This window comes from Phyllobates terribilis, unplaced genomic scaffold (genome assembly GCF_046119375.1).
Source record: "Phyllobates terribilis strain yellow unplaced genomic scaffold, ASM4611937v1 Scaffold_9__5_contigs__length_417890890, whole genome shotgun sequence".
In the NCBI taxonomy this organism is placed as follows: domain Eukaryota; kingdom Metazoa; phylum Chordata; class Amphibia; order Anura; family Dendrobatidae; genus Phyllobates; species Phyllobates terribilis.
Genome location: NW_027362769.1, coordinates 107,714,192 through 107,786,280, shown reverse-complemented (window position 1 = coordinate 107,786,280; position 72,089 = coordinate 107,714,192).

Genomic DNA, 72,089 nt, shown 5'->3' with positions numbered 1-72,089 from the left:
TATACAGTTTGTGACGCCACCTGTGGTATGCGGTTATATGGAGCCGCCGCTGCGTAGCAGGTACTTTGGAGCTGGTGTGAATGCAGCAGTGTTGGTTTAGCTCTCCACAGGTAGAGCTTAGCTCCAGGGCTGTGCTAAGATGTTATGGATGTTGCTGTAGCAGTTGTGGTGCAGTGTAGTGCAGGGGGTGATGGCGCAGAAATAATTTCGCAGGTGCAGTCTACAGAGTTTACTCACAGTTGTTAAGTTCCTCAGGTTGCACTTTCCGGATTACGACCTCCCACGTCTCGCTGCGTTCACCAGGCAGGGGTTCAGCAAACTCCCAGGTGTTTCAAGAGTGCCTGACAGGACCCCATTCTATATGCCCTTCTCAGCCGTCTTCCTGCGCTGGCCCTCACCCTTCTTGCCCTGAGCCTCACCAAACAATGTCCCAAGCCGGTATCCTCGGATCTTTCTGGGCAACCTGGAGTTCCCTGGATCCTATGTGGTTACCTTTCCGGCGACTTGAGTGCGGATGTAGCAACTGCACCCTGAAAGTACAGAAGCCTCCGGTTCCTAGTTGAACTTTGTAATTCTCACTAGTTAGGGGCCGGTCCCCTCTGCGGCTTGATCCCTCCACTGCCTGGCAGATTCAGGCGTACGGGTGGCCTCCAGCACTGCCCGTACCCCTGGGATCCCTTCTTCGTTCCTGGAGCCTTCATCCTGCTCCTCTCTCTCTCTTCAGTCTTGGGCCTCTCTGGCTAGGCCCTCCTCCTGAGCAGTGCTCCTACAGAGCTCCTGCTCCTAACTCTTCCTCTCACTGAAGACCCTTCTAGATTTTTCCACCCTCTTTTTATATCACTTCTTACTGAGCTCCCCTGATTTACTTCCTCCACATACACCCACTACATGCTTCCCCCTACTTTGGTTCACCCCCACTCCAGCCAGGGACAGGGCTCTGCAGGAAAGCGACGCATCTTGCCCCTCTTGCTGGTCTGGAGTAGTGTAGTGTTGGATGCAGGTGTTAGGGTCCCGGGCAGCACTCTATCCTTACTTGAGAGTGAGATACCACAATTCTGGGTGAGATGCAGTACCTCTGTGGTGACTGAACCCGCAGGGGTGCCACGATTTTACTACTCACAACTGCTTTTCCAGATTTCCATGCAGTTTTTCAAGGTTTACATTGGTCTGCAGTCAATTCATTTGTGATGAATTTTGAAAATAACTTGCAGCAGTAAGTTCTGAATACAGGAGGCGCTGAGGGCATATATTCATCACAGGAGACATCAGGGGCATATATTAATTACAGGAGACAATGGGGGCATATACTCATCACAGGAGAGGCTGGGGGCATATACGCATCATAGGAGGGACTGGGAAAATATAATCATCACACGAGGGGCAGGGAGCATATACGCATCACAGGAGGGGCAGGGGCATATATGCTTCCTAGGAGGTGCTGGGGGCATATTTGCATCACAGGAGGGGCAGGGGGCATATACGCATCACAGGAGGGGCAGGGGCAATATACGCATCAAAGGAGGAGCTCATACGCATAACAGAAGTGGCTTCGTGCATATTCGCATATGCTCTTATGACAGCTCACTGTGACTTCACTGACCTGCCTCCTATTTTACATAATTCATCTAGTAGTGCGGGGCTAAGTAAAATAGGAGGCAAGTCTGTGAAGGCACAGTGAGCTGTCATATAAACATATGTAGCACCCCGAGTGCTCGGCTGCTACAGGGGTATTGCACCTCAAACCAGAGGTGTGATATTCCACTCCCGGGTAAGGATGGAGTGTGGACCAGGACTCGTTTAGCTGCATGCACCACACACACCCCATTTCCGAGGGACAGCTCAACGGTGCTCCCACAGAAGTGCAGGCACGACAGCTTCTGTTCCTGGCTGGAGTGGGGAGGAGGAGGAAAACCCAGTGGTGTAGGAGCAGATAGGGGTGGGTCTCTGGGCATAGGCAGGAGCCCATTGGTTGCTAGTCACCTGGGCTCGGGTGCTAGAGGGAGGTATAAAAGGTGGGCACCATCTTAGGACAGTGTGAGTTCAGAGAGGAGTGCAGTCTGAGGAGGAGTGACAAGGAGCAGAGTTGCTGCATGGGCTCTGCTCCCCAGGCAGGCCTTGTCAGGAGGCCGGGGCCTGAGAGAGAGAGAGAGAGAAGAAGGAACAGAAAGGAAAGTAAGAAAGGAACAAGAACATCAAGAAAGGCCCAGAGACACGAGGACAGAGGGAACTCCAAAGGCCCAGGAGATTGCGGGTGAAGGGTTGGCAGAGCAGGGTACCGGAACCCAAATTGGTGGAGGCAACAGATTCCTCAGCCAAAGACTGGAGGTTGTGACCACATCTTGGTGCGACCCCTCACTACATTCACCAGGAAAGCATACCACGTAGGGTCAGGGAAACTGGAGATAGGTTTCGCCAATAGAAGGCCCGAGGAAGCTGGACAAAGGTGGGTCACTGGTGAGGACGGCCAGAGTAGGGAAGAGAAGGGAGCCCTGTGCCACGCTCTGGAATTGCCTGGGAGTTGGTCGAGTCCCCTGCCTGGTGGACGCAGCACAGCTTGGGCAGTCATCGCCTGCAGGACTGACATGAATAACAACTGTGAGTAAAGCATTGGATACTGCAACCCCACGTCTCTGTGTTTCATCGCCGCACCAGCACCATCAGTACTGGGACGCTCACACCATCACTCCCATCATCCATCCTAGCTGCCCTGATGCTATACTCCTCCCGTGGGGAGTTATCCCATACTTGGCTGCGCTTACAACATCAGCCTCAGCGGCCTGCAGCGCAGCGGCGGTCCCCACTGACCGCAATCCACGGGTGGCGTAGTCGGACATTTGTTATTACACTAAGACTGCCAATGGTTTGACCACCCTGAGCCACGGACCGGGTCGCCGCCACACTGAGACTACCATGCCCAGCATCCCACCAGAGGCCCGGTTCCGGGTATCCCCTGCACAACACAGGCCCAGGGGGCGAGTCACATACAGAATATGTAAACAGAGCACCAGATAGAGCGCCCCCCACAGGCCACCCCGGAGCACGAGCATATCATTATCTCCAAACTGAAAGTAAAGATCACACAAGAACCATAGAACGGTATCATTTTAATCAGTGTAATGTTGCCCACCTGACAGTGTATGTAGTATACTGAGCACAATCCTGCTGACAGGTGCACTTTAAAAATAACGAGAGATCTACAGCCAGATTTATACCATTGCATTTACACTTAAAGATAGTGTGTCAAAAAGTTGCAATTTATGACACAACCCTTTTTACGTACAAATCTTGTGGCTTTACAGCAGCTCCAACCAGGCTCGGACTGGCCTGGCGGGGTGCCGGGAAATATCCCGGTGGGCCCCGGGCCCCCTGCAGAGGAGACAGAGGAGAATTTAAAAAAAAAGAAAAAAAAAGTAATCGTGGGCCATTTAAGGGCGCGTGCAGGCACTTTCGCCGACTCGATGCCCAGGACAGTAGCGGGAGGGGCCTGGCAGCAGGAGAGCCGAAGAGCAGAGCAGGGCCTGCACAGCAGCGTCACACTCAGCAGACAGGGCCGCACGTCTGTGAAAAGTGACGTCACAGCGCGCCCTGCACTGCAGTCTCCCGCATAAGGAGCGCGTCTGTACACTATATGGGCTGGAGACAAGCCAAGGTACTGTAATATTTGTGTGTGTTTGTATGAATTTTTATGTATATGTTGCCTGCATGTGTGTGTGTACAGTGCGTGTGTATATGCCTGTGTGTGTATGCCTATGTATGTGTGTATGCCTGTGTGTATATGCCTGTGTATGTGTATATGCCTGTGTGTGTACAGTGTGTGTTTATGCCTGTGTGTGTGTGCCTGTGTATGTGTATATGCCTGTCTGTGTGTGTACAGTGTGTGTATGTGGCGCCCCTGAGGGTTCGGTCGCCACAGAGGTACTGCACCTCACCCAGAGGTGTGGTGTCTCCCTTCTCTCATGTAAGGAGGGAGTGCTGCACGGGACCCCAACACCTACATCCAACACTACAATACCCCAGGCCAGCAGGAGGGGCAAGAAGCAATGTAGTTTTCTGCTGAGCCCTGACCCTGGCTGGGGTGGGGGGAACCCAAAGTTAGGGGGAACCAGTAGTGGGTGTGGGTGGAGGAAGTAGTTTATGGGGCACTCAAATAGTAGATATATAAAAGGTAGACATCTTAGAACAGTGGTGAGTCGAGGAGTGTGGTTCAGAGGAACAGTCTGGGAGCAGAGTCTCTGTAGGAGCTCTGCTCCACTACAAGGGCCCAGGACTGAGGCCCAGGAGGGGAGCAGGGAGTAAGCTCCGTTCTACAGAAGAGATCCTAGGGGAGTACGGTGAGTGCAGGCGGCACCCGTACACCCCGAACCTGCCAAGTGTCAGGAGGATCTAGGCCGCAAGAAGGGGACCGGCCCCTGGCCCAGTCGTGCAGCTTCACACCTCGGCTGGAAAAAACGGAGGCTTCTGACTTCTATAGCCAGAAGCCAAACCCCCACTTTAATCCAAGTAAGGTCAAGCAGGTCTGTGCAACTCCGACGGACAGGGGGGACCTCGCAGCACCCGAACAGGATCCAGAGTGGGAAGGGCAGGGCAGGAGGGAGTAAGACCCAGCGTGTAGTCGGTCTAGAGAGGTACATAAGAAAGTGGGGTTCCGCCAGGTACACCTGAACTGCCTGATGAAGGACTTAACCCCTGCCCGGTGAACGCAGTGCGACGCGGGAGGCTTGCACCAGTAAAGTGCATTTGTGGACTGTCTAAGAACTGTGAGTAAATCTTGGATGACTGCACTGAGCTGCCTCCGCTCCTTTATTTCGCCGATGCCATTTCCCTCCCTGCACTACAACGCCCAGCGCACCTCCTCCATTTATCTACACTGCCCTGAGGCCTGCTCCACCTGTGGTGAGCCGTTCCATCACAAGATGCCCTACCAACTGCCTCAGAGGACTGTTGCAGCGCTGGTGATCCTCACCAGACACCACAGGTGGCATCACGAAAAATCCCAAAAACCCCATATAAAAGTTTCCCCCCATTTCACTGACCGCCCTGGGTCACGGACCGGGTCTGCCAGTGTGATATCCCCCGGCAACCAGAGGCCCGGCTGCCGAATACCCCCTGGCCCTGGGGGCGAGTCATGTATATGCCTGTGTGTGTGTGTACAGTGTGTGTATATGCATGTGTGTGTACAGTGTGTGTATATGCCTGTGTGTGTGTATGACGCGCCCCCTGGGCCGTGGGGTACTCGGCAGCCGGGCCTCTGGATGCCGGTGGGAGGGATATCACGGTGGCTGGACCGGTCGGTGACCCAGGGTGGTCAGTAAAAAGGGGGATATTTTTAAGGGATTTAAAGTGTTCGTGACGCCACCTGTGGAATGCGGCTAAGGGGTGCCGCCGCTGCGGAGCAGTCCTCTGGAGCTGGTGTTACGGCAGCAGGGATGGTGTGGCTCTCAACAGGTAGAGCTAGCTCCAGGGCAGGGTGGGGTGTAATGGATGGTGGTACAGGGGAGAGACGGCAGGACGGTCCTGGAGGAAAGATGGACACTCACAAGGGGGTAAGCTTCAGTACCTTTACTGGTGATGGTGCAGGCACGGTCCAGGGTACTCGGGGCGAAGGGCGCACTTTTGGACTTTCCCCAGTGAGCGGGTATGGGGCCTCCTGATCCGTTGCTTTACTCGCTAAGCTTCTGACCTGCCTGGAGCTAGGCCTAGCTTGGTTACTGTCTCTCTTTGCACCTGCTGACCTGGTGGTAGGGCCTTCTCTTGGAGATCACTCTCCCTGGACGCTGGGGCCTCCGTGACTCCTAGCCCTGGTACTGTAATCAGCGGTTTTTGTACCTGGGATCTGTAGTCCTCCAGGGGTTCCGGTGGTTACTGCTGGGTGTAAAGGGTCCCTGTAGGCGCGGACCCGGTGTCCGGTATATATCTCGGGGTGAGCCTGGTATGCTCCTCTGCCCCCTCGCTACTTCTTCCGTCTCCTCTCGCCTTAGGCCCACTCAGGGCCCTCACTAGGCCTTCACACGTGCTGTAGACCTTGGCTCGCCTAAGCACAGCAGCCAGCTCGCTACCTCTTCGCTGCTCTCTGAGCGTCAACACGCTCTCTGCTCAACTCTGAGCTCTGTCCCTCTCTGACTGAGAGACTAACTTCTGACTAACTGAGCTGCCTGGCTCCACCCTCCCTATATATATTCCTATTGGGCTCCCTCTGCTGGTCTGAGGAGGTAGGGTGGAGGTCCATCCATGCACCCTTCTGGGTTCTGTGGCACCAATTCTCAGCAGGGTGACACATCCCTCCCTAGTAAAACTCAGTACTCCTGGACTGAAGCATTTTTCTCAAAACAGGTTAAACAATAACAATAATAATTATAATAGCAACAACAAATATAATAATAACAATAAAGATACAGCAAGTCCCGTAACCTGGTGTCCATTTCACCGATGAAGGAACATGAGGGACCCGCCTGAAAACCCTCAATGTAGGCCCTGGGGGTGGCTACAGGGCACAGGTAATCCAGGTGCTGGACCACGTCTTCCACCATGCCAAACGGGTTTTTGTTCCGTGGTCACTTAAGGGGAACTCCAGGGAGTGCAACTATGTACATGACAGTTTTTGGGCTGCTCACAGTCCTCAGCCACCGAGTCCTTTATATATACCCTTACGGGTAACTAAATGCAATTAGAAGTGTCCGTGTCACATAAATTGTCCATTAGCAAGGCACGATAAATCAATAAATAAATACATGAATTTATTACAAGAACATACCCTACGGGGTAACTATTTATACTGTCAGTGTTTCTCTATTTACTCTCTATACCTGACAGGGGTCTGGCCTTTTGTGCTACGCGATGACCTACGTAGTACTGGAATGCGTGTAGTGTGGATGCTTGCGCTATTTTCCGCTCTATGTGTTGGTGGACTGCAAGACTGCCTTAACCTCTCTACGGGACTGGCAAGTACACTGGTTACTGGGCCTACTGTCTCTGTTTCTACCGGTGATCCTTCTTCTGGGGATTCTTCCTGAGCAGGCTCTTCTGGGGCACTTACAGGTCTTATTTGCAGTGGAGGGTCTTCTGGCTGTTGGTAGAAGTGTAGCACAGGTATTATTACCGCTCCATCCAGTTGAGGCCAATCTGCCGGGAAATCTCCTAAGACAGTATGGAGTACTTCTTCTTTAGGCTCCTCTGGTACGGTGAGAGGCACTTCCTCCTGGGGCTTCAGCGGACTTGGGCATAACTTCAGATGGTCTCTTGATACCGTTGCAGTCGTTCTTCCTCCGTCTTTGCTAATTAGACATGTTTTCCTATTGTCGAATCTGGAATTCAACACAGTGTAAGGTTCCCTTACCCACTGGTTGTCAAGCTTGTGGCTTTTTCTCTTTCGTTTCAGCACAACTTCTCCAGGTGTCAAGGGTTCGGCTGGTGCACTCTTGCTGTACTGTGCTTCCTGCTTATCTCTCACCCTTTCTTCTATAGGTAAGGTATTCAACATGTCGATGACTATGTTATTCATCTTTTCACATAACCCATTGGTTTGGGGGTGGTACGGTGTAGTCGGGATCTTCTTACACCCGTACAGATGGCAAAACTCTTTGAACAGCTCGGCTTCAAAGGCAGGGCCTTGATCCGTCAGCACCTTATCCAGGTATCCATGGGGTCTGCAGAAATAGGCTTGAAAAGTCCTTGCTGCAAACCGTCGCATATCATGCACACGGGAGTGATTCAAACATAACATCGAGCACGCTGTAAATACTCGGTGCTCGTCCGAGCATACTCGGTGAAAGGGTTAACAGAACATACTCGTTCATCGCTACTCAGGAGCAATTAAAAGGCCCACGGCCAGCAAAATGTGACCGATGGCCCGAGCAATGCAAGGTGAGCACATTTCCTCTTATCTAAGCTCATTCTTACTCCAAACCCACTGAAAATTTCTGCACCATGGAGAACCCTGTATCTTTAGTCGTAACAGGCCGCAAACCACCGTGTGTTAGGTAATCTGCATGGCAAGCCTTTTTTTTCTTCCAAACCCTCTGAGACCATTCTTGAATATTCCATATTGCAAGGTCTCCCAAACATATCAAGTCACTGAGATTTTTGTACTTGCCTTAAAAACCTTTTCTTGTTGATCATATTGGAAGACACAGATACTGCTCTGTACTTTATATCGGCATATAGGTCATAGAAAGTTGAATTAAATGATACTTTGATATCTGTGATCTGATGTCTTATCCAAGAGAAGTCCATATTTTTATTAATATGTAAATAAACTGTTAAGATCTATGGGCCGGACATAGATCTCACTGAGAATTTACCTCCAGGGCTTATTGTAAATTAAATGAGGCATTTCCAGTGACATGTAGATCAGCAGAGCAGACTGTCAGTCATTACATGTCTCAACTGGTAAACCTTTTGGCCAATGCTTGGCGTGGGGTTAGTTTGGCAACCATCAGCGTCTCACAATCATGGGGTTCAAATTGGGATAAAGAGGGAGCCCCTTCAATCGTATAAACATCTAGATGCTGCTGTCGTTATTGACAGCAATATCTGAGGGGTTAAACGGCTGTGATCAGTGTTTGCTCTGATCACAGCCATTACAGCAGATTGTTAGCTATCATACACAGCTGACACCTGCTCATAATGTTATAAGTTCTGCTTGTGATCATGCAAAATCATCGTCCCATACACATACGGAGAAGGAGTCGTAAGACTTGAGTCCTGCAAGGGATTAAAAATAAAATAAATAAAAATGTTTTAAAAAAATATTAAAAATAAACAATAAAAGTTTAAATCATCTACCGTTTCCCCTTCACGAATAAAGAAATTAAGAAAATGTAAAATATAAATATATTATTAGATATTATCGTATCTAAAAAAGAACCTTATCTAACAAATTATAAAATTATTTAAATCTCATGTTCAACCCAGAAAAGAAAAAAATGCAATAAATATTAAAATATCAATGATATCAATAAAATCCATCCACTGAAGTTGCAAAAAAAAAGAAGCCCTCACACAGCTCGATTGCTGGAAAAATATGAAAGTTACAGACCTCAGGAAATGGCGACACAAACAATATTTCTTTTATTTTAATTTGTTTTCTTCACTAAAAAGAATTAAATAAGAAATAGTAACAAAAAAAGACAAGTTTGATATCTCCAGCTACTGAGCTGGAGAATTATGTTGCAGGGCCATTTGTACAACACCATGAATGCTAAACCCAAAAAATGATGGTGGAATTACGTGGGCGGGAGTTTGCAATTTTACCCCACTTGGAATTTTTTTCCTGCTTTTCATTCATTTTACAATATGAAGTATTGGTGTCGTTCAAACTTACAACTCGACCTGCAAAAAACAAACCCTCATTTGGTTATGTGGGCAAAAAAATAAAAGAAGTTATAGATATCGGAACAAAACTCAGGTCCTTAAGGGGTTGATTTTAATTCATTTTTTTCTCCATCTTTTCCATTGTGTAAGTCAGCGTATATCGGACTGCACTCGGATGGCATTCCAGTGCAGTCTGATGTTTTGCACGCACCCATAGACATGTATGGGTGCTCGCCGTCCGATATACGACTAGCTGCATGTAGCAGTTTTTTTCTCATGCTGACTCAGTATGATAAAAAAATGCTAGTTTTCACTGCTCCATATTACAACATTGGAGCTAGTGCTATCCGATGAAACATCAGATAGCACTCGTCCGAGTTACAAGTTGGCTAGTCACCAGTGTGAATGAACACTAATTATAAATGCTATTTTTATTAAAATCATTTTTGTGTTTTACTTTGTAGAAATGATTAGTAATTCCATGTATATCCCAATAATGCAAAGCATTATATAAACATATAGGCATATCCAGTCTGTGGTCCAGAATTGCACTATGAGGTAAGCAGTGAGGTAGTGACATCAGGACACATCATGGAACACAGAACATGGAATGTGAGGTAATGACATTGTGACATAATAATTGCCTCGGCTGTTAGAGGGGCTTCTGTAGTGTTGATCGGTGCATTCACGTAGGAGAGATATCTCTAGTGAGTACCCCTTTTAACTTAGTTGGTTTTTGGCAAAGACCAGAAAATATTTTTTGAGCATTTGTGCTGAAGAATTCTTCGGCTCGGAGTTCTCCAGCATCTTCAAGGCCAAGACATTTTCAACATCTTGGCCAGATAAGAAGAACATGGCTTCACAGGACAATTCTAATACTCCCCATGTCCCAGAAGAGCCTTTACCAAATGGCATTGTAAGGCCATCTACATCAGGTAAGATGGGGAAGGACATAAAAAGCCACTAATATATCCATATACAGGTCTCTAAAATATGTATTCCTTATAGGGGGATAATATTCTACAGGAGAAAGTCCTTATATGTGTGTTGTTTGTCTTTTTCACACAGGAACATTGCAGCATAGCAGGGCAGATTCCCCTATCGCCCACAGGACAAGGGGCAGGTTTGCCCGCCAAAGGAGGATGGAGATAGCTCCTGTAAATTCTAGGAGGCAGCGACGAAGAAGACCACCACCACCACCAGAAAGGTCTGAAGACAGGAATCCATTCCCCATTAACACTCAGCTTGAAGTGGTGAATTCAACCATGCTGTTACTCCCTACCTCCTTAAGATCGTCCCAGGACCCACCTGAAACCTGCACCATCTGTCTGGATGACATTGCAACTGGGGATGAAGTCAGCTACATGGAGTGCTCCCACTTTTTCCATCGTGCCTGTATTGGAAGATGGCTAATGGACAACAACACCTGTCCTCTCTGCAGGCACATAAACAGCCAACCAGAGTTTCTGGCCCGTGCATATCTGGAGAACTATGGGGAGATTTGGCTAATAACCAGTGACCCCAATATGCAATACCACCCACCAGTTACAATATTTGCACTTGGCACATGGAGAAGCCTTGTGTACCTCTAATGGAATTCATTGCCAGCAGTGATCCCCTCAATGATCAACTGCTCACACAGAAAAGAAGCAGCGCGTCAACTGGGTGAAGCCTTTTCTGTGGCAATAATTCACTGGACAGCAGTGCCAGTGCAAGGAACCATCTATACACCCTTTTTAGATATTATGATGTTTAGATATATATTATATATAATACTATAATTGTTTTTGCTACATATTTTTTATAAGTGTTTTACTGTTTAGGAATAAATAAAAATTGAAGCAAAAAAATGTTGTTCCTTTAATTATGGTACATATTGTATAAAGTGACAGTCTCCCTGTGTGCATGATTTGCGACTGTTTGACAGCTTTATTACATGTGAGGAATGTATGTTTCTTAGGCATTCCTCACATGGCAGCTCCTGGACAAGCGGTGGACACCGCGTTCTTTGCCTTGCCTCCTGCCCCACTTTCCTCATGGGGCGTTCCCTTCTTTGATTGGGACACTGCGTCCATATTAACTCTCCTCTATCTACACAGTCTGCACATGCTGATGAAGGTCTCGCTGATCGAAACGTCTGTTTTCTCACCTGTGCTGCACTGAAATTAAAAAAATAAATATTTAAATTACTCATTTGGAGTGCCAAGTTTTGTTTACTAGTATGAAGTAAGTTCCTGGCGACTTCTCTCTAACCTGCTCCCTTGGACTGGCAGGTCCCTCACAATGTGTGTGTATGGAGAGAGACCTGTCAGTCTAGGGCTACAGGGCAGGGAGAAGCTGCGGTGGACCGACCTCGTATAAGTTATCCAAGACATATGATCCCTCTCCAGATTTTCCCTCAAATATGTTTTCCCAGAAGAGTAGCAGCATTTCAGAATAAAACATAAGACTGTAATAACGCAGCCATTTTCTGATTAATAAAGCCCCTGGTTTAGACAGCATGAATTTCCTGACAGGTTTGATGTAAATACATGGGTCCATGAATTGTCCCAGATGTTGTCTTAGCTCCCAAGAGTTATCTAGCTGATTATTTAGATATTAGGTCTTTGTGGTCAGTATTGGAACCTCCAGGCATATTAAAAAAATAAATAATTCCACATGCAAAAAAAAAGGGCCAATAATGTGACTGAGACAAAAAAAAGTGTGTAATTACATAGACACCCCCTTTATGGAAGGTATGGAAGGCTTAGAACAGTTTATCTTTTGAAGACTCTTCCTGGTGGGAGGACTCAGCAGTGAATAATATTAGAGACCTACTGATCCTCAGTGTTTTCTGCTCTTTTATCACTTTCTAATAGAACATACTTTTTCAGATATCAACAAGTTATTTATTATTATTTATTTCGTTTTAGAGCACAATGGAATCAATGGTGCTCTAAAAATAAATAAACAGGCGGGTTCCCGGCGGCTTCTACCCACCCTCTGACAGTGACAGACAAGCCACCGCCTGCATGCGAGTATAGGCAGAGGCTTGCCAGTCACTGTCAGTGCGGCGGCATATGTTGGCGCTACAGTATAGAAATAAAATGATCATTATTATTTTATTATTCTAGCTTCCTCAGTGATTTTGCTCACATTTTTATCTGTGTGTCATACAAATTTGGTCAAAGTTTCGTAATTATTTCTCCAATGAGAAAAATAAAAAGTCTACCTTTTTCTACCTAGAGTCCATGAAAAACAGTCTGGACTCGGATGGCATGCCAGAGCTATCTGATATTTTTTCAGACTCATAGAATTGCATTGCCAGTTTGATGATTTTAATCCAACACTCGGATCAATATCAGTCATGTCTCTGCGATTCTGTATCGGCCACTTGGTCTGCAAAAAAAATTAGACATGTGAACAGCACGATAGACTTTACTAGTGCTCTCTGTGAAAAACATGGCTAGAATGCGTACATGAAAAAGGGAGGTCTAAATGAGCCCTTATCATGTGAAATCAATGCTTTGTAAATTGTTTCCACCCTGGCTGGACAGACAATACCTTTATATGGAGGTCAAAAGAAATAGCTGAATGCCAACCAGCTCCCTAAGGTGTATGGCCAGCCTGAGCTTTGTTGGCAAAATGTGCCCAGCCTGACTAATTCCTTAAAGCAAAAGTGGGGAACCTTTTTTTCTGCCAGGAGCCCTTAGGATATGTATACCATCATTCGCAGGCCATACAAAATTATCAATTTGAAATTTATTCCTCTATATTTGGTCACAATTAATTAACTCACCCCTAATGTGATGGCTGGAGCTGCTTCTCTTTGGTGAGATCTGTGATGTTAGATGGTAGAGATGATTTTGACGCGCCCCCTGGGCCGTGAGGTACTCGGTGCTAGGCCGGTCGTTGCTAGGGGAGATGTCACAGTGGAGGTGACCCGGTCCGTGATCCAGGGCGGTCAATAAAAAGGGGAATAATTACAGGGGAATTATATACAGTTTGTGATGCCACCTGTGGTATGCGGCTATGTGGAGCCGCCGCTGCGGAGCAGGTCCTCTGGAGCTGGTGTGAATGCAGCAGAGTTGGTTTAGCTCTCCACAGGTAGAGCTTAGCTCCAGGGCTGTGCTAAGATGTTATAGATGTTGCTGTAGCAGTTGTGGTGCAGTGTAGTGCAGGGGGTGATGGCGCAGCAATAATTTCGCAGAGACAGTGGGGTGCAGTCTTCAGCGTTTACTCACAGTTGTTAAGTTCCTCAGGTTGCACTTTCCGTATTACGACCTCCCACATCGCGCTGCGTTCACCAGACAGGGGTTCAGCAAACTCCAAGGTGTTTCAAGAGTGCCTGACAGGACCCCGTTCTATATGCCCTTCTCAGCCATCTTCCTGCGCTGGCCCTCACCCTTCTTGCCCTACACCTCGCCAAACAATGTCCCAAGCCGGCATCCTCGGATCTTTCTGGGCAACCTGGAGTTCCCTGGATCCTATGTGGTTACCTTTTGGGTGACTTGAGTGCGGATGTGGCAACTGCACCCTGAAAGTACAGAAGCCTCCGGTTCCTAGTTGAACTTTGTAATTCTCACTAGTTAGGGGCCGGTCCCCTCTGCGGCTTGATCCCTTCTCCGCCTTGCAGATTTGGGCGTATGGGTAGCCTCTAGCACTGCCCATACCCCTGGGATCCCTTCTTCATTCCTGCAGCCTTCATCCTACTCCTCTCTCTCTCTTCAGTCTTGGGCCTCTCTGGCTAGGCCCTCCTCCTGAGCAGAGCTCCTACAGAGCTCCTGCTCCTAACTCTTCCTCTCACTGAAGACCCTTCTAGATTGTTCCACCCTCTTTTTATATCACTTCTTACTGAGCTCCCCTGATTTACTTCCTCCACCCACTCCCACTACTTGGTTCCCCCTACTTTGGTTCCCCCACTCCAGCCAGGGACAGGGCTCTGCAGGAAAGCGACGCATCTTGCCCCTCTTGCGGGTCTGGAGTAGTGTAGTGTTGGATGCAGGTGTTAGGGTCCCGGGCAGCACTCTATCCTTACCTGAGAGTGAGATACCACATCTCTGGGTGAGATGCAGTACCTCTGTGGCGACTAAACCCGCAGGGATGCCACAATTTTACTACTCACAACTGCTTTTCCAGATTTCCATGCAGTTTTTCAAGGTTTACATTGGTCTGCAGTCAATTCATCTGTGATGAATTTTGAAAATAACTCGCAGCAGTAAGTTCTGAATACAGGAGGCGCTGAGGGCATATATTCATCACAGGAGACATCAGGGGCATATGTTAATTACAGGAGACAATGGGGGCATATACTTGTGGCACCCCAGAGGGTCTGGTTGCCACAGTGGTAGTAATACCATGTCTGGGAGCAAAACAGGGGTTTCCTGGTCAGGAATACGCAACACACAACACCTCCTGCTCCAGACCAGAGAGGGGAGGATCCTGCCCTTTATAACTGGGTCTGGAGGTGGGATTAGTCAGTCTAGAGTCTAGTCAGTGTCATGAGTCAAGTAGGACACGAAGGAGCAAGGAGCTGAGGACTGGAGCTGGCAGAGCTCGTCTTAGACGGAGCACATACAGAGAACCGGACACCGGAGTCCGAGGCTGTGAGGATTGTATATCCAGCAGCAGAAACCGCACGGCAGGAGATTGTAGGTCTCCTGGCCCAACAGAAGCCCGGAGGCTCAGCCACACAAAAGGTCCCGTACCGCCACAGAGGAGTGAGGAATACACGGGATCCGAGTCACCAGCCATACGGGTGAGCACAGCACGTTACACTCAGGGACGTGGGCTACCACACGACTATAAGCGGGATAGCCAAAGAGTACAGTCAGAACGGCAGGCCTACAACTCCACCTGGCCAGGAGGATTCTAGGATTGCTTTCAGACTGACCAGGCCCTCATCCCTAGCAAGTACTCCCGTTGGGGCCTATATAATTGCCACCAGTAAAGACCCTAGGACTGCACTGCAACGACTCCGTGTTATCATTACTGATCCCGGCACTATCACCACCATCATCCATACACGCTGCCCTGAAGCTCCACTCTTTCTGTGGGGAGTCACATCACCTTGCTGCACACACCATCAGCTTCAGTGGACTGCTCCGCAGCGGCGGTTCCCAATAACCGCATCCCACAGGTGGCGTAGTCGGACTATATATAACAGAGACACATAGACTTCCCTGGTTTGACCACCCTGAGTCACGGACCGGGTCACCGCCACGGTGACTACAACCCCCAGCATCCACAAGGCCTGGCTCCGGGTACCCCACGGCCCAGGGGGCGCGTCATACTCATCACAGGAGAGGCTGGGGCATATACGCATCATAGGACGGACTAGGAAAATATAATCATCACACGAGGGGCAGGGGGCATATACGCATCACAGGAGGGGCAGGGGCATATATGCTTCATAGGAGGTGCTGGGGGCATATTTGCATCACAGGAGGGGCAGGGGGCATATACGCATCACAGGAGGGGCAGGGGGCACATATGCATCACAGGAGGGGCAGGGGCAATATACGCATCAAAGGAGGAGCTGGAGGCACATACGCATAACAGAAGTGGCTTGGTACATATTCGCATATGCTCTTATGACAGCTCACTGTGCCTTCACTGACCTGCCTCCTATTTTACATAATGCATCTAGTAGTGTGGGGCTAAGTAAAATAGGAGGCAGGTCAGTAAAGGCACAGTGAGCTGCCATATAAACATACAGAATATGTAAACAGAGCACCAGATAGAGCGCCCCCCACAGGCCACCCCGGAGCACGAGCATATCATTATCTCCAAACTGAAAGTAAAGATTACACACGAACCACAGGACGGTATCATTTTAATCAGTGTAATGTTGCCCACCTGACAGTGTATGTAGTATACTGAGCACAATCCTGCTGACAGGTGCACTTTAAAAATAATGAAAGATCTACAGACGAATTTATACCATTGCATTTACACTTAAAGATAGTGTGTCAAAAAGTTGCAATTTATGACACAACCCTTTTTACGTACAAATCTTGTGGCTTTACGGCAGCTCCAACCAGGCTCGGACTGGCCTGGCGGGGTGCCGGGAAATTTCCCGGTGAGCCCCGGGCCCCCTGCATAGGAGACAGAGGAGAAATTAAAAAAAAAAGAAAAAAAAAGTAGTCGTGGGCCCTTTAAGGGCGCGCAGGCACATTCACCGACGCGATGCCCAGGACAGTAGCGGGAGGGGCCAGGGAGCAGGAGAGCCGAAGAGCAGAGCAGGGGCTGCACAGCAGCGTCACACTCAGCGTACAGGGCCGCACGTCTGCGAAAAGTGACGTCACAGCGCGCCCTGCACTGCCGTCTCCCGCATAAGGAGCGCGTCTGTACACTATATGGGCTGGAGACAAGCCAAGGTACTGTAATATTTGTGTGTGTTTGTATGAATTTTTATGTATATGGTGCCTGCATATGTGTATGTACAGTGCGTGTGTATATGCCTGTGTGTGTAAGCCTATGTATGTGTATATGCCTGTGTGTGTACAGTGTGTGTATATGCCTGTGTGTGTATGCCTGTGTGTATGTGTGTGCCTGTATATGTGTATATGCCTGTGTGTGTACAGTGTGTGTATATGCCTGTGTGTGTGTGTACAGTGTGTGTATATGCCTGTGTGTGTGTATATGCCTGTGTGTGTGTACAGTTTGAGTATATGCCTGCGTGTGTACAGTGTGTGTATATACCTGTGTGTGTGTACAGTGTGTTTATATGCCTGTGTGTGTGTGTACAGTGTGTGTATATGCCTGTGTGTGTGTATATGCCTGTGTGTGTGTACAGTTTGAGTATATGCCTGCGTGTGTACAGTGTGTGTATATACCTGTGTGTGTGTACAGTGTGTGTATATGCCTGTGTGTGTGTGTGTAGAACGAGCTAAAAAGCTTGTAACAGAACTTCAACATGACGTTTCAAGGATGGAGCGAGACTGCCATCTACTGGCCACAGACAGTCAAGCGGAACCAAAATATACAAAGGAAGTTGCAGGCAGGGCAGATTCAGAGGCTGGACCCGATCAGGTGACTTCCAGGAAGGAGTTCAGAGAGATAAGAGGCCAGCGCGCCAAACCTGAGGGGTCTTTGGCGCCAAGCAGCAGAGAGGAGCAGACGTGCTCCCTGCGTCCTGAGAAACCCCGCGTGACAGGCCAAATCCAGAGGCCTGAGAGACTGCCCCCAACAGCCAAGCAGAGAGGAGCTGCATACGTGAGCAGGGCCGTCACTTCCACTGCTCACCCACGGTACCGGGGACAATTGGGTTTAAGTACTCAGGTTGGGAGGGGGACGGTTGGGGCTAAAGTAGCACAACATGATTTAATTGAATTCATCCGGAAAGAGACTCACGGCCTAGCGGGAATAACCGGTGACCCCCGCTAGGGCCAAATTCACGGTTAAAGACTTCCAGGAAGGAGTTCAGAGAGATAAGAGGCCAGCGCGCCAAACCTGAGGGGTCTTTGGCGCCAAGCAGCAGAGAGGAGCAGACGTGCTCCCTGCGTCCTGAGAAACCCTGCGTGACAGGCCAAATCCAGAGGCCTGAGAGGTGCTCCAGCCGGGCACCGGTAAAAGAGCTCCGGATCCCTCACAGTTGTGACTCGAGTGCTGTGCCTGCTGAGGATACTAGGAACCTGATCGCTGTGCTGAGTGAGTTCGCGGAACCCGACGTCGGCCGCCGACAGACGAGGCCTGGACCCCCCTATCCAAGGCTCGAGAGACTGCCCCCAACAGCCAAGCAGAGAGGAGCTGCATACGTGAGCAGGGCCGTCACTTCCACTGCTCACCCACGGTACCGGGGACAATTGGGTTTAAGTACTCAGGTTGGGAGGGGGACGGTTGGGGCTAAAGTAGCACAACGTGATTTAATTGAATTCATCCGGAAAGAGACTCACGGCCTAGCGGGAATAACCGGTGACCCCCGCTAGGGCCAAATTCACGGTTAAAGAACTTGTGTGGTGCTTCTCATGCTTGAGGGCATCACCTTACTTTAAGAGACTGCGCCTTACTTTAAGAGACTGCGCCTTATTTTAAGAGACTGCGCCTTATTTTGAGAAATTTCGTATTTTTCTGATATTTCAAACCACTGTTCATTACCCTTGTTGCTAATCCCTTGTTTCAGTATACCTGTTGTATAAAACTGTTTACAAACATCTCTGACTGTTCTCGCCTTGTGTCTCTGTGCGTTGCATTCCGGCACCTGCATTACATGTGTACAGTGTGTGTATATACCTGTGTGTGTGTACAGTGTGTGTATATGCCTTTGTGTGTACAGTGTGTGTATATGCCAGTGTGTGTGTATGACGCGCCCCCTGGGCCGTGGGGTACTCGGCAGCCGGGCCTCTGGATGCGGGTGGGGGGGGATATCACGGTGGCTGGCCCGGTCCGTGACCCAGGGCGGTCAGTAAAAAGGGGGATATTTATAAGGGATTTAAAGTGTTCGTGACGCCACCTGTGGAATGCGGCTAAGGGGTGTCGCCGCTGCGGAGCAGTCCTCTGGAGCTGGTGTTACGGCAGCAGGGATGGTGTGGCTCTCCACAGGTAGAGCTAGCTCCAGGGCAGGGTGGGGTGTAATGGATGGTGGTGCAGGGGAGAGACGGCAGGATGGTCCTGGAGGAAAGACGGACACTCACACGGGGGTAAGCTTCAGTACCTTTACTGGTGATGGTGCAGGCACGGTCCAGGGTACTCCGGGCGAAGGGCTCACTTTTGGTCTCTCCCAAGTGAGTGGGTATGGGTCATCCTGATCCATTGCTTTACTCACTAAGCTTCTGACCTGCCTGGAGCTAGGCCTAGCTTGGCCTCCGTGACTCCTAGCCCTGGTACTGTAATCAGCGTTTGGTGAACCTGGGACCTGTAGTCCTCCAGGGGTTCCCGTGGTTCCTACGGGGTGTAAAGGGTCCCTGTAGGCGCGGACCCGTTGTCCGGTATATATCTCGTGGTGAGCCTTGTATGCTCCTCTGCCCCCTTGCTACTTCTTCCTTCTCCTCTCGTCTTCGGCCCACTCAGGGCCCTCACTAGGCCTTCACACGTGCTGTAGGCCTTGGCTCGCCTAAGCACAGCAGCCAGCTCGCTGCCTCTTCGCTGCTCTCTGAGCGTCAGCACGCTCTCTGCTCAACTCTGAGCTCTGTCCCTCTCTGACTGAGAGACTAACTTCTGACTAACTGAGCTGCCTGGCTCCACCCTCCCTATATATATCCCTACCGGGCTCCCTCTGCTGGTCTGAGGTGGTAGGGTGGAGGTGTGTGAATATGTGAGGGCCTCTTGTGGAGAAGTCCATCCATGCACCCTTCTGGGTTCTGTGGCAATAATGCTCAGCAGGGCGCCACATCCCCCCTAGTAAAACTCAGTACTCCTGGACTGAAGCATTTTTCTCAAACCAGGTTAAACAATAACAGTAATAATTATAATAGCAACAACAAATATAATAATAACAATGAAGTTACAGCAAGTCCCGTAACCTGGTGTCCATTTCACCGATGAAGGAACATGAGGGACCCTCCTGAAAACCCTCAACGTAGGCCCTGGGCGTGACTACAGGGCATAGGTGATCCAGGTGCTGGACCACGTCTTTCGCCACGCCAAACTGGTTTTTGCTCCGTGGTCACTTAAGGGGCACTCCAGGGAGTGCAACTATGTACATCACAGTTTTTGGGCTGCTCACAGTCCTCAGCCACCGAGTCCTTTATATATACCCTTACGGGTAACTAAATGCAATTAGAAGTGTCTGTGTCACATAAATTGTCCATTAGCAAGGCAAGATAAATCAATAAATAAATACATGAAATTATTACAAGAACATACCCTACGGGGTAACTATTTATACTGTCAGTGTTTCTCTATTTACTCTCTATACCTGACAGGGGTCTGGCCTTTTGTGCTACGCGATGACCTACATAGTACTGGAATGCATGTAGTGTGGATGCATACGCTATTTTCCGCTCTATGTGTTGGTGGACTGCAAGACTGCCTTAACCTCTCTACCGGACTGGCAAGTACACTGGTTACTGGGTCTACTGGCTCTGCTTCTACCGGTGATCCTTCTTCCGGGGATTCTGCCTGAGCAGGCTCTTCTGGGGCACTTACAGGTCTTACTTGCAGTGGAGGGTCTTCTGGCTGTTGGTAGAAGTGTAGCACAGGTATTATTACCGCTCCATCCAGTTGAGGCCAATCTGCCGGGAAATCTCCTAAGACAGTATGGAGTACTTCTTCTTTAGGCTCCTCCGGTACGGTGAGAGGCACTTCCTCCTGGGGCTTCAGCGGACTTGGGCATAACTTCAGATGGTCTCTTGATACTGTTGCAGTCGTTCTTCCTCCGTCTTTGCTAACTAGACAGGTTTTCCTATTGTCGAATCTGGAATTCAACACAGTGTAAGGTTCCCTTTCCCACTGGTGATAAAGCTTGTGGCTTCTTCTCTTTTGTTTCAGCACAACTTCTCCAGGTGTCAAGGGTTCGGCTGGTGCACTCTTGTTGTACTGTGCTTCCCGCTTATCTCTCACCCTATTTAGACTGTCTTCGACACAGGCCTGTACTCTCTTGTACTGCTCCTGTCCAATTGTATCCCAGTCTTCAGTGAACATATCTGCTTCTGGCTCTACCACTCCAAGCTCCAGGTCCATGGGCAACTTTCCGGGTCTTGCTCTCATGAGGTACGCTGGGGTACAATTGGTGGAACTCACAGGTATGTGATTGTACAGATCTACCAGGTCAGGTAGTTTGTCTGGCCACTGGTTTCTTTCTTCTAGAGGTAAGGTCTTCAACAGGTTGATGACTATGTTATTCATCTTTTCACATAACCCATTGGTTTGGGGGTGGTACGGTGTAGTCCGGATCTTCTTACACCCGTACAGATGGCAAAACTCTTTGAACAGCTCGGCTTCAAAGGCAGGGCCTTGATCCGTCAGCACCTTATCGGGGTATCCATGGGGTCTGCAAAAATAGGCTTGAAATGTCCTTGCTGCAAACCGTCGCATATCATGCACACGGGAGTGATTCAAACATAACATCGAGCACGCTGTAAATACTCGGTGCTCGTCCGAGCATACTCGGTGAAAGGGTTAACAGAACATACTCGTTCATCGCTACTCAGGAGCATAGGCGAATTATAATGAGGGCAATCCGGGCTACCACCCGGGGCCTCGGGTCTCCAGGGGGCCCGGGGCTCCGGGGAGTCTATGGCCGGATTGCCCTCATTATATGTGTGGCGCTGCGGCAGATATCGGCAGACAGTAGCGGGGGGGGGCCCGGACCGCTCCCCCAGCAGCGGTGCACGGCCGCTGCTTCTTCTTCGGCCGGGCCAGCACTGCAGCAGTTAAATTCCCTGTGCTGGCCCGGCCGCATCACTGCTAGGAGACATGACCCTGTGTGCGGCCGTGTCTCCTAGCTGTGACTTCACGCAGTGCACGCCCGGCTTGCACTGCTACTTACCACCGGAGAGGAGCAGGAGCCAGGAGGACTGGAGCCGAGCCGGGGGATGGTGAGTGTGTGTGTCTGTGTCTGTGTGTGTGTGTATGTTTATGTATGTATGTGTGTGCAGGCAGATATCATTGTGTGATGTCAGTTTATATGTATTTTTGTGTTTCAAATTGATTTATGCGTGTATGTATATGTCTGTTTATGTTTGTGTGTGTGCGTGACTGCGTGCGTGAGTGCGTGAGGCCTCCTGCTGAGTATAGATGGTGCCGTGCGGCCTCCTGCTGTCTCTGGGGGGGGCGCGCCGTGCGGCCTCCCGCTGTGTATAGATGGCTACGTGCTGCCTCCTGCTCTGTATAGATGGCACCGTGCGGCTCCCTGCTGTGTATAGATGGCTACGTGCGGCCTCCCGCTGTGTATAGATGGCTACGTGTGGCCTCCCGCTGTGTATAGATGACTACGTGCAGCCTCCCACTGAGTATAGATGGCTCCGTGCGGCCTCCCGCTGTGTATAGATGGCTCCGTGCGGCCTCCCGCTGTGTATAGATGGCTCCGTGCGGCCTCCCGCTGTGTATAGATGGCTACGTGCGGCCTCCCGCTGTGTATAGATGGCTACGTATGGCCTCCCGCTGTGTATAGATGGCGCCTTGCGGCCTTACCGCTGTGTATAGATGGTTCCGTGCGGCCTCCTGCCGTGTATAGATGGCTACATGTGGCCTCCTGCCGTGTATAGATGGCTTCGTGCAGCCTCCTGCCGTGTATAGATGGCTACGTGCGGCCTCCTACTGTGTATAGATGGCTACGTGCGGCCTCCTGCTGTGTATAGATGGCTACGTGTGGCCTCCTGCTGTGTATAGATGGCTACGTGTGCTCAATATTGAGTCATACAATTAATGTAAGGCTATGTGCCCACGATGCAGAAATGCTTCGGACTTTTTTTGAGCGTTTCTGCATCTCCCTGGCAGAAAAAACGCATGCGGATTGTACATGCGGATTGTACATGCGATTTTCCTGCCAGGGACATGAGGATGTGAAGCGTTCTTCACATGTATTTCCGCATGCGGGTTGACAAGCGATTTTAGCATCACTTGGAAAGTGCTTGACAACTTGGTCACACTATATAAATCCATGCAACCGGCATGGATTTATATAGTGTGACCGTAAAAGAATGGTAAAAAATAAATATATACTTACCTTCTGATGGCCTGCCGACGTCAGCGGTCGCGTGGCCCATCACATGACTAAATTAGTCTCCTCTTCTCCAAACCCGGGTACCATCCGCACATTGAAACGCATGGATTCTGCATGTACAGATGCAGTGATGCGGATTCCATGTGTTCCAATGCAAGTCAATGGCGGCGAAAGCGCCGCGCTTCCGCAAAATAATTGTTAGTGCTGCGGATTTTTCCGCAATGATAATCCGCAGCGGAAATTTCCGCAACATGTGCACATGCGGATTATCATTGGGGAACATGGTAGACCTTCTACCAAGTGTTTTTTAAGCGTTTCTGCAGCGGAATTGCCGCTGCGGAAACTCTTAAAAAACGTGTAGTGGGCACACAGCCTAAAAAAAATTATTATAATTAATATTGTGCCAAATTAATTTCACGTGAACTATCACATGATCTATCACAGGGGATCATGTGACATGTCACGTGATACATCAGGTGTGTGTGTGTGTGTGGGGGGAGGGCCGTGCCTTCTAAACTGCCCGGGGCCCTTGCTACTCTTAATCCACCCCTGCTCAGGAGCAATAAAAAGGCCCACGGCCAGCAAAATGTGATCGCTGGCCCGAGCAATGCAAGGTGAGCACATTTCCTCTTATCTAAGCTCATTCTTACTCCAAACCCGCTGAAAATCTCTGCACCATGGAGAACCATGTATCTTTGGTCGTAACAGGCCGCAAACCACCGTGTGTTAGGTAATCTGCATGGTAAGCCTTTTTTTTCTTCCAAACCCTCTGAGACCATTCTTCAATATTCCATATTTCAAGGTCTCCCAAACATATCAAGTCACTGAGATTTTTGTACTTGCCTTAAAAACTTTTTCTTGTTGACAATATTGGAAGACACAGATACTGCTCTGTACTTTATATCGGCATATAGGTCATAGAAAGTTGAATTAAATGATACTTTGATATCTGTGATCTGATGTCTTATCCAAGAGAAGTCCCTATTTTTCTTAATATGTAAATGAACTGTTAAGATCTATGGGCCGGACATAGATCTCACTGAGAATCTACCTCCAGGGCTTATTGTAAATTAAATGAGGCAGTGACTTGTAGATCAGCAGAACAGACTGTCAGTCATTACATGTCTCAACTGGTGAACCCTTTGGCCAATGCTTGGCATGGGGTTAGTCTGGCAACCATCAGCGTCTCACAATCATGGGGTTCAAATTGGGATAAAGAGGGAGCCCCATCAATCGTATAAACATCTAGATGCTGCTGTCGCTATTGACAGCATTATCTGAGGGGTTAAACGGCTGTGATCGGTGCTTGCTCTGATCACAGCCATTACAGCAGATTGTTAGCTATCATACACAGCTGACACCTGCTGATAATGTTATAAGTTCTGCTTGTGATCATGCAAAATCATCGTCCCATACACATACGACGGTTTGCAAGAACACATCGACCTCTGCGCCGTATATTTGTTTGGTGCATGCTGAGAAGGAGTCATAAGACTTGTGTCCTGCAAGGGATTAAAAATTAAAGAAATAAAAATGTTTTAAAAAAATATAAAAAATAAACAATAAAAGTTTAAATCATCCGCCTTTTCCCCTTCACAAATAAAGAAATTAAGAAAATGTAAAATATAAATATATTACTAGATATTATCGTATCTAAAAAAGAACCTTATCTAACAAATTATAAAATTATTTAAACCCCAAGTTCAACCCAGAAAAGAAAAAAATGCAAAAAATATTAAAATGTCAATGATATCAATAAATCAATAAAATCCATCCAGTCAAGTTGCAAAAAAAAGAAGCCCTCACACAGCTCGATTGCCGGAAAAATATAAAAGTTACAGACCTCAGGAAATGGCAACACAAACAATATTTTTTTTATTTTAATTTGTTTTCTTCACTAAAAAGAATTAAATAAGAAATAGTAACTAGAGATGACCGGTGTTCGATTCGAACTGTTCGCCAATCTCAAATTCGAGCTGTTTTGGGCGGTGTTCGAGCCGTTCGATGAACCCGAACGATTTGAAAAAAATTCGGCTGTTCGAGGTTATGTTCGATAACTGTTCGTGCACCAAAATCATAACTGGATTTTTTCTCAGTAATGCTGAAAATTAATGTTAATACGCAGTTTGAGTTTACAGCGGCATAAATAATGAAGATCTCCATTTTTTTTTCTCTTTCCCGCATTTACAGTGGGGAGGTGTAATCTGTCAGCCTATCAGCAGCGCACACACGGAGCGAACTGCTTTTTTTCACACAAGCAAGGGCATGTGTCATTGGCAGTGTATGTCACATGTCCTTGCCCTATAAGACCCAGCCATTTTCCACGTAGCCACCATTTTCTCACTGCTACAGCTGAATGTTAGACGGCACCGCTGTTGCTGTGTGCGCTTTACTTTGAGTGTTAATTTCAAGCCAATTTTCGCACAAATCTACAGATAGCTTGGGAGTAGGGAATAGTTGTGATTGCAGTCCTTTTGAGGACTAGGTTACATCATTTCCTACGACTTTTATCAGGCAGGTCTGTGCTCTTAAATAGATAGGCTGGGAGTAGGAACTAATTGTAATTGCAGTCCTTTTGAGGGCTAGGTAACATCAGTTCCTATCACTTTTTGCCAGGCAGGTCTGTGCCAGTGCTGTGCACGTTTTTTTCACAGCATTTGGCTAAATCTAGCTAAGCAATTCCTTTTTGGCCTCTTGCAGTGTGTGTTAGTCAGTGGAGTAGCCTATCTGTGTTGCAAGCTACACCACCTGTGTATAGAATACAAATTTTTTTACTGCACCTAGCCAGGTAAAACCTTTTGGGCATAGCATCATTCTATTAGTCCATCTATACTAACCTCCACCAGGTTGCAAATTCAAAATAATTTTTATCTGCATCTAGCTCTGAAAAAAATATTTGGGCTTGTAGCAGTGTGTGGGACTTGTTCTATTAGTCCATCTATACTAACCTCCACCAGGTTGCAAATTCAAAATAATTTTTATCTGCATCTAGCTCTGAAAAAATATTTGGGCTTGTAGCAGTGTGTGGGACTTGTTCTATAATTCCATCTATACTAACCTCCACCAGGTTGCAAATTCAAAATAATTTTTATCTGCATCTAGCTCTAAAAAAATATTTGGGCTTGTAGCAGTGTGTGGGACTTGTTCTATTAGTCCATCTATACTAACCTCCACCAGGTTGCAAATTCAAAATAATTTTTATCTGCATCTAGCTCTGAAAAAATATTTGGGCTTGTAGCAGTGTGTGGGACTTGTTCTATTAGTCCATCTATACTAACCTCCACCAGGTTGCAAATTCAAAATAATTTTTATCTGCATCTAGCTCTGAAAAAATATTTGGGCTTGTAGCAGTGTGTGGGACTTGTTCTATTAGTCCATCTATACTAACCTGCACCAGGTTGCAAATTCAAAATAATTTTTATCTGCATCTAGCTCTGAAAAAATATTTGGGCTTGTAGCAGTGTGTGGGACTTGTTCTATTAGTCCATCTATACTGACCTACATCAGGTTGCAAATTCAATATAATTTTTATCTGCATTTAGCTCTGAAAAAATATTTGGGCTTGTAGCAGTGTGTGGGACTTGTTCTATTAGTCCATCTATAGATCGGTTCGATAAATTCCGGTTTGTATATCGCGGCGCTTCCAAATAGGGCCCAGTGGATATTTACATTCAGGATTTATTGATTAGAATATAAAATAGCAATGTACAACGCGTTTCTACTCATTACAGAGTCTTCATCAGGTACAATTTCGTAGTCATGCTTATGGAAAGTCTCTTCATTATATAAAGCACTGATCAGGTTCATCAGGGTCATGGACCGCCCAGTTAATTAATCATGTTAATTGAGTTGATTTATGCATGTGATTAGTTATGCAATCTAAGGTTGTCTCTACTAGAGTAAAATCAAATAAAAATACAACAACAACTACAATAAAAATGCAACAACAACAAAAAAAAAAAAAAAAAAAAACCAAAAAAAAAACCACACAAAATACTTTCTTAAATGATTAAGAAAAAATAAAAACCTGTTTTTGGTTAAAATGTTTAAAAGAATGTTTTTCTCCCCTGCATGTAGATCCAGTAACACTATCGCTCACTATTGACAGATTGTATTTAAGAGGAAAATCAGATTCATAATAATATTATGTTGTTCTTACTGACCTTCAGTGTGGTTATTATTTCTCTATTTAATGACTAATAAATATATGTTTATTGTTAATATATTCAAGGTCCTCTAATGTAAAGTGAACTCAGTGTGGTTCTGCCTGTTCAACTTTGTTTTTCTATCAAATATATTCAATTCTGTCATTTAATCCCTCTGGCTGTAGACACCGCATGCGATAAATCCAGAAGGATTCCTTTCTATTCAATGTTTGAATTCTATTCTGGGTGGAAACTGGTATGGATTCTACGGGGGTTATTTGAACTTCAAATTTCCCCCCGTGATTCTGCAGTAGATGGCGTGATAGGCTATGTGTTAAAAGCCCTATTTTGGCATTGTGACGGTGTCCACTAAGGCGGTTTTGCACTTTTCTTATGGTACGACCGACGTATTGTAAACCGCATTTGCAAGTAATAACGTATATAACGTAGTCTGTTTGACAGGTGAGATACTGGCGAATTGGAAATTTTTCACCTGTACTATGACAAATAATCTCTTTGCAGCCGTGTGATATACATCTGCAACAGTTGCAAAGTTTCTTTCTGCATTTGAATACTCCCACTGATTTGGTTGTATTGAATCTTTTTCGCTCAGATAAAGTGGGGATGTTTTTAAGTCGGCTTGGAGCTATCAAATTCCTGATGGTTTTTCCTCTTCTAAAGGTGATCCCTGGTCTTTCAGGTAGGGATTCTCTTAGAAGAGGATCTTGTTGCAGAATATACCAATATTTACTGAGTATTTTTCTGACATTTAAATTTTCCTTATTATAGGCTGTGATGAAGTTAAATCTCCATTTATTAGGTTGTAAAGGATTTTTTGTGAACCTTGTACTGTCATTGGGGAATTTTAAGGTGGTATCTGTTTCTAATTTGTGTTCCTTGCTCTTTTCCTTAATTTTTTCTGTCTTATTTGACTTATTTTTCATTGCCAAAAGGCAATCCTTCTGTGTCTTTTTTCTGTTGGTTTCATATGCTGCTGAAATTAGTTTTTTGGGGTACTTTTTTGTTTTAAACCGGTCTATAAGGACTTTTGCTTGTATATTATAGTCCTCTAGTTGTGTGTTATTTTTCCTTATACGTAAAAACTGGCTATAAGGGATGTTTTTTTTCCATTTGTGAAAATGTGCACTATTAAACTCTAAATATCCATTTGAATCTACTACTTTAAAGTATGTTTTTGTTATTAATGAGTTTTTTTTAAAACTGATTTCTAAATCTAAAAAATTGATTTTATTTATACTCATATTAAAAGTGAAATTGATACCCCACTCATTTTGGTTTAGTTCATAAATAAGTTGTTCCGCCATTTTTTGGTCTCCTTTCCACAGGATAACTAGATCATCAATATATCTACGGTACAGGATAATATTTTCTGTATACATGGCTTTTGTCAGAGCTGATAGGGACTCGAAACGTCCCATGAATAAATTAGCGAAACTAGGCGCGACTCGAGTCCCCATTGCTGTACCGAGCTTCTGGACATATAACTGGTCTTGGAATTCAAATATATTTCTCTTTAAGATGAATTCAAGGCCTAAAAGAATGAATTGTATTTGTGCTTGCGGCATATTGGTATATGTTTCTAAGTAATATCGAGTTGCTGATATCCCCAATTGGTGGTCTATGTTTGAATATAGTGCTGTTACATCTAAGGATATGAACCAATATCCTTCTTCCCAATATATATCCTGTAATTCTTCTATCAGTTGGGTAGAATCACGTAGATACGATGGGAGTTTTTTCACTATGTTTTGTAGATGGAGATCGATATAATGGGAAAGATAGCTGGTGAGTGAATTTATACCAGCTATAATGGGGCGACCTGGTGGATTAATTGGATCCTTATGAATTTTGGGTAAATGATAAAAAAAAGCTAGGGAGTATTCTTTATTTGTGAGAAACTGCTTTTCTCTTTTATCTATAATTCCTTTTTCATAAGCGGTATTTATGATTAGATGATATTCTTTAGAAATGGTTTTTGAAGGATCTATATTAAGTTTACTATAATATTTTTCATCTGATAGTATTCTATGTGCTTCTTTGAGGTACACTTCTCGATCTTGAATTATTATCCCCCCCCCTTTAGTCCATCTATACTAACCTCCACCACCTGTGTATGTAATAAAATTGTTTTACTGCATCTAACCCAGCCAATACTTTTGGGCTAATACCACAGTTTGGCCACTCAGCTCTGCTCGGTTCCCATCCATTGTTTTTTGTGCAAACAACTCCAGAGTTGTCAATTAGTTTACCACGAAAATGAGTGGAAAAAGGCCTGCTGCTGGTGGAAAGGGGAATAGGCATGTTGGGAAGGGAAAAAAAGGTTGTGTCCGTGGGGTAGGTGTTAAAGCAACAGTAACATCTGCAGAAGAAAGACCATCTTCCAGCCAAACTAAGATGTCTACTTCTTTTAGCGGACAATGTGATAAGATCCCTTTCTTACGGCCACGCCAATCGCTACAAATTCCAGATGAGGCACAAAAACAGCAGGTGCTTCAACGGATATCAAGTGCTCCTTTAAGTGGGCTCTCCTCCACCTCAACTTCAACATCACAAATACTCCAGTCCTCAGTTGTGTCACCCCAATCGCACTTGCTTCCTCACAGCTCCCAAGTCTCCAGCTGCCTGTCTGAGTATGGGGTAGAACAGATGGTTGAGTCTGCAGAGCTGTTTACTCATACTATAGCCTGGGAATCAGAGGTCGGCTCCAGAGCTTCTGTGAATCCAGACGAGGAAATGATCTGCACTGATGCCAAGAATAGTGTTGAGCCACCCCCGTAGTGTTCGGGTTCGGTTCGGTTCGTCGAACACCGGCATGTTCGAGGAACTGTTCGTCGAACTGTTCGTTGAACACCTTAGAACACCGTTGAACACCGTTAAAACCAATGGCAGGCAAACAAAAACACATAGAAACACATAGAAAACACCTTCAAAGGTGTCCAAAAGCTGACAAACTGCTCAGAAGACATTCTCTTTAAAAAAGCCGGCCGGCAATTCAGCAGCGGCATACACCGGTAACCGACAATTTAGACAAGAAGGAATAGAGCCTCACACATAGATTAGATAGATAGAAGCATGTCAGTCACACATATAAGAAGCACAGTGACAGTGTTGCTTACTGTACTTGTCATTTAGTGTAAAGGATTTATCAAAAAAAATAATAGTGTTTTCATGCACCGTCTCTTTAAAAAAGCCGGCCGGCAATTCAGCATCTGTACCCGACAATTTAGAATAGAAGGAATAGAGAATCACACATAGATTAGATAGATAGAAACATGTCAGTCACATATATAAGAAGTACAGTGACAGTGTTGATTACTGTACTTGTCATTTAGTGTAAAGGATTTATTTAAAAAAATAATAGTGTTTTCATGCACCGTCTCTTTAAAAAAGCCGGCCGGCAATTCAGCATCGGTACCCGACAATTTAGAATAGAAGGAATAGAGCATCACACATAGATTAGATAGATAGAAACATGTCAGTCACATATATATGAAGTACAGTGACAGTGTTGATTACTGTACTTGTCATTTAATGTTAAAATAAAGGATTTATTAAAAAAAAAATTGGTGTGGGGTTCCCCGTAATTTTAGGCTCTAGCGGAGGTTAAGCAGATGGCTGGGGCAGATGTTTGAAGCCTGGGAAGGGGGTAATACCCACAGAGCTCCCCAGGCTACTAATATCAGCCCCCAGCTGAATACCTAGCCTTTACCAGCTATTAAAATGGGGGACCCCCCCAAAAAATGACGTGGGGTCCCCCCTATTTTAATAGCTAGCAAAGGCTAGGCAGACAGCTGGGGGCTGATATTAATAGCCCAGGAAGGGTGCCATGAATATTGGCCCCCTCCCAGGCTAGAAACACCAGCCGTCAGCCGCCCCAGAAATGGCGCATCCATAGGATGCGCCAATTCTGGCACTTAGCCTCGCTCTTCCACGCTGCCCTGGTGCAGTGGCAGTGGGGTAATAGGGCTGGGGTTCATGTCAGCTTATAATGCCAGCTGACATCAAGCCCAGGTTAGTAATGGAGAGGCGTCTATAAGACACCCCCATTACTAACCCCATAGTGAAAGTTAAAAAAAAAACACAAACACCCAGAATAAAGTCCTTTAATTGAAATAAACACACAATTCTTTATTATTCTAAATTAAACCATACTTACCATCACGCCCATTCCAGCTGAAGCCAATGATCTCCTGCAATAAAAGAAAAATAATAAAGCAACATCATCCTTACCTTTCCATGGTTCCCAGGACAGCTTCAGCTCTGCTACATCGAGATGACAGGCTGGACCGCAGCAGAACGCTGCCATCCAGCCTGTCATCCCGCGGACACTGAGAAGCGCAGGCATGCTTGCGCTCCTCAGTGTCTCTCTGTGACGGCATAAAGATGAGCCGAGGTCATGTCCAATGAACTCAGCTCACCTCATGCACGTCACTGACAGCGTGGGAAAATTCTCACGCTGAAGCGCTGAGTGCAGGAGAATTTTCCCACGCTGTCAGTGACGTGCATGAGGCTGATATTTAAATTTGGCGCACAAATCGGTGATTGGTCGCGGGCAGCGTCCGCGACCAATCAGCACGGTAGTGTTTAACTTTGGCGGCAAGATCAGTGATTGGTCGCGCGCCAAGACCGCGACCAATCACCGATTTGGGCGCCACATTTAAATATCGGCCGCGACCAATCAGCACAGCGTTGTTTAAATGTGGATCCAAGATCGGTGATTGGTTGCGGCCGATATTTAAATGTGGCACCCAAATCGGTGATTGGTCGCGGTCTTGGCGCGTGACCAATCACTGATCTTGCCGCCAAAGTTAAACACTACCGTGCTGATTGGTCACGGACGCTGCCCGCGATCAGTCACCGATTTGTGCTCCAAATTTAAATATCCGACCAATCAGCACAGTAGTGTTTAACTTTGGCGGCAAGATCAGTGATTGGTCGCGGTCAAGACGGCGACCAATCACCGATTTGTGCCGCACATTTAAATAGCGTCCGCGACCAATTGGATGTCAGCGCCGCTCCCCGGTCCTCCCTTCACACCCTAGCCGCATGGATGTCAGCGGCGCTGCCTGTGCAGATACTTCCGCTGCGAGAACCCGGGACATGAGCGGGCGCTCGCAGCAGAAGTATCCCGTCCCGCAGCGCCACTCCCCGGTCCTCCCTTGACACCCTAGCCGCTGATGTCCCCACAGTATCCGCATGGTGTTACAAAGGTCCGGACATTTGTGTTAAAAATCGCTGATTGGTCGCTGGCGCTGCCCGCGACCAATCACCGATTTGGGCGCCAAATTTAAATATCAGCCGCGACCAATCACCGATTTGGGCGCCAAATTTAAATATCTTCCGCGACCAATCACCCATCTTGGCTCCACATTTAAACACCGCTGTACTGATTGGTCGCGGACGCTATTTAAATGTGACGCCAAAATCGGTGATTGGTCGCGCCCAGCGTCGGCGACCAATCAGCACAGCGGTGTTTAAATGTGGAGCCAAGATTGGTGATTGGTTGCGGCCGATATTTAAATTTGGCGCCCAAATCGGTGATTGGTCGCGGGCAGCGCCCGCCACCAATCAGCGATTTTTAACACAAATGTCCGGATCTTTGTAACACCATGCGGATACTGTGGGGACATCAGCGGCTAGGGTGTCAAGGGAGGACCGGGGAGCGGCGCTGCGGGTCAGGATACTTCTGCTGCGAGCAGTCGCTCATCTCCCGGCTTCTCGCAACGGAAGTATCCGACCAGGCAGCGGCGCTCCCCGGTCCTCACCAATACGATTAGCTGATTGGTCGCGCTCTCCGCACGCGACCAATCAGTGATCTTGGCGCTAAAGTTAAACACCGCTCTGCTGATTGGTCGCGGACGCTGCTCGCGACCAATCACCCATTTGGGCGCCACATTTAAATAGCGGCCGCGACCAATCAGCGAGCTTGGCGCCAAATTTAAACAACGCTCTGCTGATTGGTCGCGGACGCCAGACGCGTCCAATCAGTGAGATTGGCGCCAAATTTAAACAACGCTCTGCTGATTGGTCGCGGACTCCAGCCGCGACCAATCAGCGAGATTGGCGCCAAATTTAAACCCCGCTCTGCTAATTGGTCGCGGATGCCGGCCGCGACTAATCAGCATTATTGGCGCCAAATTTAAACACCGCTCTGCTGATTGATCGCGGTCGCCGTCCGCGACCAATCAGTAGTATTGGCGCCAAATTTAAACCCTGCTCGGCTGATTGGTCACGGTTGCCGGCCGCGACCAATCAGCAGTATTGGCGCCAAATTTAAACCCCGCTCTGCTGATTGGTCGTGACCGCCGGCCGCGACTAATCAACATTGTTGCCGCCAAATTTAAACACCGCTCTGCTGAATGGTCGAGGTCGTGACCAATCACCATTATTGGCGCCAAATTTAAACACCGCTTTGCTGATTGGTCGCGACCACAACCTATCAGCATTATTGGCGCAAAATTTAAACCCCGCTCTGCTGATTAGTCGCGACCGCCGGCCGTGACCAATCAGTGATATAGTCGCCAAATTTCAACACCGCTTTGCTGATTGGTCGCGGTTGCTGGCCGCGACCAGTCAGCGATTTTGGCGCCAAATTTAAACACCGCTCTGCTGATTGCGCCGGGTCTGCCGCATACATATTCTAGAATACCCGATGCGTTAGAATCGGACCACCATCTAGTTTCATGAAATAATTAAAAAAAAAATTGACGTGGGGCTTCGCACTATATTTGTGTCCAGCCAGGTACAGCAGGCAGGAACGGGCTGCCCCCAACCACCAGCTGCCTATTTGTACCTGGCCGGACACAACAATATAGGGAAGCCCTTTTTTTCTTAATTATTTCATGAATTTCATGAAATAATTAAAAAAAAAAATACGTGGGGCTTCGCCCTATTTTTGTGTCTAGCCAGGTACAACTAGGCAGCTGGGGGCTGGAATCTGCAGCGCAGGGAGGCCCAAGCTTTCTGGGTCCCCCCAGCTGCAAATTGCAGTCCGCAGCCACCCCGGAAAATGGCGCGTTCATAGAAGCGCCATCTTCTGGCGCTGTACCCAACTCATCCAGGGCCCTGGTGCGGTGGCTCACTGGGTAATAAAGGGGTTAGGGCCAGCTTGGCATTATCAGCTGGCCCTAAGCCTGAAATTCATGGGGTCACGCAAATATTAGACATGACCACTATGAATTTCTAGTAAAGTATTTAAAAAAAACACAACACCCAGAAAAAAGTCCTTTAATTGAAATAAACACACAATTCTTTATTGTTCTAAATTAAACCATACTTACCGTCACGCCCATTCCAGCTGAAGCCAACGATCTCCTGCAATAAAAGTAAAATAATAAAGCAACCTCATCCTTACCTTTCCATGGTTCCCAGGACGGCTCCAGCTCTGCTGCATCGAGATGACAGGCTGGACCGCAGCAGAACGCTGCCATCCAGCCTGTCATCCCGCAGACACTGAGAAGCACAGGCATGCTTGCGCTCCTCAGTGTCTCGCTGTGACGGCATCCAGATGAGCCGAGGTCATGTCCAATGAACTCGGCTCACCTCATGTACGTCACTGACAGCGTGGGAAAATTCTCACGCTGAAGCGCTGAGTGCAGGAGAATTCTCCCACGCTGTCAGTGACGTGCATGAGGTGAGCCGAGTTCATTGTCGGCTCATCTTTATGCCGTCACAGCGAGACACTGAGGAGCGCAAGCATGCCTGCGCTTCTCAGTGTCTGCGGGATGACAGGCTGGATGGCAGCGTTCTGCTGCGGTCCAGCCTGTCATCTCAATGTAGCAGAGCTGAAGCTGTCCTGGGAACCATGGAAAGGTAAGGATGAGGTTGCTTTATTATTTTACTTTTATTGCAGGAGATCGTTGGCTTCAGCTGGAATGGGCGTGGTGGTAAGTATGGTTTAATTTAGAACAATAAAGGATTGTGTCTTTATTTCAATTAAAGGATTTTATTCTGCGTGTTTGTGTTTTCTTTTAACTTTGACTATGGGGTTAGTAATGGGGGTGTCTTATAGACGCCTCTCCATTACTAACCTGGGCTTGATGTCAGCTGGCATTATAAGCTGACATCAACCCCAGCCCTATTACCCCACTGCCACCGCTACAGGGCAGTGGGAAGAGCGAGGCTAAGTGCCAGAATTGGCGCATCCTATGGATGTGCCATTTCTGGGGCGGCTGACGGCTGGTGTTTCTAGCCTGGGAGGGGGCCAATATTCATGGCACCCTTCCTGGGCTATTAATATCAGCCCCCAGCTGTCTGCCTAGCCTTTGCTAGCTATTAAAATAGGGGGGACCCCACGTCATTTTTTTGGGGGGGTTCCCCATTTTAATAGCTAGTAAAGGCTAGGTATTCCGCTGGGGGCTGATATTAGTAGCCTGGGAAGCTCCGTGGGTATTACCCCCTTCCCAGGCTTCAAACATCTGCCCCAGCCGTCTGCTTAACCTCCGCTAGAGACTAAAATTACGGGGAACCCCACGCCAATTTTTTTTAAAATAAATCCTTTATTTTAACACTAAATGACAAGTACAGTAATCAACACTGTCACTGTACTTCATATATATGTGACTGACATGTTTCTATCTATCTAATCTATGTGTGATGCTCTATTCCTTCTATTCTAAATTGTCGGGTACAGATGCTGAAATGCCGGCCGGCTTTTTTAAAGAGACAGTGCATGAAAACACTATTTTTTTTTTTTAATAAATCCTTTACACTAAATGACAAGTACAGTAAGCAACACTGTCACTGTACTTCATATATATGTGACTGACATGTTTCTATGTATCTAATCTATGTGTGATTCTCTATTCCTTCTATTCTAAATTGTCGGGTACAGATGCTGAATTGCCGGCCGGCTTTTTTAAAGAGACGGTGCATGAAAACACTATTATTTTTTTTGATAAATCCTTTACACTAAATGACAAGTACAGTAAGCAACACTGTCACTGTACTTCATATATATGTGGCTGACATGTTTCTATCTAATCTATGTGTGAAGCTCTATTCTTTCTGTTCTAAATTGTCGGGTGCCGGTGTATGCCGCTGCTGAATTGCCGGCTTTTCATGTTTCACTGTTGGCACTGTTCCCATCGATTTGGGCAATCACTGTAATGCCACAACCACCATGGCTGTGGCATTACAGTGAGTGGCAGACAATCCCTGCATGATTGGTGCTCTAAATAGCGCCAGACATGCAGGACAAGCTTTTGGTGCACGAACAGTTATCGAACATAACCTCGAACAGCTGAATTTTTTGCAAATCGTTCGGGTTCGTCGAACAACTCGAACACCGCCCAAAACAGCTCGAATTTGAGATTGGCGAACAGTTCTAGTCGAACACCGCTCATCTCTAGCCAAGAATCTTTATGAGTCGGATCCAGGACCAGACGCAGAAGGTTCTGACCATAATGTAGACCCTCGTTCTCAAACTGTAACTCCTGTTGGTGGAGACAATGAGGAAGACGATGATAAGACTCAAATACCTGATTGGAGCGACTACTTGAGTTTTTTGTCAGGGTAGGAAGAGGTTGGCTCTGAGGACGACGGGTGTGATAACACACAGGGTGATGATGACGAGGTTGGAGATCCCACTTACTGTCAACCCACAGTCAGCCAGTTGATGAGGTCAGCCGAGGAGGTGGAGGAGGATGCTAGTGACAACGAGGTCAGGTTGCGCCTTCCTGGACAGAGACGTAGTACTGGAAGCACGTCAACAACTGCATCCTCAAACACAACTCTGCCTCTCACCACAAGTCGTGGTGGCTCTTCAGGTCGCATGGGTGCTAAGCCTTGCATAGCCTGGGCATTTTTTCAGATCGATAAGGGTGACCCAACTCGTGTTATCTGTAACATTTGTCAGCAAAAGCTAAGTAGAGGCCAAAAAATACATAGTTTGAGTACTTCATGAATGAACCGGCACATGGATATGAAGCATAAGTTGCAGTGGGAAGCTCACTGTGCTACAATGCGGCCTAGCCGGCCGGGCCAACCACCGTCTGCCACATCTTGTGCATCCGCGGCCTCTTCATCCTCTGTGACTGGGGGGACAGCAGTCACACCTGTTTTGGGACGCAGACCTGCCATCTCTTTACCCGCAACAGCCAGCGTGATTGGCAGGTCATCATTTTCTTTGGAGGTGGAAACACCAGCTGGTGTTCAGCGCTGTCTGACATCGATAGCACAACCTTTGGATCAAGGCAACCTAACATGTCCACCTGCATCTTCCTCACAGACCGGCAGTTTGCCGGGGACACCCTCCTCAACCTCGTCTAAGCACAACAGCCAGCCCTCGGTCCCTCAGATGTGGACAAGTAAAAGACCATTTCCTCCTAGCCATGAGAAAGCTAAGAGGTTGAATTTCACCATCTGCAAGCTCTTGGCTACAGAAATGCTGCCTTTCCGCCTGGTGGACACAGAGGATTTTAGAGACCTTATGTCCGTCGCAGTGCCCCAGTACCAGATGCCCAGTCGGCACTACTTCTCAAAGAAAGGTGTGCCTGCGCTCCACCAGCATGTCGCACACAACATCACCGCATCTTTGAGAAACTCTGTGTGTGACAGGGTGCATTTCACCACAGACACTTGGACGAGTATGCATGAACAGGGGCGTTACATGTCGCTGACTGGGCACTGGGTAACTATGGTGACAGCAGGACAAGGGGCTGCTGTCCAAGTCTTGCCGTCCCCACGAGTTGTGCGTCAATCCTCTTTATCTCGAAGTTCCTCCACTGCTTCTGCCTCCTCAACCTCCTCTCGGTCCTCCACCTGCACCCAAAGCCTGTCTGGTCATGCCACAAGCTTTCTAACTGCGCAGAAGGGATCCTGCACACCCCCTTACTATGCTGGCAGCAGGGCTCAACGTCATCAGGCGGTTTTTACTTTGAAATGTCTGGGAAATGTGAGTCACACAGCTGAGGAGTTGTGGTCTGCTTTGGAGAACCAGTTTCATGAATGGTTGTCTCCACTGGACCTGAAACCAGGGAATGCCGTGTGCGACAATGCTGCAAACCTCGGTGCGGCCCTTCGCCGGGGCAATGTCACACACGTGCCTTGTATGGCTCACGTGTTGAACCTGGTTGTCCAGCAATTTTTAGCCCACTATCCCAGACTAGATGACCTTCTGCAGAGGGCACGGTCGCTGTGTACTCACTTCCGCCGTTCGCATCCCGCAGCTCAGCAACTTACATCTCTACAGAAGTCGTTGGGCATGCCACCTCACCGGCTAAAATGCGATATGCCTACCCGGTGGAATTCAACTCTGCACATATTACAGCGACTGTGGCAGCACCGACAAGCCCTGGTGCAATATGCTCTGACGTATAGCCTGGGCCAACGAGATCCAGAGGTGGGGCAAATCACGCTGGAGGAGTGGTCTCAGATCAGGGACCTATGCACCCTTCTGCACAGTTTTGAAATGGCGACGAAGATGTTTAGTGCTGACGATGCCATTATCAGCATGACTATTCCGATGATTTACATGCTGGAGCACATGTTAAACAGAATTCGGAGTCAGGTGGTGGCACAAGAGGAGGTGGAGGAAGTAGAGGAGGAGGAGGTGTATGCGGAAGGGCTAACATCTGCAAGGTCCAGACGGTCAGCAGCACCAAGGCGGCAGGCATGTGAGGGTGGGTGAGATGGTTTTACCAGGGCGCATGGTAGCAGCCAAACTAGTGAGGAAGGTGCAGGAGCCCAGGAAGAAGTGGAGGACGAACTGATGGAAGACTCATCAGATGAGGGAGACCTTGATCACATTTCTGTTGTGCGAGGTTGGGGGGAGAGGGCAGAGGAAGGAAGCATGATTGTTACCTCGCCATCAACACAACAGGGACTTGGTGCTCCTGGATGCGCAAGACACATGAGTGCCTTCTTGCTGCACTACCTGCAACATGACCCTCGAATTGTGAGAATTTGAAATAATCCTGACTAATGGGTTGCCACACTGTTAGATCTTCGGTACAAAAGTAAATTTGCAGAAATTATTCCTGCCATAGAAAGGATGCACGCATGCAGGAGTATCAGCAGAGACTGTTGCAGAATCTTACATGTGCTTTTCCACAAAACACCAGTGTTGCACGTAGTGAATCTCACAGTTCCAACTTGCCAATCGGGGGACCGTTGAGTGTTCAGGACTCAAAACGTTACAGAAACACAGTATCTGCTGGAAACATTTCACCACTTTTTTAGCCCATCCTTTGCAAGGCCACAGGAGACAAGAAGTCTGACACATAGTCAACGCCTAGAGACAATGGTACAGGAGTATCTCCAAGTAAACATTGAAGCCATGACTGTGTCACTGGACCCTTGCTCTTTTTGGGCTTCCAATCTGGGTAAATGACCGGAGCTCGCCACTTACGCCTTGGAAATCTTGTCTTGCCCCGCAGCCAGCTTTCTGTCTGAACGTGTGTTCAGCGCTGCTGGTGGTGTGCTGACAGATAAGCGCACGCGGCTCTCCACTGATAATGTAGACAGACTCACGTTCATAAAGATGAACAAATCATGGATCCGAAAGGACTTTTCTACCCCTGTGTCATCCTGGGGAGAGTAAAAGCTTGATGATTTGTTAAAATCACCTCACCAACCGTTTTAAGCTTTCAAATTACTAATCATGTTTATCTGTATCTTGGCTGGAAAATAATTTGGACCTTGTAGCAGTGTGCAGTACTGATTCTATTAGGCCATCTATACTAAACTCCACCAGATTTAAAATTACTAATCATGTTTATCTGTATCTTGGCTGGAAAATAATTTGGGCCTTGTAGCAGTTTGCAGTACTGATTCTATTAGGCCATCTATACTAAGCTCCACCAGATTTAAAATTACACTGGTCAACGCAATTTTTCTGTCAAAAGGTTTTAAAACATATTTTAAGCCAATTTTGGCTGCTGATTACTAATACGGACTCCGTTTTTGGCTATCACATCAGGATTTCGAGATATTTTTGATGGAAATTACTCCTATCGTATGTTTTTTGATAAAAACCTCATGATTTTTGTTACTACATTTTGTATATTTTTAATCAAGGAATAACAAAAATTACAAAGTCTATGTACAGCAAATCAAATATACTTACAAAATTAAACTACAAAATATAAAAACACATATATATGGCACACAGATGAATGGCAAATGGCAGTTATTTGAACTTTCTTTTCTTGGCTGATCTGTGATGTACAGCTTCTGGGTTGTCTCTCATCAAGCTCCAGCAATAGTCAGCCATCATATATGAGTCCCAACGGCCTTGATACCGTTCTTCCATTGTTTTAATGTCCTGATGAAAACGCTCCCCTTGTTCCTCGCTCACATCCCCAAGGTTCTCTGGAAAAAAGTCCAAATGGCTGAGTAAATAGTGAATCTTGATACTCATTCTACATACAAGATTTTGCAGACTCATTAGTAGCTCTTCCACAATCTCTTCATAGTTGTCTGCTTTCTTATTTCCTAGAAAATTCTGCACCACATTACAAAATGCATTCCGAGCTCTTTCTTCTGTCTCATTCATTGATGTGATAAAGTTTGGGTCTCTCATAAGTGTTCTTATTTGAGGTACATCAAATATTCCAGCCTTTTTCTTCTCTTCACTAAGACCAGGAAAAGTTGAACATACAGTACAGACCAAAAGTTTGGACACACCTTCTCATTTAAAGATTTTTTGTATTTTCATGACTTTGAAAATTGTACATTCACGCTGAAGGCATCAAAACTATGAATTAACACATGTGGAATTATATATTTAACAAAAAAGTGTGAAACAACTGAAAATATGTCTTATATTCTAGGTTCTTCAAAGTAGCCACCTTTTGCCTTGATGACTGCTTTGCACACTCTTGGCATTCTCTTGATGAGCTTCAAGAGGTAGTCACCGGAAATAGTTTTCACTTCACAGGTGTGCCCTGTCAGGTTTAATAAGTGGGATTTCTTGCCTTATAAATGGGGTTGGGACCATCAGTTGTGTTGTGCAGAAGTCAGGTGGATACACAGCTGATAGTCCTACTGAATAGACTGTTAGAATTTGTATTATGGCAAGAAAAAAGCAGCTAAGCAAAGAAAAACGAGTGACCATCATTACTTTAAGAAATGAAGGTCAGTCAGTCCGAAAAATTGGGCAAACTTTGAAAGTGTCCCCAAGTGCAGTTGCAAAAACCATCAAGTGCTACAAAGAAATTGGCTTACATGAGGACCGCCCCAGGAAAGGAAGACCAAGAGTCACCTCTGCTTCTGAGGATAACTTTATCCGAGTCACCAGCCTCAAAAATCGCAGGTTAACAGCAGCTCAGATTAGAGACCAGGTCAATGCCACACAGAGCTCTAGCAGCAGACACATCTCTACAACCACTGTTAAGAGGAAACTTTGTGCAGCAGGCCTTCATGGTAAAATAGCTGCTAGGAAACCACTGCTAAGGACAGGCAACAAGCAGAAGAGACTTGTTTGGGCTAAAGAACACAAGGAATGAACATTAGACCAGTGGAAATCTGTGCTTTGGTCTGATGAGTCCAAATTTGAGATCTTTGGTTCCCACCACCGTGTCTTTGTGCGACGCAGAAAAGGTGAACGGATGGACTCTACATGCCTGATTCCCACCGTGAAGCATGGAGGAGGAGGTGTGATGGTGTGGGGGTGCTTTGCTGGTGAAACTGTTGGGGATTTATTCAAAATTGAAGGCATACTGAACCAGCATGGCTACCACAGCATCTTGCAGCGGCATGCTATTCCATCCGGTTTGCGTTTAGTTGGACCATCATTTATTTTTCAACAGGACAATGACCCCAAACACACCTCCAGGCTGTGTAAGGGCTATTTGACCAAGAAGGAGAGTGATGGGGTGCTACGCCACATGACCTGGCCTCCACAGTCACCAGACCTGAACCCAATCGAGATGGTTTGGGGTGAGCTGGACTGCAGAGTGAAGGCAAAAGGGCCAACAAGTGCTAAGCATCTCTGGGAACTCCTTCAAGATTGTTGGAAGACCATTTCCGGTGACTACCTCTTGAAGCTCATCAAGAGGATGCCAAGAGTGTGCAAAGCAGTCATCAAAGCAAAAGGTGAAAATACAAAAAATCTTTAAATGAGAAGGTGTGTCCAAACTTTTGGTCTGTACTGTATATAGTTAAAGCATTCTCCACTGTGATTGAGAGCTTTGATGAACTGCTTCATCAATCCAAGTTTTATGTGCAAGCAAGGAAAGACAATGTTCTTCCTATCCACTAGAGGATCATGGATGACATACTTATCGCCAGATGCCAAACTCTGTCGCTGAGGCCATTCAGTTTTCACCCAATGCTCTGCTGTAGCTCTACTGTCTCAGTAGCACAGAAAACAAGGATGTTTGAAAACTGTTTTTTTACTTTCTTATCATAACAAATGGGAATTATGCATGTTCAAAGAAAACAAAGATATTCTCACATTTATTGGGAGACTAAATGAAAACTAAATTTACCTTAGTGAACCGCATAAACCGGGACACTTTTCATACACTACTTATATTTTTCTTGGAATTATTGAAAATGGGCTATATACCTATAGCTGAAAAACGTGATGTGATAGAGAAATTATAAGATCAGATTTGAATTCAGCACCCTCAAATTAGTCTAAAACTGTTCTTAAAGTCCATGCCAGAAATTTTTTTTTTGTACACCAGTGTTATTAATAATCATGTTTATCTGTATCTTGCCTGTAAAATAATTTTGGCCTTGCTGCAGTTTGCAGTACTGATTCTATTAGGCCATCTATACTAAGCTCCACCAGATTTCAAATTCATAATAATTTTTGTTCTCTCTGAACGTGTGTTCAGTGCTGTCCACTGACAATGTAAACAGACTCACGTTCATAAAGATGAACACATCATGGATCCGCAAGGACTTTTCTACCCCTGTGTCATCCTGGGGAGAGTAAAAGCTTGAGGATTTGGTAAAATCACCTCACCAACCGTTTTAAGCTTTCAAATTAATTATCATTTTTATCTGTATCTTGCCTGGAAAATAATTTAGGGCATAGTAGCAGTGTGCAGTACTGATTCTATTAGGCCATCTATACTAAGCTCCACCAGATTTCAAATTATTACTAATCATGTTTATCTCTATCTTGCCTGTAAAATAATTTTGGCCTTGTAGCAGTTTGCAGTACTGATTCGATTAGGCCATCTATACTAAGCTCCACCAGCTTTCAAATTAATAATCATTTTTAGCTGCATCTAGCGCGGAAAATAATTTTGGGGCTCCTAGATGCACAAGACACATGAGTGCCTTCTTGCTGCACTACCTGCAACATGACCCTCAGATTGTCAGAATTCAAAATAATCCTGACTACTGGGTTGCCACACTCTTAGATCCCCCATACTCTTCGATCAACCTTTTCATTTTAAAAAAGAACAAAAAAATGGTCATTTTTGAAATTATAAGCATTAGCAGGTTATTAGAAACTGAAATCAAACAGTTTTCAACTCAAAACTTTATTCTAGGTGATGTTACATTTGCACATAGGGCCCCTTGTTCGAAAGGAGCTTCTGAACTCTCTCGTCCATTGAATTTGTCAGGTTTTGGATGGTTTCTGCTTCAATTTTTTTGCATAAGGACAGAATACCCTCCCAGAGCTGTTGCTTAGATGTGAACTGCCTCCCGCCATCATAGACACTCCTTTTGATGATGCTCCAGAGGTTCTCAATGGGGTTGAGGTCAGGGGAGCATGGGGGGTCACACCATAAATTTGTCCCCTTTTATGCCCATATCAGCCAGAGATGCAGATGTGTTATGTGCAGCATGAGACGGTGCATTATCATGCATGAAAATGATCTTGCTGCGGAATACATGGTTCTTCTTCTTGAACCATGGCAGGAAGTGCTGTTTGGGAAACTCCACATACATTATGGAGTTCATCTTTACCCCTTCAGGGATCCTAAAGGGGCCGACAATCTCTCTCCCCATGATTCCAGCCCAAAACATTACTCCACCTACTCCTTGTTGGCGCCATAGCCGTGTTTGCATGGGGTGTCCATCAACCAGCCATCCTCCACTCCATCCATCTGGACCATCGAGCGTTGCACGGCACTCGTCGGTGAACAAACAGTTTTGAAGTCAGTCTTCATGTATTGTTTGGCCCACTGGAGCCGTTTCTGCTTGTGTACAGTGGATAGAGGAGGTCGACAGGATGGCTTACGCACAGCTGCAAACCTCTGAAGGACCCTGCATCTTGTTGTTCGGGTGACGTTGGAGGCACCAGCAGTTTCAAAAACTTGTCTGCTGCTATGACAAGGCTTTTTTGCCGCTGCTCTTTTAACCTGACGTAATTGCCTGTAGGAAAGAGTTCTCAATTTTCCCTTATCAGCATGCACACGTGTGTACTGTGAATCAGCTACATACTTCTTGATTGTGCGATAATCAGGATGAAGTGTCTTGGCAATGTTGATTGTAGTCATGCCTTGACCTAAACACTCCACAATTTGTTGCTTCTCAGCAGCCGACACATCCTTTTCTTTCCCATTTTGGCAGAAAATGTAGGCTGCTTAATAATGTGGGACAGCCTTCTTAAGTAGTCTTGCATTTCCTTGGACACACCTGCCAAACTAATTAGCACAGGTGTCTGCAATTGCTTACAGTGATATAAAGAGCCCTGACACACATCACCATCAATGAGTTTAACTGACAAGCAAAAAAATTCTTACCTTATCACTCCTAAACACTTTTTGCATAATAATTTGGAGCACAGTGTACATGTGCTTTTCCACAAAACACCAGTGGTTCACGTAGTGAATCTTACAGTTCTAACTTGCCAACCGTGGTCTGTATGGAGTTGTTCAATAAAGGGCCCAAAATTAAGATAACATAGATAGGAGAGGTCTCTATGAATAGGAATTCCTAAGTATTTGATACCCTGTGAGGGCCAGGCAAAGGGAAAGTTGGACTGGATGGAATCCTGTATGGATTTTGGGAGGGAGACATCGAGGGCCTCAGACTTCGCTGCATTGATTTTAAAATTTGACCATGTAACAAAGTGATCTATTTCAGCCATAACAGCAGGGATGGATATATATGATTGAGTGATATATACTAGGACATCATCAGCAAATGCAGAGCACTTGTACTCGGTGCCTCCCACCTCAATCCACCTAATATTGGGGTTATGGCGAATTGATGAGAGCAGGTGCTCCGTCACTAGGATGTATAAGAGAGGGGACAGAGGACATCCCTGCCTTGTCTCATTGGTGATTATGAAAGGTGATGAAAATGTTCCATTTATCTTCAGCCTAGGTGACGTATTGCGATACAGGGCCGTGATTTTGCCTATAAAAGGGTCCCCTAGACCCCTACCCCAAGCTTTTTAAGAGAATAATATATGGCGTGCCAAGAGACTCTCTGGAATGCTTTCTCAGCATCCAGCGAGAGTATCTAATTACAAATTTTCAACTGCATCTAGCCCAGGAAATACGTTGTGCCTAGTAGCAGTGTCTGCTCTGCTAGTCAGCGGATTATCCCAGCTGTTAAGCAAGCTACACCACCTGTAGTTTGGACACTTAATTTTTTCAAAGGAAATGGTTCGGTCCCCCGGGACACTCAGTGAAGAGCATCAGGGAGGCACCCCAAGGCACAGGGGCTGGGACTGGCGGTAGGACGCCTTGCGGTGGACCGCCAAGCTCGATCCTTATAAAAGCTTTTTAACTGCAGCAGCTTTAGTGGACGCTACTGGAGCTGGAATTACCGCGGCTGCTGGCATGAGACTTGCCCTCCAATAGATCCTTGTAAAAGGATTTAAAGCGTACTCATTCAAATTAGAGAGACAATTTAAATTAAAAAGCTTAGACCTGCCTCCACCGCAGGGGGGCTCGCTCGACCCACCAGCGGACAGGCACCAGTATTGGGAGAGGGGGGCTGGCCGTCAGGGTCCACTGCGGCTCTGGCACAAACCCGGCGACACGGAGGTTGCACGGGCAGGAACGGACTGGCCGTGTCGGCTTCGCACTTTTTTGGTTTTAGAAGGGCATGACATGCCAATATCTGTGTCTGCCCCTCCTTTTACTCCTCCACCTCTTTTCTTTTCGCATGACTATATGTACTTGTCACTTTTCCATGTGTTAGTTGTGTCTTCTGAGCAGTTTGTCAGCTTTTGCACACCTTTGAATTGTTTTCTATGTGTTTTCTATGTGTTTCTATGTGTTTTTGTTTGCTGCCATTGGTTTTAACGGTGTTCGAAGGTGTTCGACGAACAGTTCAACGAACAGTTCGGCGAACATACGGGTGCTCGACGAACCAAACCGAACTCGAACACTACGGGGGTGGCTCAACACTAATAGTAACAAAAATGGACACGTTTGATATCTCCAGCTACTGAACTGGAGAATTATGTTGCGGGGCCATTTGTACAACACCATGAATGCTAAACCCAAAAAATGATGGTGGAATTACGTGGGTGGGAGTTTGCAATTTTACCCCACTTGGAATTTTTTTCCTGCTTTTCATTCATTTTACAATATGAAGTATTGGTGTCGTTCAAACTTACAACTCGACCTGCAAAAAACAAACCCTCATTTGGTTATGTGGACAAAAAAATAAAAGAAGTTATAAATATCGGAACAAAACTCCGATCCTTAAGGGGTTGATTTTAATTCATTTTTCTCTCCATCTTTTCCATTGTGTAAGTCGGCATATATCGGACTGCACTCGGATGACATTCCAGTGCAGTCTGATGTTTTGCACGCACCCATAGACATGTATGGGTGTGCGCCGTCCGATATACGACTGGCTGCATGTAGCAGTTTTTTTCTCATGCTGATTCAGCATGATAAAAAAATGCTAGTTTGCACTGCTCCATATTACAACATTGGAGCTAGCTGAAACATCAGATAGCACTCGTCCGAGTTATAAGCTGGCTACTCACCAGTGTGATTGAACACTAATTATAAATGCTATTTTTATTAAAATCATTTTTTAGTTTTACTTTGTAGAAATGATTAGTAATTCCATGTATATCCCAATAATGCAAAGCATTGTATAAACATATAGGCATATCCAGTCTGTGGTCCAGAACTGCACTATGAGGTAAGCAGTGAGGTAGTGACATCAGGACACATCATGGAACACGGAACATGGAATGTGAGGTAATGACATTGTGACATAATAATTGCCTCGGCTGTTAGAGGGGGTTCTGTAGTGTTGATCGGTGCATTCACGTAGGAGAGATATCTCTAGTGAGTACCGCTTTTAACTTCGTTGGTTTTTGACAAAGACCAGAAATATTTTTTGAGCATTTGTGCTGAAGAATTCTTCGGCTCGGAGTTCTCCAGCATCTTCAAGGCCAAGACATTTTCAACATCTTGGCCAGATAAGAAGAACATGGCTTCACAGGACAATTCTAATACTCCCCATGTCCCAGAAGAGCCTTTACCAAATGGCATTGTAAGGCCATCTACATCAGGTAAAATGGGGAAAGACATAAAAAGCCACTAATATATCCATATACAGGTCTCTAAAATATGTATTCCTTATAGGGGGATAATATTCTACAGGAGAAAGTCCTTATATGTGTGTTGTTTGTCTTTTTCACACAGGAACATTGCAGCAGAGCAGGGCAGATTCCCCTATCGCCCACAGGACAAGGGGCAGGTTTGCCCGCCAAAGGAGGATGGAGATAGCTCCTGTAAATTCTAGGAGGCAGCGACGAAGAAGACCACCACCACCACCAGAAAGGTCTGAAGACAGGAACCCATTCCCCATTAACACTCAGCTTGAAGTGGTGAATTCAACCATGCTGTTACTCCCTACCTCCTTAAGATCGGCCCAGGACCCACTTGAAACCTGCACCATCTGTCTGGATGACATTGCAACTGGGGATGAAGTCAGCTACATGGAGTGCTCCCACTTTTTCCATCGTACCTGTATTGGAAGATGGCTAATGGACAACAACACCTGTCCTCTCTGCAGGCACATAAACAGCCAACCAGAGTTTCTGGCCCGTGCATATCTGGAGAACTATGGGGAGATTTGGCTAATAACCAGTGACCCCAATATGCAATACCACCCACCAGTTACAATATTTGCACTTGGCACATGGAGAAGCCTTGTGTACCTCTAATGGAATTCATTGCCAGCAGTGATCCCCTCAATGATCAACTGCTCACACAGAAAAGAAGCAGCGAGTCAACTGGGTGAAGCCTTTTCTGTGGCAATATTTCACTGGACAGCATTGCCAGTGCAAGGAACCATCTATACACCCTTTTTAGATATTATGATGTTTAGATATATATTATATATTATACTATAATTGTTTTTTCTATATATTTTTTATAAGTGTTTTACTGTTTAGGAATAAATAAAAATTGAAGCAAAAAAAATGTTGTTCCTTTAATTATGGTACATATTGTATAAAGTGACAGGGAGTGAGGGTTCTGTGCCCTCTGTTCCACCAACTTAAAGCCTCACAATCTTCCCCTATACCTTGTAGTTCAGGGTTCTCCATCCTGTGGCTTCGGAGCCACATGTGGCTCACGGCTGTCTGAAAACTTTGTGCATGTCTCCAGATAGTGACTTTTGTGAGCCCTGCACAGAATAGCAGTTGTGGATGCTCATATACTTCCAGGAGGTGGGATGGAGAGTAGTGATGAGCGAGCATGCTCGTTACTCGAGATTTACGAGCATGCTCGGGTGAACACCGAGTATCTTCAGCGTGCTCGGGTGTTATGTTCCAGTCTCCCTGTGTGCATGATTTGCAACTGTTTGACAGCTTTAATACATGTGAGGAATGTATGTTTCTTAGGCATTCCTCACATGGCAGCTCCTGGACAAGCGGTGGACACCGCGTTCTATGCCTTGCCTCCTGCACCACTTTCCTCATGGGGCGTTCCCCTCTTTGATTGGGACACTGCGTCCATATTAACTCTCCTCTACCTACACAGTCTGCACATGCTGATGAAGGTCTCGCTGACCGAAACGTCTGTTTTCTCACCTGTGCTGCACTGAAATGAAAAAAAAAAATATTTAAATTACTCATTTGGAGTGCCAAGTCTTGTTTACTAGTACAAAGTAAGTTCCTGGAGACTTCTCTCTAACCTGCTCCCTTGGACTGGCAGGTCCCTCACAATGTGTGTGTATGGAGAGAGGCCTGTCAGTCTATGGCAGCAGGGCAGGGAGAAGCTGCGGTGGACCGACCTCGTATAAGTCATCCAAGACACATGATCCCTCTCCAGATTTTCCCTCAAATATGTTTTCCCAGAAGAGTAGCAGCATTTCAGAGTAAAACATACGACTGTAATAACGCAGCCATTTTCTGATTAATACAGCCCCTGGTTTAGACAGCATGAATTTCCTGACAGGTTTGATGTAAATACATGGGTCCATGAATTGTCCCAGATGTTGTCTTAGCTCCCAAGAGTTATCTAGCTGATTAATTAGATATTAGGTCTTTGTGGTCAGTATTGGAACCTCCAGGCATATTAAAAAATAAATAATTTCCCATACAAAAAAAAGGGCCAATAATGTGACTGAGGCAAAAAAAAAGTGTATAATTACATAGACACCCCCTTTATGGAAGGTATGGAAGGCTTGGAACAGTTTATCTTTTGAAGACTCTTCCTGGTGGGAGGACTCAGGAGTGACTAATATTAGAGACCTACTGATCTTCAGTGTTTTCTGCTCTTTTATCACTTTCTAATAGAACATACTTTTTCAGATATCAACCAGTTATTTATTATTATTTATTTCTTTTTAGAGCACAATGGAATCAATGGTGCTCTAAAAATAAATAAACAGGCGGGTTCCCAGCGGCTTCTACCCACCCTCTGACAATGACTGACAAGCCACCGCCTGCATGCGAGTATCGGCAGAGGCTTGCCAGTCACTGTCAGTGCGGCGGCATATTTTGGCGCTACAGTATAGAAATAAAATGATTATTATTATTTTATTATTCTAGCTTCCTAAGTGATTTTGTTCACATTTTTATCTGTGTGTCATACAAATTTGGTCAAAGTTTCATAATTATTTCTCCAATGAGAAAAATAAAAAGTCTACCTTTTTCTACCTAGAGTCCATGAAAAACAGTCTGGACTCGGATGGCATGCCAGAGCTATCTGATATTTTTTCAGACTCATAGAATTGCAATGCCAGTTTGATGATTTTAATCCAACACTCGGATCAATATCGTACATGTCTCTGAGATTTTGTGTTGACTACTTGGTCTGCAAAAAAAATTAAATATGTGAACAGCACCATAGACTTTACTAGTGCTCTCTATGAAAAACATGGCTCGAATGTGTGTCACCCTGGCCTGGATGCCACAAATGTATAATAAAGCTGTGTCTGAGAGCAAGGGGGAGGTTCTCTGGTCAGGGACCATTAGCATGCAGCACCTCCTGTCCCAGGCGAGTAGGGGGAGCAGGCTGCCCCTATAAAAGCTGGAACTGGGGGCAGGGTTAGAGAGTTCTGGACGACCTGTCTCTGGAGTGATAAGTGTCCCAGAGAAGGGAGAGCCAGTTCAGCTGAGGCTGAGGAGGACGAGTGGCAGTAGAGGAGCCACAAGCCAGGGACGGAAGGCGAGGGAAGCCTGTCCTGGCTGAGAGAGAAACTGAACTACCGGACTTTGGTGTCCGAGGCTGTGAGGATTCCAAGTCCTACAACAAATAACCAGTCTGCACGGGATTGTATGTCCCTTGGCCTAAGAAGCCCGGAGGTTCCGCCACAGCAGAAGGGACCAGCAAAGCAGCACCAGGCCAAGAATAGAAAGGAACCCAAGTTGCAAGCCATACGGGCGAGAAGACACGCCGAGCTCAGGAACGTGGGCTGTTACACCACCAGGAGGGAAATAGCCAGAAAGAGCGCAGAGAATACGGTAGGCCTTCACCCTCACCCTGATCAGGGGCAGCTTCCCACTTGTTCTCAGACATCCAGGACTCCTCCTAGCCTGGACTGTTTTTGGGTCGTCTCACCTGTTCTAATAAAGACCCTGAACTGTTTAAGAGGCCTCCGTCTCCTGGCTATTGCGATCGGAATCATCCCCTCCATCATCCATCTATATACTGCCCTGGGGCCACACTACTCCCATGGGGAGTTATACTACTTAGTGCTGCACACCTACATCTGCCCCAGCGGTCTGCACTGCAGCGGCGGTTAACCCTGACCGCAATCCACGGGTGGCGCAGTCGGACATTTAAAACCCTACAAATAGACTGCCACAACGATTGGTCTGACCACCCTGAGCCACGGACCAGGTTGCCACTACTACCCCCATTATTGCCCTGTTGCCTGGCTCCGAGTGCCCCACGGCCCAGGGGGCGAGTCAGCTTTGGCGTAGTCGGCAGGATTGTGACCAACCCGCCACGGGTATTGCGTGCCTGAAAAAGACTCTACACGTACCTTAAAAAGAGGTTTATTGCCATCCGGAGCCGTTTCCCACCATTTTCAGCCGTCTCCCGCCATCTTCAGCAGTTTCCCGCCATCGGACGCCATCTGCAGGACTCCACGCGGGAAGAAGAGGGGCATGGACGTCCAAACCGCGAGAGACCTGAAGCTCCGCCCTACGCACCGACGCTGCGCAAGGTCCTGGAAGGGAGAGAGAGTGACGCTGACGTCACCAGGATGCGACGCAAGGTCCTCGTCCGGAGCAGCACCAGCGGAGCCGCTGCCTACAGAAGAGAATCGTTGGAAGGAAGGCCACGCTTAACTAGGGGGGAGGAAGATGATGGACGCGGAGGGGCCTTCTACCACCAGCGTGGCTGCAGCAGCGGTGATGCCGTTCTCCATGCTCTACATCCCCGGAGCAGCCTGGCTGCCCCAATACTCAGGGGAATCCCATACGTTAACTGACTTTAAGGAAAGACTGCACAGTTTATTTAAAGTTTATCCCCTGACAGAAGAACAGAAAGTGAGCATTCTGACTGGGCAGCTAACCGATGCCGCCCAGCGGGAAGTGAAATCATGGTCAGATGAGGAGAAAAGGACTGTAAAGGACATTCTGACCCGGCTGCGGAGTACCTTTGATACCCGTACCTCAGCAGAAATTAAAATGCGGTTCTATGGCTGTAAGCAGCGAGCCCAGGATAGTATCAGAGACTATGCCTTGAACCTGCAAGAAGCCCTGAAAGCTATCAAACAAGCTGACCCTGGTAGCGTGCAGGACACCGATAAGCTGTTAACTGACCAGTTCATAGAAGGTCTGCTGTCCAGCGCCCACAGGACCCAGCTGCACCTCATGGCCCTACAGAACCCCGATTTGACTTTTGCGCAGTTCAAGGATAGGGCCATCCGGGTGCTCCGAGAACCCCCACCAAGTGGCGCTGTAACTTCCCGGCGCCCTGCCATTACTTACCACCAGGGGGCGGCGCCCTACCCTGCAGACCTTGTGGGGGCTGATGCACAGGTCTCAAGCCCATCCCCGCCTGCAGACCTGCACCATCAAGTCCAGGAACTAACCAGAAGTGTTGCTGCATTGACCAGGACCGTACAGTCGTTACAGGTGGACCCGTCAGGACCCATCAAGCTGGCTTCCAGTCCGGAGGATGTCCCGTGACGTCGACAGAGGAGGATCCCGCCGTTCAGAGGGAGGCCCGCCGACCGCTACACTGAGGATGGACAGCCGATTTGCCGCCGTTGCAGTCAGCCAGGACACCTAGCAAGGTACTGTACTTTAAATGGGCCCGACCTGGGGCAGAGGGCCAACCCCCAGGCATAAGGTCATCAGGCCCGTCTAATTGGTGTGATAAGTACGTGGGGGGACGCCCGGTCTTACCAGTAGTGCTGGACGGTATCCCCATGAGTGCACTGCTGGACACAGGGTCTCAAGTGACTACCATCCCCTATGTACTTTTCAAGCGGTACTGGAATGACGCGGATATAACCCGTTATCCAGACGATGACTTAAGCATCATCGCCAGCAATGGCCAACCTGTGCCGCAAGTGGGGTTCAGAGAGATGACCATCAAGATTGGTAAGGTTGAACTGCCAGCACAGGGAGTGATCATTGTGGACATTGATCGCCGTGAGAGTCACCCTAAAATAACTGTGGGTACTAACGTGAATGAAAACTGTCTTTCAGAAGTAATTATGATTTTGCAGCAGGTGGCGATTAGTGTTGAGCCACCCCCGTAGTGTTCGAGTTCGGTTCGGTTCGTCGAACACCCGTGTGTTCGCCGAACTGTTCGTTGAACTGTTCGTCGAACACCTTCGAACACCGTTAAAACCAATGGCAGGCAAACAAAAACACATAGAAACACATAGAAAACACATAGAAAACAATTCAAAGGTGTGCAAAAGCTGACAAACTGCTCAGAAGACACAACTAACACATGGAAAAGTGACAAGTACATATAGTCATGCGAAAAGAAAAGAGGTGGAGGAGTAAAAGGAGGGGGAGACACAGATATAGGCATGTCATGCCCTTCTAAAATCCAAAAAGTGAGAAGCCGACACGTTCAGTCCGCTCCTGCCCGTGCCACCTCCGTGTCGCCGGGTTTGTGCCAGAGCCGCGGTGAACCCTGACGGCCAGCCCCCCTCTCCCAATACTGGTGCCTGTTCGCTGGTGGGTCGAGCGAGCCCCCCTGTGGTGGAGGCAGCTCTAAACTTTTTCATTTAAATTGTCTCTCTAATTTGAATGAATACACTTTAAATCCATTTACAAGGATCTATTGGAGGGCAAGTCTCATGCCAGCAGCCGCGTAATTCCAGCTCCAGTAGCATCCACTAAAGCTGCTGCAGTTAAAAAGCTTTTATAAGGATCGAGCTCGGCTGTCCACCGCAAGGCATCCTACTGCCAGTCCCAGCCCCTATGCCTTGGGGTGCCTCCTGATGCTCTTCACTGAGTATCCCGTGGTCCCGAAGCATTTCCTTTGAAAAAATTAAGTGTCCAAACTACAGGTGGTGTAGCTTGCTTAACAGCCGGGATAATCCGCTGACTAGCAGACACTGCTACTAGGCACAAAGTATTTCCTGGGCTAGATGCAGTTAAAAATTTGTAATTAGATACTCTCGTTGGATGCTGAGAAAGCATTCCATAGAGTCTCCTGGCACGCCATATATGATTCTCTTAAAAAGCTTGGGGTAGGGGTCTAGGGGACCCTTTTATAGCCAAAATCACGGCACTGTATCACAATACATCACCTAGGCTGAAGATAAATGGAACTGTAGCACCCTGAGGGCTCGGTTGCTACAGAGGTATTGCACCTCACCCAGAGGTGTGATATCTCACTCTCAGGTAAGGATGGAGTGTGGATCAGGACCCGACACCTGCATGCATTACACCACATTGTCGTGGGGCAGGGCGACCAATATGCCCCTGAGATGGGCACGACAGTCCCTGTCCCTGGCTGGAGTGGGGGGAGGGAACACTGAGGAAGGGGAACCCTGTAATGCAGGAGCAGGGAGGAAGCAGTTCCTGGGTGCATTGAGAAGGGAGTATAAAAGGTGGGCACCATCTTAGTTCAGTGCAGAGAAGTCTGAGCAGAAGTGGCAGGGAGCAGGGGCTCTGCATGAGCGCTGCTCCGGAGGCGGGCCTAGTAACAGAGGCCCAGGCCTGGAAGAGGGAGAAGGAAAGAAGAGGAGCGGAGAAGGCTCCAGGAACGAGGAACGAAGGGATCCCAGGGGTGCGGACAGGCGAGTCGCCACCGGACGCCTGAATCCACCTGCGTGGAGGGGTCAGGCCAAAGGGGGAGACCGGTCCCCGAAACTAGTGGAGGCAGGAAACGACCCTCAGCTAGAAACCGGAGGCTGTGACATTTTATGTGGCGCAGCCCCTCGCTACACCCGCTAGGAGGGCAGCACATAGAGTCAGGGAAACTGGCGCCAAGTTTACCAAGAGGAGGCCCGAGGCAGCCGGACAGAAGGGTTGGTAAGAAAGGCCAGACAAAGGACACACAAAGGAGGTCCTGTGAAGTGCTCCAAAGTTATCTGGGAGTTGTCTGAGCCCCTCACCTGGTGAGCACAGTACGACGTGGGCAGCCGTTACCTGCAGACGTGGTCTGGATAATAAGAACTGTGAGTAAAGGCCCTGGACTGCATCACTGACTCCGTGTCGTTACTGCTGCTGCCCTGCACCATCACCCCCATCCTCCGCATACACTGCCCTGAGGCTATACTCCTCCCGTGGGGAGTTATGCTACGCTCTGCTGCACCCACAACACCAGCCTCAGCGGTCTGCCCTGCAGCGGCGGTTCACTCTGACCGCAATCCACGGGTGGCGTAGTCGGACATTTAAACATCAAAACCACATAAATAGTTCCGCCACTGGTTTGACCACCCTGAGCCACGGAACTGGGTCGCCGCCACGAAGACTACAACCACCAGCATCCACCAAAAAGGGTCCGGCTCCGGGTGTCCCAAGGCCCAGGGGGTGCATCAGAACATTTTCATCACCTTTCACAATCACCAATGTGACAAGGCAGGGATGTCCTCTGTCCCCTCTCTTATACATCCTAGTGACGGAGCACCTGCTCTCATCAATTCGCCATAACCCCAATATTAGGTGGATTGAGGTGGGAGGCACCGAGTACAAGTGCTCTCTATTTGCTGATGATGTCCTAGTATATATCACTCAATCACATATATCCATCCATGCTGTTATGGCTGAAATAGATCACTTTGTTACATGGTCAAATTTTAAAATCAATGCAGCGAAGTCTGAGGCCCTCGATGTCTCCCTCCCCAAATCCATACAGGATTCCATCCAGTCCAACTTTCCCTTTGCCTGGCCCTCACAGGGTATCAAATACTTAGGAATTCCTATTCATAGAGACCTCTCCCATCTATGTTATCTTAATTTTGGGCCCTTTATTGAACAACTCCATACAGACCACGGTTGGCAAGTTAGAACTGTAAGATTCACTACGTGAACCACTGGTGTTTTGTGGAAAAGCACATGTACACTGTGTTCCAAATTATTATGCAAAAAGTGTTTAGGAGTGATAAGGGAAGAATTTGTTTGTTTGTCAGTTAAACTCTTTGATGGTGATGTGTGTCAGGGCTCTTTATATCACTGTAAGCAATTGCAGACACCTGTGCTAATTAGTTTGGCAGGTGTGTCCAATGAAAGGGAAGACTACTTAAGAAGGCTGTCTCACATTATTAAGCAGCCTACATTTTCTGCCAAAATGGGAAAGAAAAAGGATGTGTCGGCTGCTGAGAAGCAACAAATTGTGAAGTGTTTAGGTCAAGGCATGACTACAATCAACATTGTGCGATGATCAGGATGAAGTGTCTTGGCAATCAAGAAGTATGTAGCTGATTCACAGTACACATGTGTGCGTGCTGATAAGGGCAAATTGAGGACTCTTTCCTACAGGCAATTACGTCAGGTTAAAAGAGCAGCGGCAAAAAAGCCTTGTCATAGCAGCAGACAAGTTTTTGAAGCTGCTGGTGCCTCCAACGTCCCCCGAACAACAAGATGCAGGGTCCTTCAGAGGTTTGCAGCTGTGCATACGCCATCCTGTCGACCTCCTCTATCCACTTCACACAAGCAGAAACGGCTCCAGTGGGCCAAACATTACATGAAGACTGATTTCAAAACTGTTTTGTTCACGGATGAGTGCCGTGAAGCGCTCGATGGTCCAGATGGATGGAGTGGAGGATGGCTGGTTGATGGACACCCCACGCAAACACGGCTACAGCGCCAACAAGGAGGAGGTGGAGTAATGTTTTGGGCTGGAATCATGGGGAGAGAGATTGTCGGCCCCTTTAGGATCCCTAAAGGTGCTAAAGATGAACTCCATAATGTATGTGGATTTTCTCAAACAGCACTTCCTGCCATGGTTCAAGAAGAAGAACCGTGTATTTCACAGCAAGATCATTTTTTTGCATGATAATGCACCATCTCATGCTGCACATAACACATCTGCATCTCTGGCTGATATGGGTATAAAAGGGGACAAACTTATGGTGTGACCCCCATGCTCCCCTGACCTCTACCCCATTCAGAACCTCTGGAGCATCATCAAAAGGAGTGTCTATGATGGCGGGAGGCAGTTCACATCTAAGCAACAGCTCTGGGAGGGTATTCTGTCCTCATGCAAAACAATTGAAGCAGAAACCATCCAAAACCTGACAAATTCAATGGACGAGAGAGTTCAAAAGCTCCTTTCGAACAAGGGGTCCTATGTGAAAATGTAACATCACCTAGAATAAAGTTTTGAGTTGAAAACTGTTTGATTTCAGTTTCTAATAACCAGCTAATGCTTATAATTGCAAAAATGACCATTTTTTTGGTCTTTATTAAATTGAAAAGGTTGATCGAAAAGTTTGGGGGATCTAAGAGTGTGGCAACCCAGTAGTCATGATTACTTCGAATTCTGACAATATGAGGGTCATGTTGCAGGTAGTGCAGCAAGAAGGCACTTATGTGTGTTGCGCATCTCGGACCCCCAAAATTATTTTCCGGGCTAGATGCAGCTAAAAATTATTAAATCTGGTGGCGCTTAGTATAGATGGCCTAATAAGATCAGTGTTGCACACTGCTACAAAGCCTAAATTATTTTCCAGTCAAGATACAGATAAACATGATTAGTAATTTTAAATCTGGTGGAGCTTATTATAGATGGCCTAATAGAATCAGTGCTGCACACTGCTACAAAGCCCAAATTATTTTCCAGCCAAGATACAGATAAACATGATTAGTAATTTGAAAGCTTAAAACGGTTGGTAGGGTGATTTTAACCAATCATCAAGATTTTACTCTCCCCAGGATGACACAGGGGTAGAAAAGTCGTTTCGGATCCATGATTTGTTCATCTTTATGAACGTGAGTCTGTCTACATTATCAGTGGAGAGCCGCGTGCGCTTATCTGTCAGCACACCACCAGCAGCACTGAACACACGTTCAGACAGAACGCTGGCTGCGGGGCATGACAAGATCTCCAAGGCGTAAGTGGCTAGCTCTGGCCATTTATCCAGATTGGAAGCCCAAAAAGAGCAAGGGTCCAGTGACACAGTCATGGCTTCAATGTTTACTTGGAGATACTCCTGTACCATCGTCTCTAGGCGTTGACTATGTGTCAGACTTCTTGTCTCCTGTGGCCTTGCAAAGGATGGGCTAAAAAAGTGGTGAAATGATTCCGCGAAATTGATGTTACCAGCAGATACTGTGGTTCTGTTACGGTTTGAGTGCTGAACACTTGACGGTCCCACGGTTGGCAAGTTGGAACTGTGAGATTCACTACGTGCACCACTGGTGTTTTGTGGAAAAGCACATGTAAGATTCTGCAACAGACTCTGCTGATACTCCTGCATGCGTGCATCCCTTTCTATGGCAGGAATAATTTCTGCAAATTTACTTTTGTACTGGGGATCTAACAGTGTGGCAACCCAGTAGTCAGGATTATTTCTAATTCTCACAATTCGAGGGTCATGTTGCAGGTAGTGCAGCAAGAAGGCACTCATGTGTGTTGCGCATCCAGGAGCACCAAGTCCCTGTTGTGTTGATGGCGAGGTAACAATCATGCTTCCTTCCTCTGTCCTCTCCCCCCAACCTCGCACAACAGAAATGTGATCAAGGTCTCCCTCATCTGATGAGTCTTCCATCAGTTCGTCCTCCACTTCTTCCTGGGCTCCTGCACCTTCCTCACTAGTTTGGCTGCTACCATGCACCCTGGTAAAACCATCTCCCCCACCCTCACATGCCTGCCGCCTTGGTGCTGCCGACCATCTGGACCTTGCAGATGTTAGCCCTTCCGCATACAACTCCTCCTCCTCTACTTCCTCCACCTCCTCTTGTGCCACCACCTGACTCCGAATTCTGCTTAACATGTGCTCCAGCATGTAAATCACCGGAATAGTCATGCTGATAATGGCATCGTCAGCACTAAACATCTTCGTCGCCATTTCAAAACTGTGCAGAAGGGTGCATAGGTCCCTGATCTGAGACCACTCCTCCAGCGTGATTTGCCCCACCTCTGGATCTCGTTGGCCCAGGCTATACGTCAGAACGTATTGCACCAGGGCTTGTCGGTGCTGCCACAGTCGCTGCAACATGTGCAGAGTTGAATTCCACCGGGTAGGCACATCGCATTTTAGCCGGTGAAGTGGCAGGCCCAACGACTTCTGTAGAGATGTAAGTCGCTGAGCTGCGGGATGCGAACGGCGGAAGTGAGCACACAGCGACCGTGCCCTCTGCAGAAGGCCATCTAGTCTGGGATAGTGGGCTAAAAATTGCTGGACAACCAGGTTCAACACGTGAGCCATACAAGGCACGTGTGTGACATTGCCCCGGCGAAGGGCCGCACCCAGGTTTGCAGCATTGTCGCACACGGCCTTCCCTGGTTTCAGGTCCATTGGAGACAACCATTCATGAAATTGGTTCTCTAGAGCTGACCACAACTCCTCAGCTGTGTGACTCACATTTCCCAGACATTTCAAAGTAAAAACCACCTGATGACGTTGAGCCCTACTGCCAGCATAGTAAGGAGGTGTGCAGGATCCCTTCTGCGCAGTTAGAAAGCTTGTGGCATGACCAGACAGGCTTTGGGTGCAGGTGGAAGACCGAGAGGAGATTGAGGAGGCAGAAGCAGTGGAGGAACTTTGACATAAAGAGGATTGACGCACAACTCGTGGGGACGGCAAGACATGGACAGCAGCCCCTTGTCCTGCTGTCACCATAGTTACCCAGTGCCCAGTCAGCGACATGTAACGCCCCTGTCCATGCCTACTCATCCAAGTGTCTGTGGTGAAATGCACCCTGTCACACACAGAGTTTCTCAAAGAAGCGGTGATGTTGTGTGCGACATGCTGGTGGAGCGCAGGCACACCTTTCTTTGAGAAGTAGTGCCGACTGGGCATCTGGTACTGGGGCACTGCGACGGACATAAGGTCTCGAAAATCCTCTGTGTCCACCAGGCGGAAAGGCAGCATTTCTGTAGCCAAGAGCTTGCAGATGGTGAAATTCAACCTCTTAGCTTTCTCATGGCTAGGAGGAAATGCTCTTTTACTTGTCCACATCTGAGGGACCGAGGGCTGGCTATTGTGCTTAGACGGGGTTGATAAGGGTGTCCCCGGCAAACTGCCGGTCTGTGAGGAAGATGCAGGCGGACATGTTAGGTTGCCTTGATCCAAAGGTTGTGCTATCGATGTCGGACAGCGCTCAACACCAGCTGGTGTTACCACCTCCAAAGAAAATGATGACCTGCCAATCACGCTGGCTGTTGCGGGTAAAGAGGTAGCAGGTCTGCGCCCCAAAACAGGTGTGAACGCTGTCCCCCCAGTCACAGAGGATGAAGAGGCCGCGGATGCACAAGATATGGCAGACGGTGGTTGGCCCGGCCGGCTAGGCCGCATTGTAGCACACTGAGCTTCCCACTGCAACTTATGCTTCATGTCCATGTGCCGGTTCATGCATGAAGTACTCAAACTATGTATTTTTTGGCCTCTACTTAGCTTTTGCTGACAAATGTTACAGATAACACGAGTTGGGTCATCTTTATCGATCTGAAAAAATGCCCAGGCTATGCAAGGCTTAGCACCCATGCGACCTGAAGAGCCACCACGACTTGTGGTGAGAGGCAGAGTTGTGTTTGAGGATGCAGTTGTTGACGTGCTTCCAGTACTACGTCTCTGTCCAGGAAGGCGCAACCTGACCTCGTCGTCACTAGCATCTTCCTCCACCTCATCTGCTGACCTCATCTCTTGGCTGACTGTGGGTTGACAGTAAGTGGGATCTCCAACCTCATCATCATCACCCTGTGCGTTATCACACCCGTCGTCCTCAGAGCCAACCTGTTCCTGCCCTGACAAAAAACTAAAGTTGTCGCTCCAATCAGGTATTTGAGTCTCATCATCGTCTTCCTCATTGTCTCCACCAACAGGAGTTACAGTTTGGGAATGAGGGTCTACATTATGGTCAGAACCTTCTGCGTCTGGTCCTGGATCCGACTCATAAAGATTCTGGGCATCAGTGCAGATCATTTCCTCGTCTGGATTCACAGAAGCGCTGGAGTCGACCTCTGATTCCCAGGCTATAGTATGAGAAAACAGCTCTGCAGACTCAATCATCTGTTCTACCTCATACTCAGACGGGCAGCTGGAGATTTGGGAGCTGTGAGGAAGCAAGTGCGATTGGGGTGACACCTTTGAGGACTGGAGTATTTGTGATGTTGAAATTGATGTGGAGGAGAGCCCACTTAAAGGAGCACTTGATATCCGTTGAAGCACCTGCTGTTTTTGTGCCTCATCTGGAATTTGTAGCGATTGCCGTGGCCGTAAGAAAGGGATCTTATCACATTGTCCGCTAAAAGAAGTAGACATTTTAGTTTGGCTGGAAGATGGTCTTTCTTCTGCAGATGTTACTGTTGCTTTAACACCTACCCCACAGACACAACCATTTTTCCCCTTCCCAACACGCCTATTCCCCTTTCCACCAGCAGCAGGCCTTTTTCCACTCATTTTGGTGGTTAACTAATTCACAACTCTGGAGTTGTTTGCACAAAAAAACAATGGATGGGAACCGAGCAGAGCTGAGTGGCCAAACTGTGGTATTAGGCTAAAACTATTGGCTGGGTTAGATGCAGAAAAAAATTATATTCAATTTGCAACCTGATGGAGGTCAGTATAGATGGACTAATAGAACAAGTCCAACACACAGCTAGAAGGCCAAATATTTTTTCAGAGCTAGATGCAGAAAAAAATGATATTCAGTTTGCAACCTGATGGAGGTCAGTATAGATGGACTAATAGAGAAAGTCCCACACACTGCTAGAAGGCCAAATATTTTTTCAGAGGTAGATGCAGATAAAAATTATTTTTAATTTGCAGCCTGATGGAGGTCAGTATAGATGGACTAATAGAGAAAGTCCCACACACTGCTAGAAGGCCAAATATTTTTTCAGAGCTAGATGCAGATAAAAATTATTTTTAATTTGCAACCTGATGGAAGTCAGCATAGATGGACTAATAGAGAAAGTCCCACACACTGCTAGAAGGCCAAATATTTTTTCAGAGCTAGATGCAGACAAAAAATTATTTTGAATTTGCAACCTGATGGAGGTCAGTATAGATGGACTAATAGAGAAAGTCCCACACACAGCTAGAAGCCCAAATATTTTTTCAGAGGTAGATGCAGAAAAAAATTATATTCAGTTTGCAACCTGATGGAGGTCTGTATAGATGGATTAATAGAACAAGTCCCACACACAGCTAGAAGCCCAATATTTTTTCAGAGGTAGATGCAGAAAAAAAATATATTCAGTTTGCAACCTGATGGAGGTCAGTATAGATGGATTAATAGAAAAAGTCCCACACACAGCTAGAAGCCCAATATTTTTTCAGAGGTAGATGCAGAAAAAAAATATATTCAGTTTGCAACCTGATGGAGGTCAGTATAGATGGACTAATAGAGAAAGTGCCACACACTGCTAGAAGGCCAAATATTTTTTCAGAGGTAGATGCAGATAAAAATTATTTTTAATTTGCAGCCTGATGGAGGTCAGTATAGATGGACTAATAGAGAAAGTCCCACACACTGCTAGAAGGCCAAATATTTTTTCAGAGCTAGATGCAGAAAAAAATTATATTCAGTTTGCAACCTGATGGAGGTCAGTATAGATGGACTAATAGAACAAGTCCCACACACAGCTAGAAGCCCAAATATTTTTTCAGAGGTAGATGCAGAAAAAAATTATATTCAGTTTGCAACCTGATGGAGGTCTGTATAGATGGATTAATAGAACAAGTCCAACACACAGCTAGAAGCCCAATATTTTTTCAGAGGTAGATGCAGAAAAAAAATATATTCAGTTTGCAACCTGATGGAGGTCAGTATAGATGGACTAATAGAGAAAGTCCCACACACTGCTAGAAGGCCAAATATTTTTTCAGAGGTAGATGCAGAAAAAAAATATATTCAGTTTGCAACCTGATGGAGGTCAGTATAGATGGACTAATAGAGAAAGTCCCACACACTGCTAGAAGGCCAAATATTTTTTCAGAGGTAGATGCAGATAAAAATTATTTTGAATTTGCAACCTGATGGAGGTCAGTATAGATGGACTAATAGAGAAAGTCCCACACACTGCTAGAAGGCCAAATATTTTTTCAGAGCTAGATGCAGAAAAAAATTATATTCAGTTTGCAACCTGATGGAGGTCAGTATAGATGGACTAATAGAACAAGTCCCACACACAGCTAGAAGCCCAAATATTTTTTCATAGGTAGATGCAGAAAAAAATTATATTCAGTTTGCAACCTGATGGAGGTCTGTATAGATGGATTAATAGAACAAGTCCCACACACAGCTAGAAGCCCAATATTTTTTCAGAGGTAGATGCAGAAAAAAAATATATTCAGTTTGCAACCTGATGGAGGTCAGTATAGATGGACTAATAGAGAAAGTCCCACACACTGCTAGAAGGCCAAATATTTTTTCAGAGGTAGATGCAGATAAAAATTATTTTTAATTTGCAGCCTGATGGAGGTCAGTATAGATGGACTAATAGAGAAAGTCCCACACACTGCTAGAAGGCCAAATATTTTTTCAGAGCTAGATGCAGACAAAAAATTATTTTGAATTTGCAACCTGATGGAGGTCAGTATAGATGGACTAATAGAGAAAGTCCCACACACTGCTAGAAGGCCAAATATTTTTTCAGAGCTAGATGCAGACAAAAAATTATTTTTAATTTTCAACCTGATGGAGGTCAGTATAGATGGACTAATAGAGAAAGTCCCACACACTGCTAGAAGGCCAAATATTTTTTCAGAGCTAGATGCAGAAAAAAATTATATTCAGTTTGCAACCAGATGAAGGTCAGTATAGATGGACTAATAGAACAAGTCCCACACACTGCTAGAAGCCCAAATATTTTTTCAGAGCTAGATGCAGAAAAAAATTATATTCAATTTGCAACCTGATGAAGGTCAGTATAGATGGACTAATAGAATGATGCTATGCCCAAAAGATTTTACTTCACTAGGTGCAGTAAAAAAATTGGTATTCTATACACAGGTGGTATATCTTGCAACACAGATAGGCTACTCCACTGACTAACACACTCTGCAATAGGCCAAAAAGGATTAGCTTTGCTAGATTCAGCCAAATGCTGTGAAAAAAACTTGCACAGCACTGGCACAGACCTGCCTGGCAAAAACTGATAGGAACTGATGTAACCTAGTCCTGAAAAGGACTGCAATTACAATTAGTCTTTACTCCCACAATCTATCTATTTAAGAGCACAGATCTGCCTGATAAAATTCATAGGAAATGCTGTAACCTAGTCCTTAAAAGGACTGCAATCACAACTATTCCCTACTCCCAAGCTATCTGTAGATTTGTGCGAAAATTGGCTTGAAATTAACAAGGTATAGCGCACACAGCAACAGCGGTGCCGTCTAACACGCAGCTGCAGCAGTGAGAAAATGGTGGCGACGGGGAAAATGGCTTGGTCTTATAGGGCAAGGACATGTGACATACACTGCCAATGACACATGCCCTTGCTTGTGTGAAAAAAATCACTTCGCTCCGTGTGTGCGCTGCTGATAGGCTGACAGATTGCACCTCCCCACTGTAAATGCGGGAAAGAGAAAAAAAAATGGAGATCTTCATTATTCCTGCAGAGATCCATCCCCTGCCCCTCCCCCCACCCCGCTGTACACTCAAACTGCGTATTAACATTAATTTTCATCATTACTGAGAAAAAATCCAGTTATGATTTTGGTGCACGAACAGTTATCGAACATAACCTCGAACAGCCGAATTTTTCTCAAATCGTTCGTGTTCACCGAACGGCTCGAACACCGCCCAAAACAGCTCGAATTTGAGATTGGCGAACAGTTCGAGTAGAACAACGCTCATCTCTAGTGGCGATGAATGCTAGTTCCAGCCAACAGAGAGTTCTCAACAAAGAGATAAAGGCTCTGATGAGACAGCAGCAGGTAGAACTGTCTGGTGGTGAGATCGGTAGCGTAAGAATGAGTGACCCATTCCCCATTTCCATGCCTCCCAAAAGTGAAATGATGATCTGGTGTCGGACTGCAATCGGGTTGAGAGGCAGAGACTACCAAGCCATGGTAGAACCCGTGTACTCAGACAGCAGGCCCACCATTTTGACAGCCCGGGGGGTGTTTGATGTCCGTCATGGGAGGGTGCCCGTTCGCATTCTCAACATTGGGGAGAAATTATTAAACAACATGTATGTAAGTACATGGATAAGAATGAAGTGATTAACCAGAGTCAGCATGGGTTTGTAACTAACAAGTCATGTCAGACTAACTTAATTTCCTTCTATGACAGAATCACTGACTGGGTGGATCAGGGAAATGCTGTAGATATAGTATATCTTGACTTCAACAAAGCATTTGACAAAGTATCTCACACCATCCTTATTGAAAAAATGACCAAGTATGCAATGGACCAGGCAACTGTTAGGTGGATTCATAACTGGCTTAGTGATCGGACTCAAAGGGTGGTTGTAAATGGCTTCACATCCAGATGGATGAATGTCTCAAGTGGGGTACCACAGGGCTCCGTCCTGGGACCTGTATTGTTCAACATCTTTATCAATGATTTAGATGAAGAAATTGAGGGTAAACTGATTAAATTTGCTGATGACACAAAGCTAGGAGGGATAGCTAATACTAGAGAAGAGAGAGAGAGGATTCAAAAAGACCTAAATAAACTGGAGCAGTGGGCAGCAACCAACAGAATGGTTTTTAACAGGGAAAAATGCAAAGTACTACATCTGGGCAATAAAAATGAAAAAAGCATATACAGAATGGGAGGAATAGAGCTAAGCAACAGTACATGTGAAAAAGACTTAGGTATACTAATAGATCATAGACTGAACATGAGTCAACAGTGTGATGCAGCAGCAAAAAAGGCAAATACAATTCTGGGATGTATTAACAGAAGCATACAGTCTAGATCACGTGAAGTCATTATCGGTCTTTACTCCTCTTTGGTCAGACCTCATCTGGAATACTGTGTACAGTTTTGGGCACCACATTTTAAAAAAGACATAGACAAACTGGAGCAAGTTCAGAGAAGAGCGACCAGAATGGTGACTGGTCTGCAAACCATGTCCTATGAGGAACGGTTGCAGGATTTGGGAATGTTTAGCTTGCAAAAAAGAAGACTGAGAGGAGACTTAATAGCTGTCTACAAATATGTCAAGGGCTGTCACATTGTAGAAGGATCATCTTTATTCTCATTTGCACAAGGAAAGACTAGAAGCAATGGGATGAAACTAAATGGGAGGAGACACAGATTAGATATTAGAAAAAACTTTTTGACAGTTAGGGTGATTAATGAGTGGAACAGGCTGCCACGAGAGGTGGTGAGTTCCCCTTCAATGGACGTCTTCAAACAGAGGCTGGACAGACATCTGTCTGAGATGATCTAGTGAATCCTGCTTTGAGCAGGGGGTTGGACCAGATGACCCAGGAGGTCCCTTCCAACTCTACCATTCTATGATTCTATGATTCTATGAGAGGGAGGTACACTTACCCAGGTACGCTACGCTTGCCAAACTGTTTGCTGTTGAACACAAAGCTATCAGGGCCGTGGAACCTTTGCCTCCATCTCCACAGGCGGAGGGTAATGGCTCCCAGAAACAAAAGGAGGACTGGTGCCAGAAACTCCACGTGGGTGCTGACTCCACTCCCCTGCACCAAAAACAAGGAGTCTACCGGGTGGTACAGGAGTATGAGAGAATCTTTAGTAAGCACCCGCTAGACTTCGGCAGAGTAAGAGGGATAGAACACCACATCCCCACGGGGAGCCACCCACCAATAAAAGAGAGGCACAGACCTGTACCCCCTGCACATTATCAGAACGCAAAGGGCATGCTAAGAGAAATGAAAGAGGCTGGGGTCATTAGAGATAGCTGTAGCCCCTGGGCAGCCCCCTTGGTTCTGGTAAAAAAGAAAGACGGTACCATGAGAATGTGCGTAGACTATAGACAAATCAACCGTATCACCCATAAAGACGCGTATCCGTTACCTAGGATAGAGGAGTCCTTGGCCGCCCTAAAATCAGCTAACTTCTTCTCTACTTTGGACCTTACTAGGGGGTACTGGCAGGTTCCTGTGGCAGAGGCTGACAAGGAGAAGACCGCCTTCACCACCCCGATGGGACTGAGCGAGTTCAACTGTATGCCCTTCGGGCTCTGCAACGCACCAGGGACCTTCCAGAGGCTGATGGAATGCTGTTTAGGGCACCGAAACTTCGAGACGGTCCTACATTACCTGGACGACGTGATCGTCTATTCGAAGACCTACGAGGACCATCTAAAACACCTGGCAGAGGTGTCCGAAGCCCTGGCAGGCTATGGCCTGAAGGTGAAACCATCAAAGTGTCACCTGTTGAAACCGAAGGTCCAGTACCTAGGGCACGTGGTGAGTGCAGAAGGAGTAGCCCCCGACCCTGACAAGGTCACAGTAATCAAGAGCTGGCCAAGCCCCTCAAACATCAAGGAAGTGAGGCAGTTCCTCGGGTTGGTAGGCTACTACCGAAGGTTCATCCCCGGGTTCACTAAGATGGCAGCTCGAATGCAGGACCTCCTGATAGGTCAATCCAAATCCAGAAATCAAAAGCCACCCTTCAAGTGGGACAAGCCGGAAGAGGAGTCCTTCCGCCAGTTGAAGATGGCCCTCACGGGGGATGAGATCCTGGCCTACCCCGATTATGGCCAGCCTTTTATCCTCCACACAGACGCCAGTAATGTGGGGCTGGGAGCCGTACTGTCACAAAACCAACAGGGCAGAGAAAGGGTGATCGCGTATGCCAGCCGGAAGCTGAGGCCCACTGAAAGAAACCCGGAGAATTACAGCTCCTTCAAGCTAGAATTCTTGGCAGTGGTGTGGGCCATCACAGAACGGTTTAAGCATTACCTGGCCTCCGCAAAGTTCATCGTGCACACGGACAACAACCCGTTGACACACCTGGACAATGCAAGACTAGGTGCCTTAGAGCAGCGGTGGATGGCGCGAATCTCGAATAATGACTTCACGATCAAGTACCGGGCAGGCAGAACCAATGCCAACGCTGACGCCCTATCAAGAATGCCTCACTTACCTGACGGAGATGAAGACCCAGAAGAGCTGGAGGAGGTAGAACTCCCTGCGATTCACCGGTATGGAGCCACTCAATACTTCCACCGCGTGACGGAGGAAGACTTAACAACCATCATGATCAATCCCCTACCTCACCACAGCTGGGCCGAGACCCAAGATAGTGACCCTGCAATCCGCATGATGAAAGACCTGCTGACCCGGGAAGACGCCCGTCTAGATCCGGATGCTCCAGAGGAAGCCAAGCAGCTATGGAAAGAGAAGAGCAGGCTGTTCCTCTATGAAGGTAAGCTGTGAAGGAGACTCGTCAACCACCGGACGCACAAGCTGACCTGGCAAGTTGTGGTCCCAAGGCGAGATGCAGCTATGGTCCTGGAGGCTTACCATGACAGAGCGGGGCACTTCGGCTGGAAGAAACTGGAGTTCCTGCTAAGAGGACGGTTCTTCTGGATCGGCATGAGAGGGGCTGTAGAGAAGTGGTGCAGAGACTGTGGCCCTTGTAATCTAAGGAGGAAGGACCGCACTAGCCAACAGACACCCTTGAGGCCCATCGTCACCAAGCAGCCTCTTGAGCTGGTAGCTCTGGACCACGTCAAATTGGCTCCAAGCCGGTCGGGATACGTTTATGCCCTGACAATCGTGGACCACTATTCCCGATTTCTAGTGGTGGTCCCTGTAAAAGACTTGACAGCTCAAACGGCGGCCAGAGCCTTCCAGCAATACTTCTGCCGCCCACACGGGTATCCGGAACAGGTCCTGACAGACCAGGGTCCAGCGTTCGAGGCTGAAATCTTCCAAGAGTTCTGCAACCTCTATGGCTGTAAGAAGATTTGGACAACGCCTTACCACCCACAAACCAACGGGATGTGTGAGAAAATGAACAATATAGTCATTGATCTCCTGAAGACGTTGCCCCTGGAGGAACGCAGCCTGTGGCCAGAAAAACTGCCGGACCTGATAGACTTATACAACCATATCCCGGTGAATGCTACAAACTGCACCCCGGCTTACCTGATGCGAGCCAGACCAGATAAACTGCCCATAGACCTGGAGATGGGAGTCCTAACACCCGAGGGCACCTCTCCAGATGCGGACTGGGATACGGAAAGGCGACTGCAGTACAAGAAGGTACAGGAGAGCGTGGAGAAGAGCCTGGCCCAGGTGAGAGAAAGTCAAGAGAGACTCTTCAACCAACACGCCCCTGCTGGTCCCCTAGAACCTGGTGAACAGGTCCTGAAGCGAAAGAGAAGGCTACACAAGCTGGACGACCAGTGGGAAAGGGAACCCTACACAGTACTGCAGTCTGATCACGACAACCCGAAGGTGTGCGTGATCACCAAGGATGGAGGAGAAACCACTAGTACCGTCTCCAGAGACCACCTAAAAAGGTGCCCTGAGCAACTACAAAGTGCAGAAGAGGATCAACGTGACCTTGAACCCGCAGAGGACAAGGAAGAGATGATCAGCACCGTTCTTGGGGAGTTCCCTCAGTCCTGGACTTGAATAAACGACGCCATAGTGGTACCCATCCTGCATTTCCTGCAACCAATTCAGCAACAACCTACACTAGAGCAGGAAGGTGAAGAAGAACAAGCAGCCCCAGAGGCAGAAGAGCCTGTACCAGCAGCCCAGGAGAGTCAACCCTCTGCTGACAGTGAGCCTGCCATGCCTGTGGTAAGCCAAAGGACCCGCAGACAGCTGCCTGCCCTGCTTGTAAATCTAGCCAGTGACTGCACCCCGAGCGCTTGTGAGAAATGCCAGGTTCGACCACCACCAGACAGTGGGTTGCGTAGGTCAACCCGGAGCACTAAGGGGCAAATACCAGCTCGAGAGTGTAGGGTGTGATAGCAAATGTAAATAGCCCGCAAAATGTTGAATTATTTAAAATGTAATTGCATGACCAGTAACTACGCGTTTTCTCAGTTTCTTTCAGTTAATACATGGAGTAACAGGTTATGAACTGTGAGTAACCGAGACTTTCCTGTAAATATGTTTGGAGCTAACCAACGGAATGAACAAGGACTGTCAAGGACTTGGGGCTACGGCAGACCCCCACCAGGTTAAAGCTCCCCGTTGTTATTGGTGAAAAGGACACCCGGTCACAGACCACACTGTGACCTAAAGAACTCAACCTGTGCATCGTTTGCTTCTACCTGCCTAATAATGTTTTTATGGTCATGCATATTACTCTTGTTTTAAGCTTAGTCCCGGAGTACTAAGAATTACTAGGGGGGAATGTGTCACCCTGGCCTGGATGCCACAAATGTATAATAAAGCTATGTCTGAGAGCAAGGGGGAGGTTCTCTGGTCAGGGACCATTAGCATGCAGCACCTCCTGTCCCAGGCCAGAAGGGGGAGCAGGCTGACCCTATAAAAGCTGGAACTGGGGGCAGGGTTAGAGAGTTCTGGACGACCTGTCTCTGGAGTGAGAGGTGTCCCAGAGAAGGGAGAGCCAGTTCAGCTGAGGCTGAGGAGGACGAGTGGCAGTAGAGGAGCCACAAGCCAGGGACGGAAGGCGAGGGGAGAGTGTCCTGGCTGAGAGAGAAACTGAACTACCGGACTTTGGTGTCCGAGGCTGTTAGGATTCCAAGTCCTACAGCAAATAACCAGTCCGCAGGGGATTGTATGTCCCTTGGCCTAAAAAGCCCGGAGGTTCCGCCACAGCAGAAGGGACCAGCAAAGCTGCACCAGGCCAAGAATAGAAAGGAACCCAAGTTGCAAGCCATACGGGCGAGAAGACAAGCCGAGCTCAGGAACGTGGGCTGTTACACCACCAGGAGGGAAATAGCCAGAAAGAGCGCAGAGAATACGGTAGGCCTTCACCCTCACCCTGACCAGGGGCAGCTTCCCACTTGTTCTCAGACATCCAGGCCTCCTCCTAGCCGGGACTGTTTTTGGGTCGTCTCACCTGTTCTAATAAAGACCCTGAACTGTTTAAGAGGCCTCCGTCTCCTGGCTATTGCGATCGGAATCATCCCCTCCATCATCCATCTATATACTGCCCTGGGGCCACACTCCTCCCGTGGGGAGTTATACAACTTAGTGCTGCACACCTACATCTGCCCCAGCGGTCTGCACTGCAGCGGCGGTTAACCCTGACCGCAATCCACGGGTGGTGCAGTCGGACATTTAAAACCCTACAATAGACTGCCACAATGATTGGTCTGACCACCCTGAGCCACGGACCGGGTTGCCACTACTACCCCCATTATTGCCCTGTTGCCCGTCTCCGAGTGCCCCACGGCCCAGGGGGCGAGTCAAATGCGTACATGAAAAAGGGAGGTCTAAATAAGCCCTAATCATGTGAAATCAATGCTTTGACAAATTGTTTCCACCCTGGCTGGACAGACAATACTGACACGCCCAGGGGGATGGGGACGACTCGGTACCCGGGCCTTTGCCTGGCCTTTGGGGATGTCGCGGTGGTCGGCTCCCGGGCCCGTACCCTGGGGTCAGCTTTTAAAAGGGGATTATTTGTTAACTCTATAAAAGTTTGAGACACCACCTGTGGTGTCTGGTGAGGATCACCAGCGCTGCAGCAGTCCACTGAGGCCGGTGTTGTGGCAGCTTAGATGGTATCGCAAGAATAGGAGCACACACGAAAGTCACTTCAGTACCTTTTACTGATGGAAATTCAGGCACATCCCGGAGCACTGTAGGGTGAGGGGTGCACGTCCGGATTCTCCCCAGTGAGAGGGTGTAGGGCCTCCTGTTTCTTGCCTCTCTGTAGTAAGTTTCTGACCTGCCTGGAGCTAGGCCTAACTTGGTTTCTGTTCTGCACCTGCTGACTTGGTGATAGGGCCTTCTGTTGGAGATCACTCTCCCTATTCTCTGGGGTCTTCGTGATTCCTGACCCTGGTACGTATCAGCTTTTGGTGATCCTGGGACATGTAGTTCGCCAGGGGTTCCGGTTGTTTTCTACTGATCATGAAGATCCACGTAGACTCGGACCCGGTGTCCGGTATATTCTTCTGGGGTGAGCTTGTAAAGCTCCTCTGCCCCCTATGTTGCTCTCTTCCACTTGCCTTCGGCCCCGCTCGGGCCCTCACTAGGCTACACACACTGCAGCCGGGACGCTGCACTTC